Source organism: Ahaetulla prasina, chromosome 10 (assembly GCF_028640845.1).
Source record: "Ahaetulla prasina isolate Xishuangbanna chromosome 10, ASM2864084v1, whole genome shotgun sequence".
In the NCBI taxonomy this organism is placed as follows: domain Eukaryota; kingdom Metazoa; phylum Chordata; class Lepidosauria; order Squamata; family Colubridae; genus Ahaetulla; species Ahaetulla prasina.
In genome coordinates, this window is record NC_080548.1 from 24,287,159 (window position 1) to 24,348,397 (window position 61,239).

General features: G+C 44.5%; 2 protein-coding genes across 9 annotated transcripts in view; both read right to left on the minus strand.

Annotated features, from left to right (window-relative positions):
• Positions 1-6,989, minus strand: part of HAUS5 (HAUS augmin like complex subunit 5) — a 20,214-nt gene extending 13,225 nt beyond the window's left edge. For 2 of the 3 annotated variants that reach the window (XR_009156553.1, XM_058195194.1), the window contains exons 1-5: positions 6,835-6,989; positions 4,202-4,264; positions 3,145-3,177; positions 1,507-1,531; positions 426-558 (exon numbers count right to left, since the gene is read on the minus strand). Coding sequence is in view for 2 of the 3 variants with exons in the window: in XM_058195194.1 (XP_058051177.1) it covers positions 426-558; positions 1,507-1,531; positions 3,145-3,177; positions 4,202-4,264; positions 6,835-6,974 (394 nt within the window). In the remaining variant the exon portion in view is untranslated. The remainder of the gene's footprint in view (positions 1-425; positions 559-1,506; positions 1,532-3,144; positions 3,178-4,201; positions 4,265-6,834) is intronic. The other variant, XM_058195195.1, reaches the window with a different exon arrangement.
• A 10,753-nt stretch (positions 6,990-17,742) lies between these two features.
• Positions 17,743-57,845, minus strand: MAG (myelin associated glycoprotein). Of its 6 annotated transcripts, none has more exons than XM_058195818.1 (11): positions 55,363-55,381; positions 38,239-38,320; positions 35,592-35,960; positions 34,495-34,791; positions 30,939-31,196; positions 28,454-28,714; positions 26,504-26,791; positions 24,347-24,443; positions 23,263-23,359; positions 21,746-21,787; positions 18,922-19,286 (listed from the first exon to the last, which is right to left on the minus strand). In XM_058195818.1, exons 1-10 carry the CDS (start codon positions 55,369-55,371, stop codon positions 21,755-21,757), a joined length of 1,791 nt encoding a protein of 596 aa, XP_058051801.1. In that variant the 5' UTR covers positions 55,372-55,381; the 3' UTR covers positions 18,922-19,286; positions 21,746-21,754. The 6 variants fall into 6 exon arrangements, with proteins under 6 accessions (XP_058051796.1, XP_058051795.1, XP_058051798.1 ...); XM_058195817.1 differs by having other exon boundaries at positions 18,925-19,064; XM_058195813.1 differs by lacking the exons at positions 21,746-21,787; positions 55,363-55,381 and adding an exon at positions 57,418-57,845 and having other exon boundaries at positions 17,743-19,064.
• Between the last annotated feature and the right edge of the window lie 3,394 nt (positions 57,846-61,239).

Consider the following 61,239-nt stretch of genomic DNA (forward strand, 5'->3'; position numbering starts at 1 on the left):
CTCTTTTAAGCCTTAAGGGAGGGGCCAATCATCTCCTGGCCTTACTGCCGAGTGGTCCTTTTTGCTTTAGCTGCTCTTGCCTTCAACAGCTCTTCACACGCGTGCACTAGGAACAGGCTCCTACTGTTCCTCTGCCTCTCTGCTGTCCGCCTCTGGAGGCTCCGGAGTCTGCGCATCGCTCCCCGATGGCCCTGGCCCCAACTCTGCCTCTGACATAGAACCCTCATCCGGGCCTTCCCGACTCCAGGACTAGCCCATTGTCCTCCCCAGCCTCCTCACTGTCCAACTCCGCTGCCAGCTACGCAGGCTCCTGGTGGACCACAACATCAAGCGGGCTTATAAATACAGCCCAACAGTCCTCTGAGAAGTTTCATAATGGAATCAAAGTGTTTTATTTTGTTTTTTGCTGTATGCTCTCAACTCACCGCTGGCTACAAACTCACGCTGTGCCAATTCTATCTGAAGGTCCAATTGCTGATCTTCTTCCTTCAAGCGAGAGATGGCCTGGATTAGATGTTTGCGACGTTCTTTATCCGATTCAGAGGCACTGGGCTTGACCTAAGAAGAAAGATCAAACTGCAACGTTAGCAAGAAGATATCCGCTATCCATCTTTTAGTTCGTGCTTCCTATTTGAGCAGAATCATAGAATTATCCCTCCTGTTCCTTCTTTCAAAGGTCCAAAGTTGGAAGCCCATCCTTGCTACGATGGCCATAGTTGTCACCTCCATCTTCCCTGAGTCTTCACGACGCCCAGTTTTGGGTTGACGTTCGGGGTTCAGGACCCCGGACAGCACCCCGGTTTTCAGAAAAGCAGCTCCCAAATAGAACTTCAGAAGAGAAGCTGCCAAACAGAGCTTCAGAAAAAAAGCCCCAAAAAGAGCTTCAGAGGCTTTTTTTCTGAAGTTCTGTTTTGGAGGCTTTCAGAGGAAGGGAAAAAAAGCAAAAAAGAAAAGAAAAGAAAAGCAAGGCACAGAGCTCACAACCAAAGAACCTGTTGCTAAAATCCACCTCTGGGAACAGCTGATTGGGGGTATTCCGGGAGGCCGATCCACCTGCCAATCAGCTTTTTTCTTATTTTTCTCTCCAAAAACGAAGGTGCATCTTATAGTCTGAAAAATACGGTATATATCACCCGTGCTCCATACAATCCCCCCTCCCAGTTTCCCACAGTAGTAAATGTGGCAGGTCTGAAGGCCCAATGCCAAAGGTGGCTTCCAGGCCTGACAGTAGTTCTCTTTGGAGAACCAGAAAAGTTCTTGTAGGGCCTGTCATGGAAGACACCCTATGTCATCCACACCTCTTTACATTAGCTGTCAACAGTCTGAGACATGGATCTTGCCAGATGGTGGAAGCTATCCTGCTATTGCTGGATTCCAACTGCCACGAGCTCAAGATTGATGCCAGGACATAATAGCCTAATATCAAGAGAGCCTCACTTCCCCCATCTTCAGCCCAAACCTTTGGAAAGAAAACAAAATTTTCACCTCGTTTTGTTCTTAACTCACCTCACCCTTTTCCATCTGCTGATACCTATGTGACAAAAAAATAGGATCAAGGACACAAATCTTTCAAGTGGTTTGGAAATCCTTTGGGATAGGCCCTGTGTAAGGCACAAAAACCAGCACATTTTCTTTTTGAAAGATAGCAACTGGTCAGAAGACGACGACTGCGCAGCAGAAAGACTCCATATTATGGGCGACATCTTTAAAACATGGCAAAATTTCCCTTGCTGCACACTTTGTCAGCTCCATAAACACAGACCGATACCATATCGGTCAGGACTATTTTTATTGGAACAACCCTAGTAAAAGAATTGTCAGAATGTCCTCCCCCAGACATCCCTCAATTTATCTTTTTGTGAAATAGGGAAGGGTTCGCTGAATATTTTCTCAAGTTTTTTTCTTGGCCTGGGTTCAAGCTCCTCTTCTCTGATTAGCGCCTTCCTGTTTTTCAAAGCCATCCCCTACACCCGTTAACAACTTTTGACTGCCGTTTTTCCCCCCTGAATAAACCTAATGCAAAGTTCCATCTGCCTTACTGAACTGTGTAGAATACTGAACGATGTTCTCGTGTTTCAATGGCTTACTCTGCACCAATTTTGCCCTTGTGCCCTGGAACAGGGGTCTCCAACCTTGGCAACTTTAAGCCTGGTGGACTTCAATTCCCAGAATTCCCCGGCCAGCAAAGCTTAAAGTTGGCATGGTTGGAGACCCCTGCCCTAGAATGCAAATACAAAACAAAACCCTAGACCCGTGATGGTGAACCTATGGCATGGGTGTCCGAAGTGGCATGCGGAGCCATGTTGCCTAGCACGTACAGTGTCGCCCGTTCCTTCTCTGGCTTTCTGGTGCACATGACGATCAGCTGGCCTTTGTACATGCGGCAGTGCTAGAAACTGGAAGAGCTGGTCTTCTGTTTTCCAGCATGAGCATGCGCGTCGGCCAGCTGATCGTCACGTGCGCAGCAGTAACTGGAAGGCTTGCTTGCTGGCGTGCAGTGGAAAGCAAAAGTACTTTATCCGGCACTTGCATGTCCCCTGGGCAGCTCCTCTTCCTGGTCGCAGTCCTGACGAGCACACAAAGTGGTCACTTTTCAGCATTCGGTCCAAAAAGGTTCGCCATCACTGCCCTACCCTCCTCAGCAGTTCAAGAGATTCCAAGATCACAATCCCTGTTTGACTGCAGGTCAAAAAATAGCTTCATTAGGTGTTATTTTAGTCAGCAAGGGAAGATTATGATGGGGGAACCGTTAGGTGACTCCTACATCCTATACATCAAAGTATGGCATAGGCCAGTGCTTCTCAATCTTCTTAACAACCTGAAAATGTAGGGACTTTTGCGTAGCTGGCTGAGGAATTCTGGGAGTTGAAGTGAACACATCTTCAAGATGGCAAGGTTGAGAAGCACTGGGTTAGACAGTGTTTCAGCAAAGTTGTGTGATTAGAGCTAGGGTTTTAAATCTCTTTCTCTTTCCACCATTAGCAGCAACTGAGGTGTTCTAAGGCTATATTGTTATTGCAATACTTTGCTCCAACCAATAGGAAGTACTGGGGGGAGAAATAATCATGCTAGTTGAGGGCCCATGAAGGGAAAGTGAGATGAAAACTGGACTCTAATTCAGAAAAAGGGGTAAGAAAAGGATACCACAGTAAGTTCCCACGAATCTTCTTGACTGTCCTGAAATACAAACAAGATGAAAGGCTTCAACAGAGCACAAAATATACACCCTGAAAAATGTGCTTTAGGTGCAGAATAATGTGGGTCAAAATAACAGAAGTCAGCCCCAGTGCAAAGAATGTTGTGCTGGAGTGCGATCTATATACTTGGAAAACAAAGGGAAAATGACACGGTGGCAGGATTTACATATCAGGCTAGACTACGCTAATGCTCAATTTGTGGTTCATCTACTTAAAAAGAAACCCAGCCACAATCTTGCACTGTTTACATGAACCAGGCCATTATCTTAAGCCATTTCGTTTGATTATTATACAAATACAGAATTTATATTTTCTTAACTCGGAGAGTAGAACCTCTTTTAAAATGCTACCGGTTTTCTTTCTGAGACTGTTAGGAGTAAATGCCAGATAAGATGCATTCTTATCTGGCAAGCAAAAGTCATTTATAGCTATCCATTGCTGGAAGAAATTCCTCTACTCCTTACTGGCAGGGGGTGATGGGACCTGTAATCCAAACCCCTTGGACAGTTCTGGACTTCAAATCTAGAAATTCCAAAACCCTTCAAAGAGTACAGACTAAACAAAGGTAGAAGCCTCAAGGAAAATTCTGAACACAGGTAAATCGCCTTACAACTACAATTGAACCCGACATTTTGTTGTTAAATGAGATATTTATTAAGTGAGTTTTGCCCCGTTTTTATGACTTTTCTAGCCAGTGAATCGCCACAGGTGTTAAGTTAGTAACCCGACTGTTAAGTGAATCTGCTTTCCACATTGACTTTGCTTATCAGAAGGTTGCAAAGGGGATCACATCACCCCGGGAAACAACAAAGTTCATAAATATGAACCAGTTGCCAAGCGTCTGAATTTTGATCACGTGATCATGGGGAAACTGCCCTGATTTTTAGTGTGAAAAACTGTCGTAAGTCACTTTTTTCAGTGCTGTTGTAACTCTGAAAGGTCACTAAACGAGCTCTTGTAAGTCAAGGACTACCTGTATCCGATCTCCATCTTTGTATTCCTACCTCTGATGATGAACGTGGCGGATGATATATTTCCAGATGTCAGCACACTGACCTGAGCACATTCTGGGGGCGGGGTGGTGGTGGTGAAGAATGAGAAGGAGGAAGAAGTAAAAATCCATGATGTTGATAATTATATCACACAAGTTCACATATTTCTCAAAATATTGCCGTATATGGACTCCAGGCTATTAGAACCATACCTATAATCCTATCCTGAAACAGTATTGATATTGCTGTCTGTTAACTATGCTGCAAACCAGTGTCTGCATTTCCTGCATTGGATGAGGAGAGTACCTCTTTCTCCTTCTATCCTGGCCACTTTTTACAGAGGCACGATTGAGAGCGTTTTTTAATAAACCACATCACTGTTTGGTTTGGTGGCAGCAGTGCCTGAGATAGAAAGTCCATACAGAGAGTGGTGAGGACAGCCAAGAAGATCATAGGAAATTCACTTCCTGGTATTCAGGATGCTGCTTATAAGCGCTATGTGCTTAGCCCTCAAAGCATTGTTAGAGACCCCACACACCCACTTCATGGTCTGTTTCTGTTGCTCCCCTCTGGGAGATTTCAAAGCATTTCTAGCGGAACTACCTGATTCTGTAACAGCTTTATTCCCTATGCCATCTGTCTAATAAACTCGCAAGATTCATTTTTCTCGCCATGTACATGTATACAGATCAACTAGACTTGTTGTTTCTTTTTGTCATATCATATATGTGGATAGATGCATAATTTTGTATTTATTTATTTTGTCGTGATTTATGTAGTGTATATTGGAAGGGGTGACCCTTTGAGGGCTGCATGCAATGAAATTTCATCCTAATGCCATAATTTTGTATTTATTTACAAAATATTTATTTAGAGTTGAGGTGGCGCAGTGGTTAAGAGTGCAGTACTGCAGGCTACTTCTGCTGACCACTGGCTGCCAGCAGTTTGGCAGATCGAATGTCACCAGGCTCAAGGCTGACTCAGCCTTCCATCCTTCCGAGGTGGTAAAATGAGGATGGTTGGGGGGCAATAGGCTGACTCTAAACCACTTAGAGAGGGCTGTAAAAGTACTGTGAAGTACTGGTATATAAGTCTAAGTGCGATTGCTATTATTTATTTTGTCATGGTTTACATAGTGTATATTGGAGGGGGTGACCCTTCGAGAGCTGCATGCAATGAAATTTCATTCTAATGTTATGCCGATTAGAGTAATATTCAAAGCGACAATGAAGTTATTCTAAGTTCTAAAACTACATTTTATTTATTTGTCAATTATATATAACAGGTAAAAGTATAAACATAATTTGGATACATGAATTGTTTCCTGATTGCTTAATTGTAGCCTGACTATCATTAAGTGTTATATCATTAAGTGTTAAATTTGTACCCTATGACTATCATTAAGTGTTGTAAGTGTTGTACCTTGATGAAGGTATCTTTTCTTTTATGTACACTGAGAGCGTCTGCACCAAGACAAATTCCTTGTGTGTCCATCACACTTGGCCAATAAAAATTCTATTCTATTCTATTCTATTCTATTCTATTCTATTCTATTCTATTCTATTCTATTCTATTCTTTAGACTGATTGTTTCCTGATTGCTTATTTGTACCCTATGACTATCATTGAGTGTTGTAAGTGTTGTACCTTGATGAAGGTATCTTTTCTTTTATGTGCACTGAGCATATGCACCAAAGACAAATTCCTTGTGTGTCCAATCACACTTGGCCAATAAAAAATTCTATTCTATTCTATTCTATTCTATTCTATTCTATTCTATATGAACATATCTTTTCTTTTATGTACACTGGGAGCCTATGCACCAAGACAAATTCCTTGTGTGTCCAATCACACTTGGCCAATAAAAAATTAAATTAAATTAAATTAAATTAAATTCTATTCTATTCTGTTCTAATGAAAGGAGTAAGTAAAAAAAGGAATATTAGGACAGGGACTGTAGGCAGGCGGGTGCCCTTATGCACGCCCCATAACCAACTGATTCTTCATTTGCAATCAAGGGCCAATTAGAATAGAATAGAATAGAATAGAATAGAATAGAATAGAATAGAATAGAATAGAATAGAATAGAATTTTTATTGGCCAAGTGTGATTGGACACCCAAGGAATCTGTACAACACTTAATGACAGTCATAGGGTACAAATTTAACACTTAATGATACAACACTTAATGATAATCATAGGGTACAAATAAGCAATCAGGAAACAATCAGTATCAATATAAATCATAAGTTTATATTTATTTATTTATTTATTATTTATATTTATATACCGCCCTATCTCCCAAAGGACTCAGGGCGGTTTACAGGCATTTAAAAGCAGATAAATACAATCTAAAAACAATTAAAAAACTTATTCAAAAGCCTAATAATTAAAAAATATAAAAAATAAAAATAATAATAATAAATTATTATTAAAAGTAACAGCTCGGTCACCACGTTAAAGTGCAAGCCGAACGTAGCCCTGGCAGGAGAGGAGCGTCCCATCCTCCTCTCAGTCTTGCAATGCTTCGCCGCGCTTGGCAGGGTTTCTCCTCACTCCACCCGGGAGGCTGGGGAAGAGCACTTTGCAGATGCTCAGAAACCCTCTCGCCCCCCCCCTCCGCCCTTTCCGTCCCTTTCCACCCACCTGCGCGCGTCTCTCTCGGAGGGAACTTTGCCCGGAGGAAGCTTCATCTCTTCAGCCGCCCAGCGCCTGAGGTCCTGAGCCAGCGATGCCCCCGTCTTCCCCGCCCGCCTCCCCACCGCCACATTTTCCCCGCTCGCCATCGCCCGAAAACCCGCCTCAAACTCCGGCGCCCTTTCGAGAGGGACTCCGCCTCCCGCAGGGCACGCTGGGAAATGTGGGGGTTTCTCCTCCCTCGCGCGCGGGGCTTTCCTGAGACGTTTTCGGTTGAAGGCCCTTCGCGATGCCCTATGGGAGGTGTAGTTTGTGGCTACCCGCGGCTAGGCTGAAGGCCCGAGAGATGGACTACATCTGTCATTCAGCGACGGCTGGTTCCGCGGGGGTCGACGGGAGTTGTGGTCCAAAAGTCTGTGGGGGGAAATCTGCTGGAAAAAGTCCAATAGGGTAGAGAGACGTTGGACTCTTGCAATTGTTGTTGTTGTTTTTTGCACCAGAGAGTTGCAATAAAGTTCTTGATGAACGTATCTTTTCTTTTATGTACACTGAGAGCTTATGCACCAAAGACAAATTCCTTGTGTGTCCCATCACACTTGGCCAATAAAAAATTCTATTCTATTCTATTCTTTTTCTTCTCCCACTCCTCCTCCTCCTCCTCCTCCTTTTGATTGTTTCCTGATTGCTTATTTGTACCCTATGATTATCGTTAAGTGTTGTACCTTATAATTCTTGATTATATTCTTGATTATATTCTTGAATCTTTTATTTTATGTACACTGAGAGCATATGCACCAAGACAAATTCCTTGTGTGTCCAATCACACTTGGCCAATAAAAAATTCTATCCTATCCTATCCTATCCTATCCTATTCTCCTCCTCCTCCTCCTCCTCCTCCTCCTCCTCCTCCTCCTCCTTTTGATTATTTCCTGATTGCTTATTTGTACCCTATGACTATCATTAAGTGTTGTACCTTATAATTCTTGATGAAGGTATCTTTTCTTTTATGTACACTGAGAGCTTATGCACCAAAGACAAATTCCTTGTGTGTCCAATCATACTTGGCCAATAAAAAATTCTATTCTATTCTATAAACCGAGAAAAGTGTAGGGGCGTGTTCAAGGCTTTGTCAGTAAAAAGAAACCATGGTTTTAAAAAAAGTAATAAAGCTAAGCCATTAACGTCTCTGAAGTGTGTAAACCGGGCACGCCCACTGAGTGTAGCATCGTAACTTGTGTATCTTTTAACATTCTGTATGAACGCTCCTCTTAGGTTGCTAACCATGGTAGGTCACTCCTAGGCAGTACTTTTGTTTACTGTAAATTCAATCAGATTTATTATCTATTAGAAACAGGTTACCGTGTTATCTGTTTGGGTTTATTTATATACTTGTTTATTACATTTATTAGTTGCCCAGCTCCAATGGGCCAGGTATGTTGTTATTGTTTATTATTTATTTATTTCAATTTTTATACCGCCCTTCTCCCGAAGGACTCAGGGCGGTGTACAGCCTAGTAAAAATACAATGTATAAACATTAAAAAGAAGTTAAAAAGAAATATTATAACGTGGCCAAAATTTTTTAAAACCATTTAAAATCATAAGACATAAATATCCCAATAAAATATCAATCCAGTCCCGCTTGAATAAATAGGTGCGTTTTCAGCTCACGGCGAAAGGTCCGAAGATCAGGCACTTGACGTAAACCAGGGGGAAGTTCATTCCAGAGCGTAGGAGCTCCAACAGAGAAGGCCCTTACCCTGGGGGCCGCCAGCCGGCATTGCTTGGGGGACGGCACCCTGAGAAGGCCCTCTCTGTGTGAGCGTACGGGTTGGTGGGAGGCAAAAGGTAACAGCAGGCGGTCCCGTAAGTACCCGGGTCCTAAGCCATGGAGCGCTTTAAAGGTGGTAACCAAAATCTTGAAGCGCACCCGAAAGACCACAGGAAGCCAGTGCAAGCTGCGCAGGATTGGTGTTACATGGGAGCAACGAGTCGCTCCCACTATTACCCGCGCAGCTGCATTCTGAACTAGCTGCAGCCTCCGGGTGCACTTCAAGGGCAGCCCCATGTAGAGAGCATTGCAATAGTCCATGTAGCTATTACAAGCCTTTCATACCTGGGTTGCAAAAACCCAAACAGCCATTTGATGGAAAGATGGAGGCAGATTTTTCTGTACTGCTCGCCTTTGGTGCTGTTTAGAGTTTTGCAACCTACATATACCAGCTGCCCCTATATAGAAAACAATGGAGTTTTCTCATTTATTAGGGTACTTAAAACTCCAGTTGTACTCAACCAAACACCTATGAATGAATGCAAGTCTTACAAAATGCCACACATCCTTCTCTCCAATGAAAGAAAACTTTGTTAAATTCTGTGGTCTTTGGTTCTTTTCAGTGAAGGGGGTGATGCCCACAGCCTTTGGAATGCAAAGTATGTGCTTTGCCAAGGAGCTGTGATTTGTTTTCTAGAACCATCCCTCTTATTTTCAATGAAGATTCTGGAAAACAGAATGCCCTTTTCCCCAACGCCAAGGTCGAAACAAACCGTTTGCCAAATCGAATGGAATTTTTATTATGGTCAAAACCAACATAAGAAGGGCGATTTAGAGCAGATTAAAAAATACAGCTACATCGGAGTCTTACAAAATTTTGAAAAGCTAGAAGATAGAAAATATATGTATTAAAATAGAATAAAATAAGAGAGTTGGAAGGGACCTTGGAGGTTTTCTAGTCCAACCCTCTGCTTAGGCAGGAAACCCTGTACCATTTCAGACAAATGGCTGTACAATCTCTTCTTTAAAACTTCCAGTTTTGGAGCATTCACAACTTCTGAAGGCAAGTTGTTCCACTGATAGATTGTTCTAACTGTCAGGAAATTTCTCCTTAGTTCTTGGTTGCTTCTCTCCTTGATTAATTTCCACCCATTGCTTCTTATTTTGCCTTCAAGCGTTTTGGAGAATAGCTTGACTCCCTCTTCTTTGTGGCAGCCCCTGAGATATTGGAACACTGCTATCATGTCTCCCCTAGTCCTTCTTTTCATCAGACAAGACATACCCAGTTCCTGCAACCATTCTTTATTTGTTTTAGCCCCCAGTCCCCTAATCATATTTGTTGCTCATGTCTGCACTCCTTCTAGTGTCTAAACATCTTTTTTACATTGTGGCGATCAGAAGACAGTCTAAGGTTAAAGTTTTGGAGGTTTGGGGAAGAAACTACAGAGTCAGGTAAGTGCGTTCCAGGCATTGACCACTCTGTTGCTGAAGTTGTATTTTCTGCAATCAAGTTTGGAGTGGTTTAGCTTAAGTTTGTATCTATTGTGTGCTCGTGTATTGTTGTGGTTGAAGCTGAAATAGTCATTGACAGGTAGGACATTGTGGTAGATAATTTTATGTACTATGCTTAGGTCATCGCGGAGGTGGCATAGTTCTAAGTTGTCTAAGCCCAAAATTTCAAGTCTGGTGGCATAAGGTATTTTGTTGAGAGTGGAGGAGTGGAAGAGTCTTCTTGTGAAATATTTCTGGACATGCTCAATTGTATTAATGTCCATTATGCAGTGCAGGTTGCAGACAAATGAGCTGTATTCAAGAATTGGTCTAGCAAATGTTTTGTAAGCTCTGGTTAGTAGTGTAATATTATCAGAGAAGAAACTACGCAAGATTAGATTTACAACTCTTAATGCCATGGGCTACTATATGGAATTTGTAAAAGACCTTTTATTTTTTTCAGGATACAAAGTCAGAGGGGTTAAAGTCATTAAACATTTGCGGTATTGTGGGAATACAGACATACAAAAAGCCCAGCCTTTTCCTAAATTAATACTGCACTCCGGACAAGTGAGTTCATCTTCAGTTTCTCTTTGTCTGCTTGCTCAGACTCCACTGCAGAGATTTAAAACTGCCTGAAACACATTCACACCTAGAAATATGTTTACGTGTTCCTTTCCCTGCAATATATGTGAGAAAAGATGCTTTAAAGAAATTCAAAAGCAAGTTGTGCGCGGGTTAAAAAATGCTCTGTCTGGTGTCTATTTACAGTCAGAACTTCTAATCAAGGAATCCCTACTAAGTGCCTGTCACAGAAATAAATTACAGTACAATCTGCTACGGACACCCCCCCTTGGCTGTCCTTGTCTCCGTCAGCAAAAGAAAGGACAACGTACATGACATAAAACAATCACAACATTTATGCATTGAAGCTGAAAGGTCTTTTTAAATGCATACATTTGAAATGCGATAAAGCAAGTTCCAAAGCTAAGAACACAGTGTAATAATTTATCTGGAATATGTATTAAATTTGAACCTATTCAGACACATGTGCAGGAGAGAGCGGGGAGGGAGGGGGATCACAGGCCCAATTCTGAGATGTTAGAAACTCTTTGAAAGCTGCCATCTCCAGCCCAAATCTTTCCCGGCTTATTGCCTTTTATCTAAGTGTGCATTCGAATGCAATCCTTTCCCTACACCATTCAGCTGAATTTGGAAAGCTGATAATGTGTTTTTCCTGATTCATAGCTGGCTGGGGAATTCTGGGAGTTGAAGTCCACACTGCTCTACATGTCTCCTCAAAAATAATCTCAGAGAGTTTAGTGGATATTGAATCCCAACCAATGCTTCTCTTTGAAGAAAAAGAAGAAGAAATGGTTCTAGTACGTTTTGGAGACAATACCTGTTTTTCGAATCGGGAGTTTTAACGTGACATTCAAAAACAAATGTCAATTTTGTGAATAAGGGCAATTCCCTACCACATTATTTTTTCCCCTCCCACATCCATACAAATATTTTGACATCGACTTTGTAGCATCTTACAAAATGATATTATAAAATCAGATTACAGGCAGAAGGAAGGAAGGAAAGAGAGAGAAAGAGAGAAAGGAAGGAAGGAAGGAAAGAAGGAAGGAAGGAAGGAAGGAAGGAAGGAAGGAAGGAAGGAAGGAAGGAAGGAAGGAAGGGAAGGAAAGGAAAGGAAAGGAAAGGAAAGGAAAGGAAAGGAAAGAAGAAAGAAATATCAAAAATTCAACCAGTGCCTCATCCTAAACTACTGCAGTTCCTGGAGCAATGAAAACTGTATCGCTCCTTATGTCTCCCCTCCCACCACCCTCCACCTTGAAAAAGTGTGTGCAAAGATCAGTTGTAAAGACTCTTGCTACTTATTATGCTGAAAGGATAGCACGCTGATGGTTTTGCAATCAATCATCCCCGTCCACTTCCCAAATAACTCTAGTCATGATTGCATACCGTTGGAGAGGAAAAGAGAGAGAAAAAAATTCTAGGCTGCAGGGCAGATAGGAGAAGTTGCTGGGGGGAGGCTGAGGAGTGAGAGAGGAAGAAAGGAAAACCTATGGAGCAATAAAAACTAGCCTGCATCTGACAAAAGAGAAAAAAGAAAAAGAAATTGGAAATAACCATACTCCCCATTTAGGAAGATGGGAACAGCCTGGAATTTTGCACGCCTACTTGTCCCTTGCAGTAAAAAGGAAGGCTTTCCCAAGCTTCTGTTCTTGGTGGAAAACTTCTAAAGATGTTAAAATTCACAATAGTTTCAACCAATTCCAGCTGCATCTTAAAAGGAGATCAGCAGCTAACTTGGGACATTTGAAGAAAAACAAAAAACCTGACTGGTTTCTATGAGATGGATCTATATAACTGGCAAGCCACCATTCCCTTTTAAAGACCATAAACATTCAGACTAAAAAGATGAGCTGAAGGTGGAAGGAGACACTCATTCTGCCAATAAGAAAACAAGCCATCCTCAAGCTGTGTAGGGCTTCAGTCTCACAAAAGGAAAGGTTGATTTATTTGTTTATTTACTTACTGATTGCACGTTTGGGATACAGCTCAGTTGCTGACTCCAGACAACAGCGTGAGAATATAAGATCTGAGTTGATTTGGGAACAGCGAAAAGACCCTGTTTTAGGAGTGCTTTAATGAGAGATGTAAGTTTCTCCTTCTGATACCCCAAAAATTCATTTCAGTTTCAAAACATTCCGAAAGCTTATGATCCAAAGCATTTCCTGGTGCAGCAAAATTTCCTTTTGCAAGGCAAAGATAGGAAAGCCCCGGGAAAAGAATGTGCAGACAGATATTTTTTAAAGAAGTCTAAATGGCCATCTTGCTAGTTTACTGTTCCCCAGAAGCAATGAAATAAAGTCCCCCAATCGCCAAGCAATGGTGGGCTGCTACTGGTTCACCCCAGTTGGGGCGAACTGGCAGCAGCGGGAGGCTCTGCCCACCTGACTGAACGTCATCAAATACAATCTGCGCATGGGCAGAAGCTTCTGCGCATGCACAGAAGTGGTGCGCGCGCATGCGAGCAAACCAGTTGCACAGGTAAGTGAAACCCACCCATGTCTCCAAGCCTGTTTAAAGAGGCTGTTACTGGTTGGGGATGATGGCCGTTATAATTCAGCATATTTGATCCAAGGTTTCCAAAATTTGAGAGAAATAATAATAATAATAATAATAATAATAATAATAATAATAATAATAATAATAATAATAATAATAATAATAATAATAATAATTTAATTTGTATACCGCCCTTCTCCCAAAGGACTCAGGGCAGTTAACAGCCAAATAAAACAACAATCAAAACATATACTATACAACTAAAAACAATAACTAAAAAACTTACTTAAATTTGGCCCAACTATTTAAAATACATTTAAAAACCCTATAAAACTAATTAGAAATTAAAAACCTATAAAATCATCTAAAATATTAAAATTTTAGGCTAGTCCTGCGCGAGAAAATAGATATGTCTTAAGTTCGCGGTGAAAGGTCCGAAGGTCAGGGAGCTGTCGAAATCCAGGGGGAAGTTCGTTCCATAGGGTGGGAACCCCCACAGAGAAGGCCCTTCCCCTGGGGGCCGCCAGCCGACATTGCTTGGCTGACGGCACCCTAAGGAGTCCCTCTCTGTGTGAGCACACGGGTCGGTGAGAGGCACAAGGTGGCAGTAGGCAGTCCCATAAGTATCCCGTAAGTATCCCGTAAGTAAGAAACAAGATCTAAGTCAGATAAGTGCAGGTGTCCTCTAGGCTCGGCTGCCTAGAGCCTAAGAAGCAAAAGATGCAATGGTTGAACCTGTTTAGAGGAGGTTTTTCTTCCACCTTAGCAACTCTTAAGATGTTTAAATTCAAGATGCTGGCTGAGGAATTTTGGGAGTTGAAGTCCACACATCTTAAGAATTGCCCCGGTTGAGAAACACTTGCATTAAAAAAAAAAGAGATACTTATGAAATATGATTGTGGTTTATATATAAGGAAGCATGGTGAAGAAAGGAGGAACAAGAGAGGTTTTTCTCCTTATTGATAACACTAGAACCAGAGGTTACTCAAGGACACTTACTAGCAAAAGAATTAACATTGATCAGATGACTACCGATGTTTATAAATCTTGGAAATATGCTGCCAGAAGATGTGATCTTTAACCATTACTTTGTAAGGTTTCCAAAGGGTGCTAGACTGATTTTTAGCTCAACGGCCTTTGGTCTTGATCAGTGGTGGAATTCAGCCGGTTTGTACCGGTTTGGGCGAACTGGTAGCGGACATCGCGGGTGGGCCAACCCATCCGCTCCGGCGCTATGCTGTCCTATTTAGCCACGTTTTTGAGGCTGGGCGCATGTGCGGAACGGGAGCGCGAGCAAAGCACATGTGCAGAAAGTCGGGCGCATGCGTTTAAGGCGTGCACTCACGTGAAGTGAGCGAGGGTGCGCAGGGCAAACCGGTGGTAAAAATCTTTGAAACCTACCTCTGGTCTTGATGCTGTTTTCAGACATGGGACAATCTGTTTCCACATGCTACGTACCCAGGAGGAGGAGTGGAAGAGAAGGCCTACCTTGACCTCTTATCCATGGGTTTCCCAGATGCATCTGGTGGATCAACTGAGACTTGAATGCTGGCTAGATCAGCCAAAGCCTCAACCAGCAGGAATATTTTCATATTTTCATGACTGAATGCGGGGTTTGAAACCAGGGATCAGAAGGAGAAAGTCTTTTTTCCCCAATACTGCTACTTTAAAAGAAAGCAATCTTTGCTAAAATTGGACTGGTACAAAAGGATTTCAGATACCTAGACAGAGAATCATTTTCAGGTTCTTCATCCTGCTCTTGCCTATGAGAAGATGATTCACCAGAGGTCCAAAACTCCGCTGAACCTGTTTGATCAAAAGTGAAAAAGTTCTTCTAGCCCGATCAACAGTTGTTGCTTCAACCAGATACCCTAAGGCCGTGATGACGAACCTATGGCGCACATGCCTGAAGTGGCACATGGAGCCATGTCGCCTGGCATGCACGGCATCGCCCATTCCTCTTCCGGGTTTCTGGCGTACATGCGCATGCGATGGTCAGCTGGCCTTTTTGCATGTGGTAGTGCTGGAAACTAGAAGATCTTCTAGCTAGTCTTCCATTTTCCTGCGTGAGCATGCGCACCAGCCAGCTGATCGTCGCGTGCGCATACATGCCAGAAACCCTGGGACACAACCCAGAAGAGTAACTGGCTGAAACCGGAAGTTCAGTAGCTGAAACTGGAAGTTCATTTTCAGGTGCGCACATGCACCCTGGGCAGCTCCTTTTCTGGATTGCGACCAATGGTGGGATTCAGCCAGTTCGCACCTATTCGGGAGAACCGGTTGTTAACTTTCTAAGCAATTCGGAGAACCAGTTGTTGGAAGAAATCTTATTCCCCCCCCCACACTTTACAGGGCTAATCCTGTAAGGAAGGCAGGAAGGAAACATTCTGGTGGTGTTTCTAGCCTAATCTTTACTGCCCTGCTTACAGAAACTGCCTCTCTGCTTAACCCTTATTACATTGTAATAGCTAAGGCGAAGCGCCCATCGACGTGAGTGACATTGAATTGGCCATGCCCACACGGTCACATGACCACCAAGCCATGCCTACCCAGCTGGTCATTAGGGCAGAGAACTGGTTGTTAAATTATTTGAATCCCACCACTGGTTGCGACCCAAATGCAAAGCCTGCATGCGCATGCACTCCCTTTTTGGCACTCGGTCCTGAAAAGTTTCGCCATCACTTCCCTAAGGTATTTGGGTGGCTGCTCTCATGGGAAGATTGTTAGAGTGTTTTATTTCTATCAGCCTTAAAGATATACCTCCACCACTAGTACAACTGATCCCTTGGCAAATATCTCACGAATAGAATCCTACCCCTTGTTTGAAATAAGGACCATTCTGTTCAATGAGACTTATTCTTAATTGTTGCTCCCAAGCTGCATTTGAAGTATAGTTACAAGGACAGTGATGAGGAGGTTATTACTCTCCAAAATATTATAGAACATCAACTCCCATCATTTCTGAACACTGGCTGTAGCAACGGTGGCTGATGGGTATAATCTAACTATGTGGAGTGTTACAGCTTTACTCATGTTTGATCTAATGTGTAACTTTCACTAGTTCAGCTAAATGGATCCTTGTCAAAACAGCCAGATCTTTAGGTCATGTGATTAGATTCCAACTTTTTATCTCTACAACCCTAGCTTCTAACGAAAGCATTTTTTTAAAAGGTGCTTTTTCAATAAACAGAACCATGCTTTTGCCTGAAATGTTAGGTATTAATCCTGTTAGGAGATTGGAATTAGTTTGCCAGCTGAGAATTACAGCTTTTCTTCACAAACACCGATCGGAACGCCATCTCATTAAATCAGTGATGGGAATTCCTTCCCAGCTGGGTTTCAACTTTGACAACTTTTTAAAACAATGATTCAACTGTTGCTTAATCAGCAAAATACAGTATCTTTTTCTGTACAGTACAAAAACACAGGATATGTTGTGTGTTGGAACCCAAGGGGATTTGGGAGGAGCCTTGATTTAAAAACTAAACCGAAGGTGGAATTTGATTCTGTAAACATTACTCCAACGCAACAATAGACCTGGAGACTTTCCAAGCAGTAAAAACTTTTCCTGAGATTATTTTTAAAACCATGAAAAGCTTCAGACGCTTGAAATCCTAGTTGTTTTGTCCAATGTGCAGAAAGGAATGAAGAAATTAAAAGGAATAATGGTTACTAGATTCTTTTCATCTTCTGGCTGATAACAGTCTCTTATTTCTCCAAAAATATCACTGACAACGATACTTTTATAATGGACTACCAAAATGTTCACCATTTTGAAGTTTTGAATGATCCTGAAGCTTTTCTTACATAAAAGCTTTAGAGAACTTAACATATTCATGCCTGTAACATGTAACAGTCATCATTTGGATGGCTGTTAACCCAAACACTTTCCTTATTTAGTTTTTGGCGAAAGCGCCAAGGGAGCTTTTTAACTTTTCCATTTCTCCTTATCCCAAGTGGACATCAAATCAATAGTGGCCATAACATCATGGAGTTAGAAGAGGCCATTTAAACCACGGGTCTCCAACCTTGGCAACTTTAAGACTTGTGGACTTCAGCTCCCAGAATTCTGGGAGTTGACATCCACAAGTCGTAAAGTTGCCAAGGTTGGAGACCTCTGGTTTAAACCATCAAGTTCAACCTCTTGCTCAATGCAGGTTTTCAAATTAAATCCTCCCCCAAAATGATGGTTATCTCGCCCCAGCTTGAACTCATTCAAGTGAAGAGAAGTCCCACCATTTTTGCAGATAAAACTGCTTTATGATTGGAAAACTTTACTATATGACCAGGAGGATGAGCGATCAAGGTTTTCAATATAATCATAGCAGGTCTTCAGCAAATAATGAAGGATCCAAGATATTTCTTCTATAATCTTCCAGTGTCGTCAGAATCAAAATGGGGGTTCTTGTTGGGTTTAAACCATCAAAGATTCTGTTTTCCTGAGGTTGAACAAGCAGAGGAAAGAGAAGATCTTTTGCCCAACAAATTTACTTAATTGGAAAGGGCACTTTTTCCTCAAAAGGCAAAGCCACGGACAGAATTGAGTGGATGCTACAGAATACAATATCCAGTTGCTCAGCAAAACACACAGCACTTTCATTAGTCATGCTAACAACAACAGGTATGTATCACTGGGCACTTATTACGGGGTGCGGAAGGATGATGAAACAGAACATATATTCTAAAAAACAGAAGTTAGTCCTCTACTTAATAGATATACATAATGTAAAATTGGATCTAAGCATATCTGGTAAAAATGGCTTGACCGAGAAGGTAATTTCCATGCTAGCAATTCATAGCGTCTTCTAGAGTCACTCAACCATGGCTATGTCAAAAGGAGAGTAGCTGGGCAGGCTTTATATTTCTTCAACCATAGCCGGTAGGTGCACTGAAGATGCTAGAATTTACTAGGTGATATTTTCAGTCATCTCATTGTTTCTTTTTAACCTGAAATCTATGATGCTGGAATCGGAACAGGGTGGTAAAATGTCCAGTCTTATACATGTAGAAATAATTGATGTGCCTAAAGCATTCCCTGCTTTTTTTATTTTGTTAAAAGACAAGAGATGTAGAGTTATTGAGGCACATGAGCTAGAATTTGATTTCTTCCCCCCCGCCCAGCTTGAATCTGGAATGTGAAGTGAACGTTGGACAGATAGAGAGACGACTCTACTGCTTATGTTCATCAGCCTTGATAAGAAGGATCAAAACTCTTGGGCCTCGTAGTGAAAACCAATCCATTCAACTTCTCCTAGAAATACAACCTCTTTCATGGGACCCTGTCAGATAGAGGGGATACCTATTAGATCACAGCTATTCTGGATTGGTCAATTTTATCCTTACGATGATGATCTGGAATCGTATTCTGCTTGGATCGTTTGCTAGCGAATTAGACTAGGTATCCAAGCTTTAGGAATTTACCACAACAGAAGCAGAAAGAGCTGCCCTCTTATCATTCTGTAACTAACTTGTTGGCTGGCCAAGGGTTTTTACTTGTGGGGGGGTTACTTTGAGTGCGTGAGAGAAAAGGGGAGCCCTAATCTGTGTTAGTGTGACCTTCAGGATGTACTCTCCAGGACATGAAAACCCACCCCGTATTTTGGAGCGCGAACATCAGAATATCAAAAACAGTGGATAGTTTGGAGTCCCCTGAGAAATGATGGATGGCCAGCCTAGGGATGGTGACGGCTCGGGGTTTCGTTCAACTACTATAGTTCCAGTCGGAAGAAAGGCCTTGGTGAGAGGAGGCCTCACTTGACTCGGATTTCAGCATATTCAGCCAACTCCTCCGTCAGGGTATAGCTGTCCTTGGTGGACAATTTGGTGAAGTCTATGTTGGCATAATCAATCCCCAGGTCCTCACGCTTGTTCAACAGCCGTTTGTCACAGCGCCCATACTGGAGGAGGAGGTGAGCAAACAAACAAGATCAGGTTATTGCTTCCGCCAACTCACTCTCTGAGTTACACCATTTGGTTTTATTCCCGTAGAATCAAAGGAGGCTTCCAGATATTGCTGAGGACACTCTCAGTAGTCCTGGCCATCAGGATCAATGCTAAGGGATGTTAGGAGGTGTAGTTCAGCAACATCTGAGGCGGGGAGACAAGTTGCTCTGCAAGACCTGAGGTGGTAGAAATAAGGGACAGGAATGCTATGTATACAGACCACAAATGGCAAGCGTCCACTTACATGCAAACATTTCACCAAGATCCACTGATAATGACGCAACGTAATTTCACCGGGAAGGTTACGATGACAAGACACCACGGAAACCGGACAGAACTATCTTCTCGGGTTTTTCAGAAATACCTTGAGTATTTCAGATATTCAGACACAAGACAAAATATTTGACACAAACATATTGTCACACAGTGCATCTCAATAGCTGCTTTTGGAACTGTGTATGCTATGCACCGTATAAGGACTGTGCTGTAGTTTTCACTCAGGTCCTCCAAAAAGGCGGGAAAATACTTAAAGCTGATTGGTTAACCCAGGGGTCTGCAAACTTGGCTCTTTTAAGACTTGTGGACTTCAACTCAGCAAAGCTGGCTGAGGAATTCTGGGAGTTGAAGTCCACAAGTCTTAAAAGAGCCAAGTTTGCAGACCCCTGGGTTAAACCGTCTGGCAGCCCTCTATAAAAGAGGACACAGCCGGCCTAGCACTCTAGGGTTGTACTAGTCTACTAATAAAGAGCTGTTGTTACTGAAGGAGCTGTGTCCTGTCTCTTCCATCATCGGATCTAACACTGTACAGACGTTAACAACTGTTAACGCAAGACAGGCCATGTCAAAGAGGGTGATTTTTTTCCCCCAAATCGGAAATTCTCTTAGCCAAGATAGAATTCATTTTTCAAATTACAGACATGGAAAATGCATGCAAAAAAATTAAAATCCAATTGAAGTGCTATTCACTGCAAAGATCCTGTTTGTGCAGCGGAACAATACGACCAGCAAAATAGCTGGGTTAAGGCTTTAACAGATTTAACACGTCTATTTTCCCCTGAAAAACATCTCCCTCTCAAAAAGTGAAAAAAGCAGAGCAGGAAAAAAAAAATCTGGCTGTGCCTTCTTCAGAGATGTTACTACCATATGCCTGGCCGTTTTTTTTTTTTTAACTAAAAATAATAATCTGACAAAAAAGATGTGGCCTCCGGTGGCAAAAAAATAAAAATAAAAATTAAGTTAGTCAGCCTTACTGTGGCAGAACCTTTTTTTTTTTTTTCTAAACACCCAAAATGAAAGCTACGGACCAGTTTTCGTGGAAGTGGCTCTACTCTGCTTCAATCTCGAGAGCAAAGATGAAGGAGAAATTTAAAAAAAAAAACAATCAATAGAAGAATTGTGACGAGGGGGAAAAAATCAGTTTCTTTTCCACAGGTTTTTTTGTTTTTGTTTACATTTATATCCCGCCCTTCTCCGAAGACTCAGGGCGGCTTACAGTGTGTAAGGCAATAGTCTCATTCTATTTGTATATTTACAAAGTCAACTTATTGCCCCCCCAACAATCTGGGTCCTCATTTTACCTACCTTATAAAGGATGGAAGGCTGAGTCAACCTTGGACCTGGTGGGGCTTGAACCTGCAGTAATTGCAGGCAGCTGTGTTTAATAACAGGCTTCTTACAGCCTGAGCCACACCACGGCCCCCACGGTTGCGATTCTTCCTCTGAATTTTCTTATTCGTTTCTCTCTAGGCTTTGCTTCTAACCCAGATTTTAAAAACGAGCTTGTTATATACTGTATTTCGGTATGTTCTCAGCTTCCTGAAGTTTTTTTTTTTTTTGAAGGTAACATCTCCTTAGCATCCACCTTGAACTCCTAGTGACTTCATGGAAGTGTCCATTCAGTTTCCTTGTCACCGGGCCAGAAATGGTTTCTCTGTTTCTTCGTCTGAGGTGTTTTTCAACTCTCTAATCAAGCCTACAGTCCTGGAGTTCCCTGGAGATGTCCTTCCAAGCAGGGCTGGGCTTCAAATTCTTCAGCAATGGGTTCGCTGCCCCATTGCTGGGTGGGTGTGGCCATGGTGGGCATGGCCTAGCTGGCCATCTGCACTATGGTGGGGGACGATGAAGTTTTTCACCCCCCCAGGCTCCGAAGGCTTTCCTTGAGTCTCCGGGAGGGCGAAAACTGCTTCTCCTGGGGTCCAGAGGCCCTCTGGAGGCTGGAAACAGGCCCGTTTCCAGACTTCTGGAACTTCTGGGAGGCCCATTTTTTGCCCTCCCAGAACATCCACGCGGCCCCTGCACTTATCTGGAATGATGAACGGGCCGCGTGGAGACTCCTGGAAGAGGCGGGGAAGGTCGGGCGTGGCCAGACGGTGGCATTTGGGGGCTCACCGAACATCGCGATCCTTGGCTAGAGGATCGCCCGAACCCTGCCAAACCCGCAGGAGCCCACTCCTGCTTCCAAGTTCATAACCCAGCCCAAGCTTGCTTTGCTTCTTAACCCCAGACAAGACATTTAGATTCCAGCTACAAAGGGACATGCAAGCCCATAAAAACATGCATGTTCATTCCTGGGGAAGGAGGAGGGGGCAATGAGTGGATGACAATGTTACACATGGACAGGGAAGTCCATACTTACTTGGCCAGGTCAGTGACTTTCCAGGGAGCAGATCTCTTTAGACTATTAGAAAAGGAAGAGTAGTCACTAATGACTCAAAGGGAGAAAGGACAGCCTGGGCAAACTCAACCCTGCCATGTAGTGAATTTGGGGCACCATAAAGTATAGCTTAAGTCAGGGAGAGAGATTGGAACCGTGGGATGTTTGCGAAATAGGTCATGGCCATGACAGAGTGATGTAGAGCAGAATGTCCACCTGAGCTTCTTTTCATGCCTTGTTCTGTCAAGGTCATATTTGGGTGAGGGGGCGGTATCTGCTCTTGCTTTTTTTTCCTCTGCTGAAATCGATAGGCCAGCAAACCCCAAGTAAGGAAACCATTCTTAGGGCTGATTAGTTATGCTACCGGGAAGAATGAAGCAGCACGGTGGCTCGAGTGGTTGGAACCCTGGGCAGGAGATTAGCAAGCCCGCGTTCGAGACCAGAGACCTGCCGTGAGGTGGGGTTGAGCCCCCGTCCTTCACTCCAGCTCCTGCTGGGAACAAGAAAAGAGCCCAAATGGGGCATTCCCAGGATAATGGTGATGATATCACCAGCTAATCCTTTCAACAGTGCTTCTGACTTGAGTACAAAAAACAACAACAAAAAAAAACCAGGAAGAGAGTGTGTCCCCTCTCTGACCATATCCAAAACAAACTATCCTTTGGAAGGGCACTTCTCATGGATGGTCTAAGGCAGGGGTGTCAAACTTGATTTCATTCAGGGCCACATCAGGATTGTGTTTGACCTTGGAGGGCCAGGGTGGACCTGGCCAGGGTGAGTCACTCGTCTCAGGTGCCTATGGTGGCCTGAGTGCTCTGTCAGTGAAAATGGGCTGCCACGGCCTCCTGCAACTCCTTTCTCTGCCAGTGAAAATGGAGTTTGGGAGTTCCGCGTGCAACAGAGGGTTGCACTGGCAGAGGGTTGCAGGAGGCTGTGGCAGCCGAAAACAGAGCTCGGGAGCCTGTTTTTGCTGGCAGAAGCACTGTGGGCTGGTCCTTTGCTGTTTCCAGGGCAGCCCCACAGGCCAGATCTAAGTACCCCACGGGCTAGATCCAGTCCCTGAGCCTTGATTTTGACACCCCTGGTCTAAAGGCAATTGCCTGTACTGCCCCAAAAAAGGCCTAAAGGGGAAACCATCCATCCGGCTCCTAAAGAAGCTTTCCGGTTTCCCTTGTTCTAAAACAGGGGTCACCAACCTTGGCGACTTTTAAGATGTGTGGACTTCAACTCCCAGAATTCCTCAGCCAGCTGGCTGAGGAATTCTGGGAGTTGAAGTCCACATGTCTTAAAGTCGTCAAGGTTGGAGACCTCTGTTCTAAAATATTGAGCTGAGAAGACTATAAGAAGTTGGGAATCAGTTCAGCTCATAGGCAGAAGCAACTTACAGCCAGGCAGCAAAAGAGAGGCAGAGGAGAGGTTGTGCGAAAGAGATTGTGTGTATTGCAGGGAGGGGACCACCGACACAGGCCTACCAAAAGCAACTTTACAGTTATTGATACCTCTGATTTATCCAGATTGCCTGGAGTCCTGTAGTCTCCGCTGTAGACAACAGGAGGGTTTTCTGTTTGCCCAAAGCCGGGATTTTCATTGTTTTTTCTAGGGAAATGGAGATAATTACAGTAACAATATTAACTGCCTTAATGAGACTTAGAACTAAGACTTAGTAAGACTTAGAACAACATCAACACAGGTAGTCCTCAATTTATGACTGGTTGCTTAGTGATTGTTTGAAGATACCCTGAAATGTACCCTGAAAATGGGACTTACAATTCAGATTCACAGTTTTATTAGGCTAATGTGAATTCCTAGCATTCACATCCAGCAAAGTCCCAGCAAACAGTCTTTCAAGGGTGAATTGCAACCACAGACCTTATCAGTCCTTGGATAGTTGCCAGGCCTATAGCTTCCAGGTGCAACGCTGCACAAGGAAATACTTGGCAAGGAGTCTCTGTGAGTCACGAACTCAGATAAGCAAATCTTCACACTAATAAAACAAACTGTCTCCTGCAGATACCACTCCCCTTTTGCTCCTATTTATTCCCTATGGGAGGGGCCGTTCAGCATCCCATTGTGCCTTTACTCCCGAGTTAACCTCTGCTCCTTAATTGTTCCCGTCTCCTGATGGCTCTGCGCATGTGCACATCGGGAACAGGCTCCAGCTGTTCTTCAACCCCACTTAACTCCAACTCCGAAGGTAGCTGATAACTGTCGGATGGCCCTGGCCCCATCTCTGCCTCTGATGCAGAGCCCTCATCAGAGCCTTCCCCAGACTCCAGGCCTGGCCTGTGTTCCTCCCCAACCTCCTCACTGTCCGAATCTGCCACCAGTTCTACTGGCCGCTGGCGGGCCACAACACCAAGGTGGAGAAACGCTGACTTAGTGCAAAGCTGAGCAATGATGGGTGTGTGTATACAGTGGATTTCAACTCTTCCCTCCCTCTTGATTTAGTGTGCTCACAAATCCTGGTTGGTGATCCACTACACTGGAAACCCTGCTGTGCGTTTCTACGTCAAAGTCATAAGAAAAACCATGTTCAGTTGCGTGTAAACCAAAGGAAGTTGGGCTTGGATTTCCAAAACTTACTTTTTTCTGGCCTGGCTGACATAGCACACCACAGCTATGAGTATTGCAAAGGCCACCACAGCTCCCACCGGTCCAACTTTTGCCCACATCAGACTGTCTGGAAGAAAGGAAGACACGGGTCAACAGACAGGTTTAAAAGCGAATGCAAAGAGAAACCATGTAAACAGACAAGATGGTGGTGAAACATAAGCCTGGAATATGGGAACAATCGTTGGTTCATACATGGCACCAACACAAGTTCGTTTTAATGGGGGTTGTTAAGTAAACGGCAGCTGGATTTGCAGGGCATGTTAAATAGATCTCACTGTTGCCAAAAAAACAACAACAACAAGAGATCAATGGAAACCAAAGAGAAGAGCTCCGGAAGTGGGAATTAGAAGAGGATCAAATGCTTGCTTAATGACTAGTTGTTTAACAACTGTTTAAAGCTATGGCAGAAAAGGCTACTTATAGCAATAGCAATAGCACTTAGACTTATATACTGTTTTACAGTGCTTTACAAGAGTCAGCCTCTTGCCCCCAACAATCTGGGTCCTTATTTTACCGACCTCGGAAGGACGGAAGGCTGAGTCAACCTTGAGCCTGTGAGGATCGAACTCTTGGCAATGGGCAGAGTTAGCCTGCAATGTTGCATTCTCACCACTGCACCACAAGAGCTATTTATAAGATTAAAAGGAGGCAAAAGAGGGAGAGGAGGAGGGTGGGGAGAGCAATAGCACTTAGACTTATATACCGCTTTACAGTGCTTTACAGCCCTCCCTAAGTGGTTTAGAGAGTCAGCCTCTTGCCCCCAACAATCTGGGTCCTCATTTTACCCACCTCAGAAGGATGGAAGGCTGAGTCAACCTTGAGCCTGTGAGAATGGAACTGCCTAATTGCAAGCAGCTGGCAGTCAGCAGAAGTAGCCTGCAGTACTGCATGCTGACCATTGGAACACCACAGCTCATTATGATTCATCCTTGAAGCTGCACCCCTCCCTAGGGTCACATGATCACGTTTTGGTGCTTGGCAACAACTAGCTTGCATTTTTGTCCGGTTGCAGTGTCCTGTAGTCACGTGACTGTGATCTACAACTTTTTGCAGTTTTCCATGCCTCCTGTCTGTCCCACTCTGCTAATTTATACTGTCAACAGTTTCTTTATTCAATGCGGTATAATAAAAAACATTTTTTGCTTGCAATTTAATGGTGGTAGTTTAGGTTCTCCTCTTTGGAATCGGAGATAACCAAGTTTGATCTCTCACTTATATGTGACACCCAGCTGATATTTGAAAACTTCTAACACATAATCTTTTGATTGTTTATTTTCCAGGCTAAAGTTGGCCAATTTGTTCAACTTCTTTTTAATGCTTTGCCTTCTAAAACTATTAATTAAAATTCCTGTCCAGAGTGAGACAGTAAGATATGCAAAAGCTGTGGTCCTTTGTAGTAGTCATTGCCTTCTCACTTGAAGAAGGCCATTGAATAGGAAAGAGCACCACCAAGGAAGAGACCCAACAAGATCAGGGGGCTGCTAGCTTTGCAGTGGGCCAATAGTTGATGCGTCAGCCTTCTCAGACAAGCCCTGGAGAGGCTGTCATGGAGGGAGTCGAATCAGATGAGGAGGTTGCATGGCAGTCAGGACCAACATCAAGGTAATCTGAGAGCCCCGAGGGGGAAGAAGGAATGGAGCTGTCAGAGATAGATACAGAGGCAGAGCCTGGGCCATCTGTCAGCCCTTAGATGGAGACTCAACAGCCCCCAGGTCTGGAGGTGACTGATGAGAAAGAAGAGAACAGCTGGGTCCAGTGCCTGATGTGTGGATGCGCAGAAGGCAGAGGAGAGGAGAACAGTGGAAATCTATGGGCCGGTCCTTGGGACAGAAGAGCTATCACTGCTAGTGAAGCCCCATCCTAGCTCTGGGGATAAAAGACAGGGGGTAGAGATGAAAAAGTGTGGCAGACAACTATTCATCTCCCTGCTGGACAGACTTGCTGAGAGAGAGAGAGAGAGAGAGTTTTTGCCAGGGTTGCTGGTGCTCCTAATAAAGGGAACATTTAGTTAACTACAGAGGGTTTGTTGTGTTTGGGAGCCGGGTCAGAACAGAGTGCTATGGCCCAATAGACTGAGGAAGAGGACCAGAGGGATCAGTGGTGATGTTTGCCTGCAGGGACTCTCACTGGAGTGATGGAATTGGAGCTGCTGGTTCTTGGTGCCGTAGAGATTCCTGGCAGAGCAGACTATGTAGAGCTGAGAGTCAACCTCCCTCTGAACAGTCAGGATGCTGGTGACAACGTAGCCCGTTTTCTGGGAGTATACAAACTCCCGGTCAGTCTCATTGACCGTCACATTGCGGGTGGGCAACTCAAAGGTGATCATAGCTTCTGGGTTTGCTTTGGCCGCACAGATGCATTTCACTGTATCCCGAGCGGCTGTGCACTTGGAGTCTGGAAGAATACGCGGAGCAACTGTGGAGAAAAATAAAAAAGAGGTTGAAATGCAGTCCTGGATGAACTAATAGCAATAGCACTTATATACCACTTCCTAGTGCTTTTACAGCTTTCTCTAAGTGTTTTACAAATGTCAGCATATTGCCCACAACAAACTGGGTCCACATTTTACCAACTTCAGAAGGATGCAAAGCTGACTCAGTTGGTCAGGATCGAACTCCTGGCAGTGAGCAGAGTTAGCCTACAATACTGCGTTCTAACCACTGCGCCACCATGGCTCTAATAGCTTTCTTGGATTGTAGCTCTCTATGGAAGCTCCCCCATTTATGCAAAGGCATATGACAGAGCAGTGGATTGGTCCACACTCTTGAGATGTATACTTCCAACAAATACATCAGGGAAAAGAAAATATCGTATTTGTTGGAGTATACGACGCACCGCAGTATAAGATGCACCTTAGTTTTTGGGGAGGAAAATAGGGGAAAAAAATCTGCCTACCAGGTATTCATCTGGCTAGTGTCCTTAATCTGGTCAGCTTCAGCACATTAGTTTGCTGGTTTTTATCCCCTGCTTGGGGATAAAAAACAGCTTCTAAAGCACAGCTGATTGTTGGAGAGAGAAGCAATGAAAAAAGCAGGCAAAGCATGGTGATCGCTTCACTCCCTAGTGCCTCGTTAGGGCTGAAAAAAACTTCACAGCTGAAAGTCGGAGGGTGCAGGCAAAGCCGGAAGATTGCTTCACTGAAAAAAAAGCTTAGCATGGAGATCACTTGCTAGCGCCTCATTAGAGCTGAAAAAAAGCTTCGAAAAAGCTACATTCAGAGTATAAGATGCACGCAAATTTTCAGCCTCTTTTAGGAGGGGAAAAGGTGTGTCTTTTTTTTTTCTTCAGTCTCTTCTTTTTTTATTGAAAAAGTTTTAAAAAAACAAAGACATTTCCTTTTCCCCCTCCTCCCAGAAACCCCTTTCCCCTCCTTCCCCCGGCTTCCCGGGTCAATCACAAGGTATTGTTATACATAAACCAAACATAGAATAAAATTTTCCCTTCCAATCCAAATAACCTCATCCAAAGCTTTTCATCTCCCAACCCCCTCCCCATTACATAAAATAACGTCCTAATTATTCAAAGGCAATCTGATATTTCTTAATCTGATATCTGTTTTGTAGATAAACAATCCATTTTTTCCATTCAATTAAATATCTTTCCTGCGTATTGTCTTTTAAAAAAGCTGAGATTTTAGCCATCTCAGCCAAATTAATGACTTTCAGTATCCATTCTTCTATTGTAGGTACCTCTTCTTTCTTCCAGTATTGTCCAATCAACAGTCTTGCTGCTGTTATTAAATTCAGAATCAGTTTAGTCTCAATCCCTGTACAATCCGTTATAATTCCCAAAAGGAGAAAAGGTGTGTCTTATACTCCAAAAATACGTTAAATGGGGAGAGGCATAGCTCCAGGTCTACAATAATATAGAGGAGGAATTAGCTAGTTCCTCCCCTCCAGCATCATCCAAATTTACTGCCAACAGTTCCCCAAAGCTTTGAGAACGGATCTTTCCTGAAAATGCCAGAGTTCATAGCTGAGCCCTTCTGCATTCAAAGCACGTGATCTACCAGCACACTACCCAATCCCAAAACGTGCTTGAGATCCTCTTTACAATTAAAAAAAAGGGGGGGCTTACATTCAACGGTGAGATTGAAAGCAGTGCTGCTCTGGCCAAACTGGTTCTCTGCTGTGCACCAGTATTCACCGTCATCTTCGTGCGACACGGATTCAAACTCTAGCTCCACCTGGCTTTGGTAGACCCCCATGGCTAATGGCTTCTTGTCCTTGAAGATGGTGATCGTTGGCTCGGGGCTGCTCTGGGAGCTGCAGAAGATAGTGACAGGCTCTCCTTCAAGGGCCACCGTTGATCCATTGACTACTGGTTTCCAAGGAGCATCTGCACAAGGAGACAAAGTCAGGAAGAACGTTCATTTTTTGAAAAACTGAAACTTGTTGCAAATGGTCACCTGAGCGAAGAGCAGATTCCTCATCCCAGAATGGTTTCAAGTGATGCTCTTTCAAAGATTTAGCAATGCTGAAACTTGACTTGCATCAAGTTATTCTTCCTTCAAACGTAGCCATTTGGTACTATCCAAATTAGTACTATTTTGGTACTAATTTGGTACTATCCATACAGTACCAATATAGCTACTGTATGGATAGCCAATGGTTTGTGGCTAACATGTGGCCCCCAGAAAAAAAAAATCTGTTTAAATTCTGTTTCTCATGCTTTTGCCATGTTGTGTCTCGTCCGATCTCACCACAGCCGGGGCCTTCTTATCTGCTTCCGAACACGGAGGAATGTCCTAGTATGCCTCCCGGCCCCAGCCCTGGCTCCATGCCCAGACAGGCTGAAGAGGAGGAAGTATCTCCAGCCCCCAGCTCTGGCTCCATGCCCAGACAAACGGAGCAACTAGACCCCTCCCCCTCCTCCACAGCATGTGAGCCTGAGGGAGGTCAATTACCAACAGCTGCAGACTGGAGTGACCCTCGCGTCAGAAGACTTGATAGGCGGAGGCAACAGAAGGAAGGGAGGGGCAGGCCTGGATAAGTGCTGAGTCATGGAGCCACACCCCATGGCCTATATAAAGGACCTGCTTTCTGGCATTCTCTGAGTCAGGCAAAGTCTAAACATATCTTGCTGAAGTCACTTTCTGGTCTCCTGCCTGCCCTGAGGACTTTGCTAGGACTTTGGCAGAGCTGCAGAGGCACACCTGATTCGGATTTCCCTGACCCGGCCGTCAGCGGAGGAGTGGGACACGACATACTATTAGTTAATGGTTGAAGGCACTTTCCTGTGATTCCTGCCCTTCCCAGAGTTTTTAAGTATGATCGCTGGTCAGTTTCAACATATTTTGTAGAGATAAAGAAATTAAAACAGTAGTAGCATGGAAACATCCATAGCAGTGATGGGTTTCAAATTTTTTTACTACCAGTTCTGTGGGTGTGGCTTGGTGCGCTTGGCATGGCTTGGTGGGCGTGGCAGGGGAAGGATACTGCAAAATCCCCATTTCCTCCTGATCAGCTGGGACTCGGGAGGCAGAGAATAGATGGGGGCAGGGGCCCCTCATAATTTTTACTCTTGGTTCTCTGAACTACTCAACATTTCTGCTACCGGTTCTCCAGAAGAGGTCAGAACCTGCTGAAACCCACCTCTGAACCATAGTACATGTGGGTGTAATTCTCTAATTCAGTGCTTCTCAACTTTGGCAGCATGCTGGCAGGAGAATTCTGGGAGACAAAAGTCCACCCATCCTCTCATGTTTATGGTTGAGAAATTCTGCTGTCATTACAAAGACGCACACACACACACACACACACACACACACACACACACACAAATACTCGTGCTATGCTTTTGATAAGCCTAATGCATCTTTTTACTTTTTAAAAAGGACAATTTATAAGGAGCTTAGAAAAATCCAATTCTGTATACTCCAGGGTCGAGAACACAGCTTTTTCCTTACATTTTTATTTTTTACATTTCAAAATGTATCCAACAACTCTGGCAGCGAACATAACCCTGGAACCCCTTAACGTGACTCAAGGTTTCTACAGACTTTAAAGGATGTTGTAGAAACCCAGGTGTGGGCTGCTGGGGGTTCGGGAGAACCTCTAGCTAAAATTCTGTGCAGCTCGGAGGACCCTCAAATCCCACTCCTGGCTGATTCCACCCACTCTGCATCGCTCCTCCCAGGAGTCCCCACATGGCCCATTTTGGATGCAGGTAAGTGCAGGGCTTGCGCAGAGGCTCAAGGAGGGGGAAAAACAGGCCTACTGGAAGTTTGGGAAGGCCAGGGCCTCCGGAGCCTGGGGAGGCAGTTTTCTCCCTCCCAGAGGCTCAAGGAAAGCCTCCGGAGCCTAAGGAGGGCAAAAAGCCCCCCCACTGTGGTGCAGGAGGTCGACTAGGCCACACTCACCATGGCCACAACCATCCAGCAACTGGGCAGAGAACCTCTTGCTAAAATTTTTGAACCTCTGTAGGAACTTTGGATAGCCTTAATGGGTTCGAGAGTTGTTGGATACAAGATGAGTGGCAAATACATTTGACAAATAAACAAAATCAATAGGCTTTATCCCAGAATGGGGAATCCATTCCAAAGCCCTAGATTAGCACTCACACAGCACGGACAAGGCAAGGGAGTGGTTGTCTTTGCCGTAAATGTTCTCCGCCACACAAGTGTAGACGCCATCCTGCAGGTGAGTTACATTGTCGAGGTAGAGCGTGAGGTTCCCAGCTAAGTCCTCGTGGAGAATTTCATCTTCTCGGAGCCAGGCAATCATGGCTGTTGGACTGCTGTCCACAATACACATTAAGAACACGTGAGCGCCATGTAGGACTTCCACGGAGGAGTTCACTTGTAGGATACGTGGTGGGTCTGCAAAGGACAGGGAAAGAGATCACCTTTGGGTGCATATCCAGTTTTCTTTCTGCAGCAGATAAAGGTAGTAAGAACAGTATCAGCCAGGTATGGTCAAAAAAATCAGGACGGCAATCACATTAGGGCAATCAGAACATTTTTTGTTGTTGTCTTTTATGGGCATTGCATGACCATCAACATGATTCTCGTAGTGGCACAGTGGTTAGGATGCAGTATTACAGGCTAACTCTGCCCATAGCCTAGAGTTCGATCCTGACCAGCTCAAGGTTGACTCAACCTTCCATTCTTCCAAGGTTGGTAAAATGGGGACCCAGATTGTTGGGGGCACCATGGTGACTCTGTAAACTGCTTAGACAGGGCTATAAAGCACTATAAAGTGGTATATTATAAGTGCTGTTGCTATCTTGACTTTCTTGGTCGTATCCCGCTTAGTACTTTTTCTCTTTTGTTCCCTATGAGAACAACATTAATTTTAATTTCAACCGTAATAACACAAGGGCTATTAATAGACTTAAACTCAATGTAATTCGCTCTAATCTTGATTGTAGGAACTATGACTTCTGCAATAGAGTAGTAAATGTCTGGAAGACTCTACTTGATCCTGTTGTTAGTCTCTCTAATCCCCATACCTTTTACCATAAACTGTCTACCATGGACCTTTCATGTTTCTTAAGAGGTCCCTAAGGGGGCATGCGTAAGCGCATCAGTGTGCCTACCGTCCCTGTCCCACTGTTCCCAATTATATGTGATCATTCTATGTATTTATGGCTATGATTTGCCTATTTATCCTTTCTTTTGTGCCAATTTTTTTTCATGTGTCCATGTCTATATCTATACTGTTACTTGTTTCCTTGTATTGTTGACAAATAAATGAATGAATGAATGAATAAATAAATAAAATTGAAGTTGGAGCTATTTTATTCCATTAAATGAGATTGCCAGGCCCTTAGAAAGGCGGATAGATGTCTGATTAAAGAAAAAAAAATACTTTTCCTTATGTTTGTGTGTAATTTTTCCCTGGCTACCTTAGCTTTTTTGTTTGTATGTGAACTAAAAGCAGATTCAGAATTTAAGAAGGAAGATGACAACGGGTGAGAAGCTGTTATTAGCACGCTGGCTCATTTTTCATTTGAAATCATATATTCCCAGTTAACTCATTTTCTCGTGGAAGAGAAAGTGACATTGATTAGAGATGAAGGAAGTCTCAGGAGAAATGAAATATGCATGTTTGAGGAATGTGACTTGCAAAACAGATCATCTTTGACAATAAAAAAAAGGAAAAAGAATACATTAAAATTAAATCAGGAACCAAAAAAACCCCTCCTGCTTTTCACATGGCTCAGGGGCCAGGAATCCATTACTTACCACATAATTAAGTGCTGAATTAACCGCTAATCCTTCCCGCTCATGCAGAATAGGAAGCAATTTTCTGTGACAGAAGCTTGAGCCATCTAATTAAGATTATGGACTTTTAACATTAGAAGACAGGGTTTCCTTTTACTATAGTTATTTTGTGGAAGACGCCATTGTGGTCCTGATGTTGGGCATTTCCAGGTACTATAGGTAGTCCTTGACTTAGGATCTCACAATCGAGCCCACATTACTGTTTCTAACTGAGTTGTGCCCCATTTTAGGACCTCTCTTCACAGTTGTGAAGTGAATCGCTGCAATTACAGTATTAAGCTAGTAACGTGGTTTTTAGGTAGATCTAGTTTCCCCACTGACTTTGCTTGTCAGGAAGTCACAAAAGGTGATCACATGACCCCAGCACACTGCAACCGTCATAAATACATGCCAGTTGCCAAGCATCTAAATTTTGATCGTGTGACCTTGGGGATGCTTATAAGCGTGAAAAACGATTGTAAGTAGTGATGGTATTCAACCGGTCCTATCCTGTTTGGGCGAACTGGTAGCAGCGGCGAACTGGTAGCAGCGATTCATGTTTATGACCACTGCAGTGTCCCAGAGTCGTGTGCAACCTTCCGATAAGCAAATTCAGTGTGGAAGCAAGATTCACTTAACAACTACGTAACTATCTTAAGAACCGCAGTGATTCCCTTAATGATAGTGGCATGAAAGTTGGGCAAAACTCACTTAACCGATGTCTCACTTAGCAATGGAAATTTGGGGCTCAATTATGGTCTTAAGAAGACCATATGGAAGACTACCTGTACGGTCCCCAGGACAGGCGGGCCCAAGGCAAGGATCCCATGTGACTTGGAAATGTTCTGCTGAATTTTAACAAGTGTCAGTTAATTAAAAACTAAACCTGAGATTGTACCCAGGTGAGGACACGCTGTCTGTGTAACCTATGCATTAACCCAATGCTAAAGAAATCACATTTGGGCTTGGTGCTAGGTGCAAACCAGAAAACTGTTTTTTCAGTCCACCCCATCTGCCACCTGAGGATACCACCACTGTTTTTGTATATGATCCAGAAGAGCAAATATACTCTTTGGTTTGGCTCCGCCCACCCTCCCGGGCATAATCATTTCCTGTTTTTGACAATCTGTGCATGGGTGGAAGGCCCTGCGTGCGTGGCCCTGCGCGCGCACTCACATTTGCGAACCAGTAGCAAAGATAAGTGAATACCACTCCTAGTTGTAAGTCATTTTTTTGACGCCATTTTCACTTTGAACAATGACTTAGCAAATGGTTGTAAGTCAAGGACTATCTGTATAATAATTTATTCAATGCTGAACCATGGTTTTAATTCTGCTTATAGATGGTTGCAGAAAAGCAATACAACAGCAGAATGTGTCATGCTATGGAGGTAATTAAAGAACCTGAGTCCATCAAGTCTTGTTTCAGGAGTCCTCCAAGATTAAAATGACGGGTGTCCACTTGCATGCACTGTGAAACATGTCAAGTATAAAAATATAACAGTTAATATATGTCTATAAAAGTTTTATTGATATCCAAGTTAATATATTTGTGTTTTAATATAAAAAAATACAAATTTTCCAATATTTGAGGGGCTCCTACAAAGACGAGGGGGTCGAGCTATTTTCCAGGGCACCAGAAATCAAAACAAGAAACAACGGTTGGAAACTAACCAAGGAGAGAAGCAAACTAGAACTAAGGAGAAATTTCCTGACAATAAGAACAATTAACCAGTTGAGCTGGTTGCCTTCAGAAGTTGTGGGTGCTCCTCCATCACTGAAGGCTTTCAAAAAGAGAAAAGAAATGAAATAGGATCTCCTGCTCAAGCAGGCGGTTGGGACTGGAAGACCTCCGAGGTCCCTTCCGACTCTATTATTCTACGTTCTATGCTACTTATTGACATCCAACTCACATTTGACGTCCAGAGTTGAGTAGCCATCAAACTCAAAAGTGGTGTTGGGGTAGCTGACTTTGCAGCCCACCTCATGTCCGTGGTTCTCCCGCAGTGGTAGGAACTTCAGGATGGAGATGAGTGACCAGGTGCTACCTTCTTCCTCTACCTGCGCGTAGACTGAGTGCTCCGCCAAATTCTCATAGTTCATCCACGTGATGACGGGTTTCATGTCTGGACAATTGTCAGGCACCTCACAGCGCAGCTCTACATCTGAACCCTCCACCACTTCTGGAGGATTCACAATTGTGGGCTTGTCTATGGTGTAGAAAAGAGACAGAGAATATGGAAAAAAACAGAAACTCCCCCACTCCTATCTTCTCCTCCAGTTGAGAGGTTACTAGACCAAACAGGCAGGGGTGGGATTCTACTGGTTCAGACTGGTTTGGAGAAGGCAAGTCCAGGTCCTGTTACCATACCCCTTCTGTAGGGAGATAGGGCTCACTGTATAACTCTGGAAAAACACCTAGGCGATTCTGATTTATTTTATCTATGTTTATTCTGACTAGTCTGATTTTGTTTTTTGAATGCAGATACCTAGGGAATTGCTTCTGTTTGAGCTTGCAAAGTCAAACAAAATGATGCATTATCATTTTATATTGCATGTATGCAGAGAGTTTATGCACGGGAGACAAATTCCTTGTGTGTCTAATCATGCTTGGCCAATAAATAATTCTATTCTATTCTATTCTATTCTATTCTATTCTATTCTATTCTATTCTATTCTATTCTATTCTATTCTATTCTATTCCATTCCATTTTCTATTCTATTCTATTCTATTCTATTCTATTCTATTCTATTCTATTCTATTCTATTCTATTCCATTTTCTATTCTATTCTATTCTATTCTATTCTATTCTATTCTATTCTATTCTATTCTATTCTATTCTATTCTTACTCTACTCTACTCCTACTCTATTCCTACTCTACTCTTCTCTATTCGACTCCACTCCACTCCACTCCACTCCGCTCTACTCCGCTGACTCCCAGCTTAGACTCGATCCTTTATAAGCAAGAGTTAGAACTGGTAATTTCACTAGCATTGCCTGATACTCACTGATGACCTCAAGGTTGCAATGCTCTGGATAGGTATATTGATTGTAGCCACCGAGGTCTCCCCGAAAGTAATACTTCCCCGTGAGTTCAGGGCTGAGACGGGAGATCTGCAGGGTGCAGTTGCGGAAATTCAGCTCTCCCAGGAGTCTGCTGCGTCCAACGTAGCTCTCATGGACAATGTTGGTGCGGGATTTGTAAACCACTGGAGGATAATTCTTGGGGTAGGGGCTGTTGAAGTACCAGATGCCATGGATGGTTGCTGGACGTAGCTCTTCTGGGTAGCTGAAGCGGCAGGGGATAACCACGCAGGTGCCTTCAAAGGCAGTGATGTATTCGGGCATCCAGGCACTCCACGGTCCAGCCAAAGCCCCTTTGAAAGGAGGCAGAAGAGACTCACAATGAAGGAGAGAGAAAAACATATGGTTCCTGTTTGGCTGCCTGCTTCATGGCCAATCTTGAGTTTTCTCATTACGCGCTGTGTACCCTTCTCTCTCCATGTTTGCTCCACGTGGCACCATTCCTTCACCCCATTTGGCAGTTAATGCTTTACCCAACAACTATCTTGTACAACATTGATTGGGATCACTGGTCCCTCTTATTGGGTATGACGAATAGGGATAGTTCTTGAGGTCCCTTTTCAAGAGCCTCCCTCACGCAGGGGTGAAATTAAAAAAAATTTCTTACCGGTTCTGTGGGCGTGGCTTGGTCTGCATGGCAGGGAAAGAACACTGCAAATTCTCCATTCCCACCCCACTCCAGGGGAAGAATACTGCAAAATCCCCATTCCCTCCACACGCCTGGGGGAAGGATATTGCAAAATCCCCATTCCCTCCGCACTCCTGGGGAAAGGATATTGCAAAATCCCCATTCCCACCCCACTCCAGGGGAAGGATACTGCAAAATCCTCATTCCCTCCCCACTCCTGGGGGAAGGATATTGCAAAATCCCCATTCCCATCCCACTCCAGGGAAAGACTACTGCAAAATCCCCATTCCCTCCCCACTCCTGGGGGAAGGATATTGCAAAATCTCCATTCTCACCCCACTCCAGGGGAAGGATATTGCAAAATCCCCATTCCCTCCCCACCCCTGGGGGAAGGATACTGCATAATCCCCATTCCTTCCCCACTCCTGGGGGAAAGATACTGCAAAATCCCCATTCCCTCCCCACTCCAGAGGGAAGGATACTGCAAAATCTCTATTCCCACCCCGCTCTGAGGCCAGCCAGAGGTGGTATTTGCTGGTTCTCCAAACTACTCCAAATTTCCTCTACCAGGTTCTCCAGAACCTGTCAGAACCTGCTGGATTTTGCCCCTGCCCTCATGACTGTGTTACCTGCATCTCCCCTGCCTTTGTATCAGCAGGAAAGGCCATTGAGATCATTTATCTCCATGTCTGACAGTGTCAACAGCAGTGAGACTGAGTAGCTTTGCTAGCTCTACCAGATTTAATGGGGGACAGTTTCAGGATAGAGACTGGGGAATTCTCGATTTCCTCCCCACCCCCCACCCCCCCGAGGCTGGCATCACTTACTGGAAGGAAAAACAGTTGCCAACAATTGTTGTCCATAATGAACAACAAGGCAGGGTTGGGGCAGACTCTTAAGTCATCCACATATTTTCTTTGCCGGCAGGGGAGAATACAGTATTTACAGTAGTGGCCAAAATTGTGGAAACCTTTTGGGAAAAGTGTTATTTTTGAGGTTTGATGGCTAGTAACACCGCTAATTTTTTTTGAGGTTCAAAATAATCCTATTCCACTGCTGGAATGGCCTGGGAATAGCCCAGACCTTAACCCAATTGAAAATCTATGGAGCCAACTAAAGAAACTTGTTAGTCAGAAGCGACCCAGCAATAAAACCCAGTTAATAGAAGTCATCATTCAATCCTGGTTTCACATTATAACAGCTGCAGAACTAAAGGACTTGGTTCACTCCATGGGAAGATGTTTTTGCAGGCTGTAATTCATGCTAAAGGTTACTCAACTAAGTATTAACTGATGTGATCATTTTTGTGTATCTCATTTTTTTCTATGTGTTTCACTTTTCTTCTTTATACTGTAACTGCTATTCTAATAGCAAATCCTTCATAAAAGCTATTGCATTACATTCTTGCTTAAATTATCTTTCCATTGATATATAATTTTATGGTACTACTCCCCACCCCAAAAAAGTGGTGTTATTAGCTAGTTTTAGAAAATACACTTTTCCCAAAAGGTCTCCACAATTTTGGCCACTACTGAATGCAAAGTCACATGCTTCCTCCATAAGATCTCTCCTATGATCCAAACCCAAACCCTCCTGCCTTGCTCTTTGTATTCCTGCTTCTTTCACTACTGGGAAAAAAAAAAGCACTAAAGGGAATATCAAAGGCGTTATAGACTCTATAGCAGTGTTTTTCAGCCTTAGCAAGTTTTAAGATGTACGGATTTCAACTTCTAGAATTCTGGGAATTGAAGTCCACACAACTTAAAGTTGTCAAGGTTGACAACTCTTAATAGTTAACCCAGTGAGAAATTGGTCTACAAGCAACTTGAAACCCAACCTACGAAGAATTAAGATGAGCTACTTCTTGGGTTTCTGATGGATCATCGCAATGTAATTTGGGAGAATGTTACCAAGACAGAACTCATTCTTTTGTCCAAAAGTACCTTCAAATAGGACCCAGAAGGCCAGCAGCGTCTCACAGAAGAATTTCATGTTGTTTATTTTTGAAGAAATGTGTAGGTCAACCTAAAGGAAAGAGGGAGAAGTAGGATGACATGGATAATAAGAGGAAAATTGTTTGGCATAGCGGAACATTCCCTACAGCAGCGTTGCCCAAACTTAGCAACTTTAAGTTGTATGTATGTCAACTCTGAAAATTCGGGGAGTTGAAGTCCACGCATCTTAAGATGGTCAAGATTGAGAAACCTTGCCTTAGAAGGCTAACCTTCCATAGAAGGCTAACTCTTCCATAGAGATCCTACAGAAGAAAATTGCTAGCAAGTGTACATGCCTCAGGCGTGTACAGCATCAGACCATTAGTAAGGCGAAATTGGATTTTTGCCAGTAGAGCAGAAGTTGTTTCCTGTTTGCATCCCATAACTAGGTCAGTTACAGCGAATATGCAGATCATATGCATTCGCTGTGCAATCATGCAAAGACAATATTCAAGCAATTGAAGGGTTTAAACAGTGTTTCTCAACTGTAGCTGCTTCGTGTTGACTTCAATGTCCTGAATGTCCACACATTATCAAACGGCCAAGGTTGAGGTTTAAGGCTATTGAATACAACCTGAACCTGAGGATGCTCAGTAGGAAAATTGTTTCATCCATTTGTTGATGTTTTATACGATACTGGTGAGCACTCATACACAAACCTCCTCCTGCATACATGTTCGGTGCTGGAAGTTGAACAGGGGCTGTCGTAATCACGCTGCATTCATACATTGCCTAAGCTGCAATATTGTCTAATTTGACATATTATTTTGGGTAAAGCCAGCCTACTTGTAGCTTAGGTTAAGGAAAGAGTGGCTTTTGGTGTGATGTGTGAACCCTGTTGTAGAGAAATGAACTTGGTGTTATCCAAGGCATCTTTGTTGGATTTTTATCCTATAAGTAATATCTATTTGTTTCTAATTTTTGCAAAGCCAGCTTGGGAGAGATGTTCTCCCGGAGGTTGGGAACAGCGGTGGGTTTCACATTATGTTGCTAGTGGTTCGTCTCGTGAGCGCACACTCGCTTCATGCACGCACACCCGATTTGCACACGCGCCTGCCTTCCACACATGCGCCCGGCCTTCTGCGAAATGCATTTTGTTCAGACGCATGCTTTTCTGTGCATGCACCCGGCCTCAAAAACGTGCCTAAATAGGATGGTAGAGAACTGGGGTGGGTGGGCCCACCTGCGACTTCCGCTACCAGTTCAGACGAACCGATCTGAACTGGCTTGAATATCACCTCTGGTTGGAATGTTCTATAAAGCAGGGGTCTCCAACCTTGGCAACTTTAAGCCTGGAGGGCTTCAACTCCCAGAATTCCCCAGCCAGCTTTCCTTTGCTGGCTTTTGCTTTTGCTTTGCTGGCTGGGGAATTCTGGGAGTTGAAGCCCTCCAGGCTTAAAGTTGCCAAGGTTGGAGACCCTGCTGTAAAGCTTAGGTAAAGGTAAAGGTTCCCCTCTCACATACATGCTAGTCCAGTGGTTCCCAACCAGTGTGCCGCGGCACTAAGGGGTGCCGTGAGATCTTTTGAGGGTGCCGGGAACTTTTGAGCTACGGAGATTTTAAATATCTATTTCCTTATAAGGGTGCCGGGAACTTTTGAAAGGCTTTCCAAGGGTGCCTCAAACAAGAAAAGGTTGTGCCTCAAACAAGAAAAGGTTGGGAACCACTGTGCTAGTCATTGCCGACTCTAGGGGGCAGTGCTCATCTCCGTTTCAAAGCTGAAGAGCCAGTGCTGTCCGAAGACATCTCCGTGGTCATGTGGCCAGCATGACTCAACGCCAAAGGCGCACAGAACGCTGTTACCTTCCCACCAAAGGTGGTCCCTATTTTTTCTACTTGCATTTTTACGTGCTTTCGAAACTGCAAGGTTGGCAGAAGCTGAGACAAGTAACGGGAGCTCACCCCGTTACACGGCAGCACCAGGGATTCGAACTGCTGAGCTGCCGACCTTTCGATCGACAAGCTCAACGTCCTAGCCCCTTGAGCCACCGCGTCCCCTGCTGTAAAGCTTATATAACAATATTTTTCTTTTAAAAAAACCCAAGACATTGTTTTACTTTGTTTGCTCTATTGTGCCAGCAGAGGGAAGCAGTACTTCATATATTCTTCACTGCCTGATTGTGCTCTTAGGGCAAGTGTGCAGAGAACTGTGGCACTTTGAAATCTGATTTCCACCCTGCAGCCCAACTGTTGGAAGAATCTTTGTGCATTAAGGAGAAATGTTTCCAGCACAAAAGCAGTGAGGTGGTTAAAAAAGAAAAAAGAGCAGAAATATTTAATAAGTCCTGTTTGGGATGGGGGTGGGAAAGAGAAACTGGCCAGGTTCCTGGACTGGCCAAAGTCAAAATACTGGTAACCCATCTGACATACAGTCCTAGTGCAACAGCAACCTAAGAACTGATAATCCCAGACTGTTGGTCATAGATCCTGGCCTGTTGCTAGCGATGCAAGGTAAATCCAGACTAGAAACACAACCAGGAGTACTGGCTCTATCTTTACTCTAAGGTTACATAACAAAATCTTGCAAGACTGAAAGTTTCTTCCCTTCCTTCTTTCCTTTTACTCTCTGGAAAACTGGGGGGGGGGTCCCTTCTGAAATGAATAAGGGAGTAACAGACTTGGAAGGGACCTTGGAGATCTTCTAGTTCTGGGGTCACCAACTTTTTGGACTTCAGGGACCACTAAATTCATAATTTTAAATCCCGTAGACCACTAATATGATCTGCCTAATGACCGACTGGGTGGGTGTGGCTAGATGGTCATGTAATGGGGTGGGCATGGCCAACTCAATGTCACTCGTGTTGAGGGATGCCTTGCCAGTCTCTACTCACCCCTCCCCTCCCAGTCACTTTTGGGAGGGGAGGGGTGAGCACTTCAGAATTCTGGGAGTTGAAGTCCACAAGTCTTAAAAGTCTTAAAAGTTGCCAAGGTTGGAGACCCCTGCCCTATACTATTTCAGACAAATGGCTCTCCAGTCTCTTCTTAAAGACCTCCACTGTTGAAGTACCCACAACTTCTGAAGGCCAGCTGTTCCGCTGGTCGATTGTTCTCGCCGTTCGGAAATTTCACCTTAATTCCAGGTTGCTTCTTTCCTTGATTAGTTTCCATCCGTTGTTTCCTATCCTGCCTTCTGGTGCTTTGGAGACTAAGTGGACTCTTCTTTGTGGCAGCCTCTCAAATATTGGAATACTGCTATCATGTCATCCCTCGTCCTTCTTTTCAATGCTTCCCATGCCCTTCTTCTTTCTGTAGGCCGAGACACCTCTTGAACAATTCTCCAATCTGTGATTCTCCCTCATGCCAATTCTTGGGAGAAGATTGGCAAACCGCCATATATTTTTTCTTCCTTCGACTGGCTGACAGGAAATTTGCAGACCACCCAGCAGAGGCTGAAATTTCAGGCGTATCTTGAATTTGAACACAACAGTTCTCCGGGAGGGATCGCACATTGTATTAAACCCCCATCTTGCTTATTGAACAGAAATGCGCTGCTTTGGCACAGCGAATTACAAAGCTCAATAGTTGGAATTCACCAGTCAGAAAAAAGAAGGCCCCGGGAGGCTGGTAATGATAGGAGCTGAGCTGGAGCTGCCCAAGGGAAGAATGCTGAAAATGTCAGCAATTAACTGTCACTAGGGATGCGGTGGCTCTGTGGCTAAGATGCTGAGCTTGTTGATCAGAAGGTTGGCAGTTCAATGGTTCGAATCCCTAGTGCCGCGTAACGGGGTGAGCTCCCGTGACTTGTCCCAGCTTCTGCCAACCTAGCAGTTTGAAAGCATGTTAAAAATGCAAGTAAAAAAATAGGGACCACCTTTGGTGGGAAGGTAACAGCGTTCCGTGTGCCTTTGGCGTAGAGTCATGCCGGCCACATGACCAGGGAGACGTCTTTGGACAGCGCTGGCTCTTCGGCTTTGAAACAAAGATGAGCACTATCCATAGAGCCAGAAACAACTAGCAGAAACAACTGCGCGGAGGAGCCGTTACCTTTTTAAGTTGTGAAGTACTGGGATGTCTGTAGAGGGAGGGATCAAAAAAGTCAAGAACAGAATAACAGAGTTTGAAGGGACCCTGAAGGTCATCTAGTCCAACCCCCTGCTCAAACTGGAAACCCTACACCATTCCAGACGGAGCCGCCGTCCAGCCTCTTCTTAAAAGCTTCCAGTGATGGAGTACCCACAACGACTAGCACGTATGTGCGAGGGGAACCTTTACCTTTAGGGAAAATAAGTGACTACCATCCCTGACCTTGACTTATGGCAACTGGGACCAGAATTTCCATTGACGAACAAGACAGTTGTTAAGTGAATCACACCCTGATTTTACGACCTTTTTTTTTGCCACTGTTAAGCGAATCGCTGAGGTTGTTAAGTGAATTATGCAGGTCATTAAGCGAATCCAACTTCCCGCCCTTGACTTTGCTCGTTGGAATTCAATTAGGAAGGTTGCAAATGGCAATCACATGACCTTGGGGTTATTGCAACCATTATAAACGCACGCTGGTTGCCGAGCACCCAAATTTTGACCGTGTGACAGTAGACATGCTAAAGTAATTGTAAGTACGGAGACTGTAGTAAGCCACTTTTTTTCAGAGCCCTTGCAATTTCAGATGGTTGCTAAATGAATGGTTTAAACTGAGGACTACCTATTCATCCGCAGCTGACTGTTGGGGGCGAGTTAGTGGCCCCAAAGGAGGTGGTTCGCAACTTGGGCGTCCTCCTGGATGGACGGCTGTCCTTCGATGAACATCTGGCGGCCGTCTCCAGGAGGGCCTTTTACCAAGTTCGCTTGGTCCGCCAGTTGCGTCCCTTCCTTGACCGGGATGTTTTATGCACGGTCACTCACGCTCTGGTTACGTCTAGGTTGGATTACTGCAATGCTCTCTACATGGGGCTGCCCTTGAGGTGCACCCGGAGGCTACAGTTAGTCCAGAATGAGGCTGCGCAAGTAGTAACAGGAGCCGCTCGTGGCTCCCACGTAACATCACTACTCCGTAGTCTGCACTGGCTTCCTGTGGTTTTTCGGGTGCGCTTCAAGATTTTGGTTACCACCTTTAAAGCGCTCCATGGCTTAGGACCCGGGTACTTACGAGACCGCCTGCTGTTACCCTATGCCTCCCACCGACCCGTACGCTCACACAGAGAAGGTCTCCTCAGGGTGCCGTCCGCCAAACAGTGTCGGCTGGCGGCCCCCAGGAGTAGGGCCTTCTCTGTGGGGGCAGCGACGCTCTGGAATGAACTTCCCCCTGGCCTATGTCAAGTGCCTGATCTTCGGACCTTCCGTCGTGAGCTCAAAACACACTTATTTATTCAAGCGGGACTGGCATAATAGTGTTGAATTTTAAATTTGGGATTTTGCTAATATTTTAAAATTTTAAAATCTAAATTTTTAATTATCAGCCTTTTATAATCTGCTATGTTTTAAATGTTGTTTTAATTGTATATATTTTGTGTTTTATCTTTGGCTGTACACCGCCCTGAGTCCTTCGGGAGAAGGGCGGTATAAAAATTTAATTAATTAAATAAATAAATAAATAAATAAATAAATAAATAAATAAATAAATAAATAAATAAATAAATAAATAAATTATAAACAGGCAGCAAATCACATACTCACCCAAGCTGATAAAATCACCTAGTAGGGTATTGAAATGCCTGCAAGCAAACAGCCAAGCTCAGGGAGCTCCAAGAACGCCACAATGTTATTTATATGTTCAATCAATATATTGGCATATAATAAAGGTTCTTTACCAGCCAAATAATCTCTAAAGCTGGGAAAGAGGGGAAAAAAGAGAAGAGAATGCCCAGCAGCAAGTCGGGGTAGACTAAGTGACAGCACTGTTGGAAGAGCTGAAGGACCAGCTCCTGAATTTTTCTTCCTGAAGAAAAATCTGTGTGCTTGATAAGAATCAACATCATTTTCATGGCACATAATCAATTAAAATTTTCAACGCCCTGCAGGAAGTCCTTAAAAGATTACGCCCACATACAGAAATCCCATTGCAGGATTTAATGTTTGATGCTAGGGAAAAAGCACGCTTTCAAATTGTAACAACGCTACACTGAAATAATATATTATCCCCACAAGGGTATCTGCATTGCCAGATGGAATAAACAATATCAGACGTGCAAAATCCCTCCAGTTGCGTGTCTCCGGAACTAATGACAAATTGCAATGTCTTTGTAGCTAAGGCAACTGATGATTCACCTCCAACTTCTGCTTCTTTGTCCTCAAATCTGCCAGCAGCTTCCTTTTCTGCCCCATCCCAATTATAGCTAAGCATCCTGCAAGGACCATCGTGTTTTCATTTTTTTTTTTAAATCTAGAGAGCATGTTTCTAGTCCTTATGCTTCCAGGAGGAAATAGATTTACAATTTAACACGGATGTCTCTTTAAATCTTAGGAAATGAAATGGCTGCCCTGGTATGATTCACAGATCCTTTGCCCAGCCGAGAAAATGGAATCATGGGCTCAGATTATAATTAATTAGTGATGTCGTTGTACTTGGAAGCGAAATAGATATATTTGCAAGCAAATAAGCACAAGGCAAGAAGGTGAACTGTCAACCAATACCTTTTGCAAGAGAAGAATGTCACAAATAGATCACTTGCTGTGTTGTTCAAAGATTCATAGGCTATCGAGGGTAGCCAATCAGTAAACTCTGAAATCACCAGGATTTCTTTTATCAGCTTTTATGAGTCTCAGCGATGTGCTGAGAAAAAAAAAAAGGGGGGGGGGAAGACAATTGGAAGACTTGTAAAAAGAAAATAATGCGGAGCCTGGCATGTTCTAAATACTGCTGGTACTCAATTTCCTGCTTGGAAAAAAAAAATCAGGAGTGGAATAGACTGATATATAATGGACTGGAAGAAGAATGTACTTTTTTGTTTCTGGAAGGGGAGTTAAGGTCTTAGAGAGAGGAGTGACTATGGATTATGACTTATGTTGTATTTTAATTTATGATTGTTAATCTTATACCATGTACTTTGTTCTGGGAAGTCTCGGGGGGTGGGAGGGGAGGGAGGGGAAGGGGGAGGGGAGGGAAGGGGGAGGGGGAGATGAAGGATCAATGTAAAGGAATGATTGAAGATATGTAATTAAGAAATAGAAATAATTTGAAATGAAAGCGGGGCTGCTCAGCTGCCATTTCAGAAGGGAATGGAAAGGGAGAGGAGAGAGTGAAGGAAGAAAGTAGGTAGGAAGGAAAGAGAGAGGTAGAAAAGGGGGAAAGGAGAGGAAGAAGAAAGGGGAAAGAGAGAGGGTTAGAAAGGGTGGAAGAGAAGAGTAGGGAAGGAGGAGAGGATGTAGAAAAGCGAAGGAGAGGAAGGATGAAGAAAGTAGAAGAAAGTAGAGAAGGGAGGAGGAAAGGTTTGTTAAGGAAGGAAGTGGTAGCTGGGCAGGTCCGAATAAGTAACAAATGAAAGTTAATGACTAATGTTGAATAAGAGACTGTATATTGAATAGGTTATTGGAAAATGGAAATAAAACTTTTTTACTAAAAAAAAAAAAAGAAAAAAAGAAAAAAAATCATTGGAGGAAGAAGGGATGACAAGGAGAAATGGATTTTTCTGTGGATGTTCAGTAACAAATTCGATTCAGTTCCAGTAATGGGAACCAGACTAGTTGGACTGGGGACTCTTGAAACTTGGTTTATATGTATTTGATTTAGTTGGAAGGTCTTAAGTCTACAGTATAAAACTTTTTTAAAATTATTTTTTTATTTATACATTTTTCTTTAATATATATAAGTGCTTAATAAGCAGTATATTGTTGAGTCAATTTACAAATATATAGTGATAATAGTAATAACATTCTTTACTTAAATATAATGATATTTAAAATACACTAGAGAAGAACCTAATGCTGGGAACGATTGAGGGCAAAAAAAGAAGGGGACAGCAGAGAACGAGGTGGCTGGATGGAGTCACTGAAGCATGAGATTAAATGGACTCCAGAGGATAGTAGAGGACAGGAAGGCCTGGAGGAACGTTGTCCATGGGGTCATGATGGGTTGGACACGACTTCGCAACTAACAACAAAAATGATATTATTCCAATTTTTAATTTCTACCTTTATTATCTAGCCATTGGTAAAACAAATCCCAACTTTAAAAAGCATTCTGTGTTTCTTTGTCCTTTATCTTTAACGTTAAGCTATCCATTTCCGCACCGTCTTAATATTTTTCTGACTCTATTTTGCTCTGCAGGGGTATCCTCATTTTTCCAATGTTGTGCAATTAACAATGCTCATGGTGGTCAAAACATGTAATATTAAATATACCTTCCCTTTATCATATTTTTCTGGCAGTATACAGTACCTAACAGAACTATTTCTGGTTTTAGGTCTCTATGTTGTTTTATCATTTTCTCTAGCCATGTATGTATTTTTCGTCCAAAATTTTGAACGGAAATACGGTGTAAAGCTTGATCTCCTCCTCCTTAGACTATTCTGGGGGATGCTTATCTGGACTTCGGAGTAGAAACCCAGCTTCCAGGGGCAACCATACCATGCACTATTTTGCTAGCATCCCACATTTAGCAGCATGGTTTGACAGCTTCTGGTTCTTTCTCTGATAAAGAAAGGCAACGGCTTAGAACAAAACAGCCTCTTTGCCTCCAAAGCACACAGACTCCATTTTTTTCCACCTCCAGTTGAGGCTCTAAAATCTCTTCCAGGAGCTTCTGCAAAGCAGAGTTAATTCTTGTCAATGAGTAGACTTATGAAGTACATGGGCGGAGGACAGGGGGATGGGGGGGAAGATACCTCCAGGCTAAAGGGAACGCAAATGGGGGAAACAGATGCACTCAAGAGCAGATTTGGCATCAGGATGTTTTTCATTCTTCCTGCTTTGATTTTGGACTCCTTAAGGAAGATGGGCGATGCACAGCCAGGATTGAGAAAGCCAAACCTGCTGCTGATCATAACAATAGACTTCTATACTGCTTCACAGTGCTTGACAGCCCTCTCTAAGCAGTTTGCAGAGTCAGCATATCGCCCCCAACAATCTGGGTCCTCAATGAGGGAAGGCTGAGTAGGTAACCTTGAGCAGGTGGGGATCAAACTCCTGGCAGGAGATGAATTAGCTACTAATACAGCAGCATCAGGGGTGGGATTCTACCGGTTCGGACTGGTTTGGGCAAACCGATAGCTCCGACGATCAGCTGGGAGCGAACCAGGTCGCTCTGACGATCAGGTGGGCCCGCCCGCCCGCCCTTGTGCTTTACTCACCTATATCTTCTCAGCTGATTCGCATAGCAGAGCGGATTGCCGTGCCTCCGCTGCGTTACTACCCAGCAGTAACGCAGAAGGTAAGTTTTCGTAAAACTGCGGACATGCGCACATGCACGCATCACAAAGCGTGCGATCACCGAACCGGTTGTTAAACCGGCAGGATCCCGCCACTGAGCAGCATTTCTAACCACTGTGCAATCATGGCTCATGACACAAGAGCACTTTTGATGCAGCTACCAGGATATAGCTGGGTAACTTTCAACTCTAGCTTAAGGCTTTCATATCCCGATGGGTAGAACTTTCCTTCAAAACTGGGGCAGACTGTTCTGGCTGCATTTTGGTCTCCTGTCCCTCACTTTTCCCACTACTCTGCCCTCCCAGGTTCTGGCTGTTTGCCCCTAAACCTACCCCTGTGCATCCCTCCTCTGCTAACCGGCAAGTCCCATGTGATCTTCAGCCCCAGGGAAAATATCCCCAAAGGGAGCCAGCAGCAAAAGGAAGAGCTGCTTGGGGAAGAGGAGACAGGCACATATTGTTGTTTGCCTGCCAGTGACACCCACTTGCCAGCGTCTTTCACGCCCTAGGGCACAAGGGGTGCTTTGATCCTGGTGGGGTGGGGCCCTTAACAAAAGGCAACCTGTGTGGGTCTCTCAATGTCCCTCTTGTCCCAGGCCTCTTCCGTTTCTCCCTGCCAGCTGCCCCCATCTCTGCAAAATCCACTTGATTTCACCTCCACCCAGCTTCAGTATGAAGTGGCCACCGCTTTCCAAGGATGCACAGCCTGAGGTAGAAACCCGCAATTTCAGAAGAGTTCCTGACCAATCTCCTTCCTCCAAGACAAAACTCTTGGTAGCTTACCTTTCGATGAGCCTCCCTCCTCTGTCCCAGCAGCTCCGGTGCAGTGACACTTAATAAGAGACACTGAGACTGCTGGAACACATAATCCAGGGGAGTGAAGGGCTAATGATCACCAATGAGCTAGCTCTTCGCACCAGGGATCTAATAAGTTAATACAACTTTATCATGCTTTGATAAGACCACACATGGAATATTGCATCCAGCTTTGGTTGCCACAATGTCAAAAAAGATATTGAGGCTGTGGAAAGAGCGCAGGGAAGAGCAACGAAGATGAGTAGGGGACCGAAGGCTAAAATGTATGAAGAACGGTTGCGGGAATTGGGTATGTCTGGTTTAATGAAAAAAAAAGGGGTCTAGCAGTGATACGGTAGCAATGTTCCAAATATCTCAGGGATTCCACAAAGAAGAGGGAGTCAAGCTATTTTCCAAAGCACCTGAAGGCAGGACAAGAAGCAATGGATGGAAACTCATCAAAGAGAGAGCTAAGCTAACCTAGAACTCAGGAGAAATTTCCTGACAATTGGAACAATTAATCAGTAGAATGACTTGCCTCCAGAAATTGTGGATGCTCCAATGCTGAAAGTTTTTAAGAAGAAATTGGACAATCATTTGTCTGAAATGGTATATAGCTGTGATGGTGAACCTATGGCACGTGTGGGACTGGACGTTGGCAAACAAGCCGTTTCCTGCCTCTAGAGGGATGCGGAAGGCCATTTTTGCCCTCCCCAGGCTCCTAGAAAGTCTCTGGAACCTGGGGAAGAGCAAAAAACGGGCATTCTGGTCCCACCGAAGTTAGCAATGGGCCATTTCCGGCCTCCGGAGCGCCTCCGGGGTGGGTGGGGAAGGCTGTTTTTGCCCTCCTCAAGCTCCTAGAAAGGCTCTGGAGCCCAGAGAGAGAGAAAAATAGGCCTACTAGGCCCACCGTGCCATCGTGTGGCAGGAGCAGGGGGGAGCAGGGGGGGGTCACATGCGCATGTGTGGGGGTGGGGCACATAGAATTATGGGTGTGGGCACGTATGCGCGTTACCTCCCCCCCCCTCCGCTCCTGGCACGCGATGGCAAACAGGTTAGCCATCACTGGTATATAGGGTTTCCTGCCTAGGCAGGGGATTGGACTGGAAGACCACCAAGGTCTCTTCCAACTCTGTTATTCTGTTAAGGCAAAAGAACCACCTCTGAAGATTGAGTCGTCCATGGGAGTAAAAAGCCAAGATGGCAGCTGCAAGATGCGAATGAAGCTATGGCCCTTTTTTACATGTATTATGTGGAGGCAAATAAAAAAGGGTTGGGGCTTTGGTTGCATCATTATGGCCGCCATCTTGACATTTTCATCCTCTCTCCCCCCCCTCTCTCTGGCTCTCCCCCTCCCCTCCCCCCCCCCGCTCTCTCCCTCTTTCTCTTTCTCGGAAGCTGCCTTCTTATTCCCCTTTGGAAGAATCCTGCAGCTGGATTTAAGAGTTGTCACTTTAGTTTCTGACAATGGTATCATTTCGGGCAATTCCAGCAATGAGGTATTTTGTTCACCTTCAACAAGGTGTCCCACAGCAGCATAGCATGCTTCATCCCTCACGGGTTCTGTGCAAATCTCACCCCTGTGGTTTGCTTACAGTTCAGAGAACACCCAAATCCAGAAAATGGGGTGAATGCCATAAAATAGTGGTTAAAAACTGTGGGTAAATAAGTTGCAGGCTCACAGCTGGGAAGAACAGCTTGTTTCCCCGTTCCCTCCAGGTAAACATCTGTAACTCTACAGAAGTAGGAAATTGTTTTGGTTGAGGATGTTCTCAAACTGAGATCCAATTCTATGTTTGTGTGATTTGTGTGCAATTGCTACTCATCCAGAATTAAACCGAATAGAATAGAATAGAATAGAATAGAATAGAATAGAATAGAATAGAATAGAATAGAATAGAATAGAATAGAATAGAATAACAGAATTGGAAGGGACCTTGGAGGTCTTCTAGTCCAACCCCCTGCTTAGGCAGGAAACCCTACACTTCAGACAAACGGTTATCCAACATTTTCTTAAAAACTTCCAGTGTTGGAGCATCCACAACTTATGGGGGCAAGTTGTTCCACTGATTAATTGTTCTAAGGGTCAGGAAATTTCTCCTTAGTTCTAAGTTGCTTCTCTCCTTGATTAGTTTCCACCCATTGCTTATTGTTCTACCCTCAGGTGCTTTGGAGAATAGCTTGACTCCCTCTTCTTTGTGGCAGCCCCTGAGATATTGGAAGACTGCTATCATGTCTCCCCTGGTCCTTATTTTCATTAAGCTAGACATACCCAGTTACTGCTACCTAAATTTGTTTCCTTGTACATGTTGTTAACCAGAAAGCCATAACTCTATAAACAGGGCACCTTCCATATATATCAGCTTGGCTCGAACATACAGGCAATTTCTGCCCTGCTGTGCCCACCTCCCTAATCCTACCAGACCTGCCAATTTTCCTTAGCCCAGCACCATTCATTTCCTGGCCTTGTGCACATGCCAGGAGGCTGAAGCTCGCTTGGCAAGGAGGTTGGCCTGTGGGTGTCAGTTCTTTTAACTCCGGCTCTTTCAAAGCTCTGCAGATTTTGCTCAGGTTACCTACACAGCGAGATCTTTATAACAATGGTGTCAACGAGACTGGCACGGAACTGAAGACCGATCAGGGCTATGCGAATTCAGGAAGGGATAATGAATAGAGAACAAGATGTCTGTCATTTGTCAAAGATCCCTGCTTTTTTATGGTGATTCTTATCAAGTCAGTTTTTGACTCCTGGCAACTGCCAGGACAAATCCCTGCAGTTTTCTTGGCAATGGAAAGTTCTCCATTGCCTTCTTTCTAGGTTTGAGAGCTTATAACAACACTCAGGGATGCGGTGGCTCAGTGGCTAAGACGCTGAGCTGGTCAATCGAAAGTTCGGCAGTTCAGCGGTTCGAATCCCTAGTGCTGCATAACGGGGTGAGCTCCCGTGACTTGTCTCAACTTCTGCCAACCTAGCAGTTCGAAAGCACGTAAAAAATGCAAGTAGAAAAATAAGGACAACCTTTGATGGGAAGGGAACAATGTTCCGTGTGCTTTTGGCATTTAGTCATGCCAGCCACATGACCACGGAGACATCTTCGGACAGCGCTAGCTCTTCGGCTTTGAAATGGAGATGAGCACTGCCCCCTAGTTGGGAACAACTAGCACATACGTGCGAGGGGAACTTTTACCTTTACCAACACTCAGTTGACTTTGTACTGAAGACAGCCCTTGTTGTGTCTCGCATTCCTAGTCTCATGGTTCATACCTTGATGCCTTAGCCGCTACAACAAACCGGATCCCTTTCTTTTTAAGTTTTAATTATTTTTATTTTGTTCTTTATTAGATCATTTTAGCCTGGGCTGTCTGTTTGATTTAATGCTTTTATCTGTTTTTAGTTAGTTAGTTAGTTTTTTTGTATGTTGTCCAGAGTCCATTGTAGTTGAGTGGCTAATATATTTAAATAAATAAAATAAAAATAATAAAATAAAGAAAGGAGGATTGAGAGAAGTTGGAAAGGCAGGTAGAATAAACACATTCCATTTGGTCCAATGGTTAAAGATGCTGAATTACAAGCTCGGATCTTGAGTTCCATTCTCATTTAATCAGCCTGGAAGCTGATTGGTTGATTTGGAGCCAATCCTTCTCTATCTCAGCCCAGATCATTGGCAGGTCACTTCTGAGAACTTGGCAGGAGAAGTCATCAGGAATCCATGATTGACTTCATGAATGGTAACAAACAGAATGCAACTTCTAAGCAGCTCTAAGAGAAAGAGGGTCTTACTGTTTGAAAAACAGCAAGAAAATAATTTTAGAAATTTTTTCCACAATCGGCCTGTGACTATGGTTATTTTCACTGAAAACATGCCACACAGTCTGTTCCCAGAACTGCTTTCTGTTTTTTCCTCTTGCTCTGTTGCCATTTTCACCTAAAACTTTGACCCCCGAAGATGGATAATGGATGTTTTTCTTCAATCGGCTTCTATTGTTCTTGTCCCACTGGGTTGTTTTTGAACAGTTACCCCCCCCACCTTCCCCCCAGACTTAGCAGGTGCCAAATCATTATTAAAAGCATGGCTTGAAAAGCACAAGGATTGGTGTTTTTGCTGAGATGAAGCAACACGGCTATGTCAGTTCTTAGATGTAAGACTGACCTCTGCAATGCACAAACCACCTTGAATTTCATAAGCTCGCTAACGGGTTAGGTCTCTCTACAACAGACCTAACAAAATCTTGCAAATCGTGTTTTGTAAAAATCACAATGCTAAGACATGTCCCAAAGGTGCTTTTTTTTTCAAGAGGAACTGGACTTTCTTGGATTTTTTTTTTTGTCTTTTGAAGATGAGAAGTTTCGCTTCTCATCCAAGAAGCTTCTTCAGCTCTGACAGGATAGTGGGGGGATGGAAGGATTTATACTCCTTGCAGACAAAACTGGCCATTTGCATTCTTTTAGGATGCAGGAAGTCCAGTTGCCCGTTGGAAGAATTGTCCATCTGGGTTCAGTTCCAAGTGGGGGGAAAAGACACTGGAAACATGGAGACTGCTTGGAAAGATGGTTTAACAGTGGTCAGGTTCACATGGCTTGAGTTCCTGAACAGAAAAAGGGACAAGGTGCTGAGCGCGCCCTGGCTTTATGCTTTCTCTGAGCTTTGAACTTCCTGGGGCACAGGAAGAGTATCCTGATTGGTTGTCAGACTCCCAGGAGGTGGGGGTCTTAGCTAGCCTTGCTGGCTGATATAATCTTCCCAGGTTCCATGTGGTGAGTTTCTGTTGCTAGATGGGTCCTATTGTGTTGCAGATGATGGTCCCATTGACAAAGGTGGGGAGAATGAGTTTCTGACTCTGACCCATTGACAAAGGTGGGGAGAGTGAGTTGCTGCCTCTGACCCATTGACAAAGGTGGGGAGAATGAGTTGCTGCCTCTGGCCCATTGACAAAGGTGAGGAGAACAGCAGCTGCCTGCAATTACTGCAGGTTCTAGTCCCACCAGGCCCAAGGTTGACTCAGCCTTCCATCCATTATAAGGTAGGTAAAATGAGGACCCAGATTGTTGGGGGGGCAATAAGTTGACTTTGTATATAAATATACAAATAGAATGAAGACTATTGCTAACATAGTGTAAGCCGCCCTGAGTCTTCGGAGAAGGGCAGGATATAAATGCAAATAAAAAAAAAACTCCCCATGTTTCCAGTGTCTTTTCCCCCCACTTGGAACTGAACCCAGAAGGACATTTCTTCCAACACTTCTTTAGGAGATGCTGTTGCCCTTGAGTGTCTTTGAGTGTTAGTCTCTCAACTCATCCTTACAGGGCTGTTGTGGTATGGGTAAGATGAAGCAAGATCCCTGGAAGTACCTCCTTGAAGGAAAAGGCACGATATGTGTGCAAGGAAATAAAATACAATTATTTTCTGCCTTTTATTACGCTCAATCAGCTTGCTTTTTAGCTGTATCTTGTTAATGAAATGATTGCCACAATTCACACAATACATTAAGACATAAGCTAAAGATTTCTAAACCATTACAGTTGGGCCTGACAATGTGCTAAATCCGAACTCAACAAACTTCATCTGGCTTAGCAGAATATACAAAACCAGTCCCCCATGTGTCACCTGAAAGCAGAAAGAGAGCAATGCCCGAAGAAGAAGAAAAAATATCACAGGTTGGATGTGTGAAGTGATTTCCCCCCCTCTGACTCCCGCATGAATTAACGGGGCTTAAAGGTGGCTCAGGGGCTAGGACCTTGAGCTTGTCGATCGAAAGGTCGGCAGCTCAGCGGTTCGAATCCCTAGCGCTGCCATGTAACGGGGTGAGCTCCCGCTACTTGTCCCAGCTTCTGCCAACCTAGCAGTTCGAAAGCACATAAAAATGCAAGTAGAAAAAATAGGGACCACCTTTGGTGGGAAGGGAACAACGTTCCGTGCGCCTTTGGCGTTGAGTCATGCCAGCCACATGACCACGGACAGCGCTGGCTCTTCGGCTTTGAAACGGAGATGAGCACCGCCCCCTAGAGTCGGCAATGACTAGCATGTATGTGGGAGGGGAACCTTTACCTTTACCTTAAAGTACTGCAACTGATATGAATAGAGTCCCTGTAACTGGAATGGGCAAACAGTAGATGGCAGCAAACAGTCAAAAGTCTTCAGAATCTCTTTTGCTGCCATCTACTGGTTACCCAGATATGACAAGTCTATATATATATATATATAGAGAGAGAGAGAGAGAGAGAGTACAGCTCACATAATCCTGTTCTCCAGCACTGTTCTGTGCTTTCCCACTCCATCTGCTGCCAAGGCAGCTGTCTCATTTTACTTAATTATAGAGCTGGCCCAGAGCTCTTGCTTGTCAATCTCCCATAAAATTATTCTCTTAGAGTGTCCTCCATTCAGCATGATACCCATTTATCCAAACCCTTGTGAATTCAGTCGACTTTTCTTCTGAACAGAGCAGCACAGAATTGCATGATTAATGACAATGACTAAAAACCAGTTCAAGGAAACCCGAGTCCTCCCGGTTCCTACATCAACCAGCTGGAATATATTTCAGCTACTTCTAATTCTAGATTTCCGTTTCAAGACGGTTATTTATCCAGAGTTGAAATAATCCTGGTCAGTTTTTTAAAAAAGTCATGTAGTAAACGCTTTAGAAATATCCTACTCATTAATCACAGCTGAACTCCTGAGGGTATTAATTAGGGCATGTCATCTTGAACAAAAGGGGGCTTACTTCTGGGTTGATGCAGACTGGCTTGTACTATGATTTAGCATTTATTTTCAAGGTTCTTATCTCCATGCTCAAGTCAAGCCCATTTAGCTGTCCCCACTATTCCCCCACCCTATTTTCCAGCTCCTATCCCACCATCAAAATAACGATGATGAAAAGGTGGGTTATATCTTTAAGGTGGAATGCCCCTAGCCAAACAAAACTGCTAGTCCTGAGGAAACGCAAGAGATATGGGCGATTGTTGAAAGTACAACTCACCAAAAACATTCATAGCAAAGCCTCTGAGGGCTCAGCGATTCCTGTAATCTAACCTTCTTCAACCTCCTGTTCATCAGTCAGGATGGACTACAATGCCCATCATTCTTCCCAGTAGCTGCAGATAATGCCTGTTTAACACAGGGAAGGCTGCTTTAACCTTTGTTCCCAGGACATAAGGAAACAGATTTAAAGCAGTTCAGATTATTTCCCCACGATTTCACTTGCTATGCCCATTGAAGTCTTGTGTAAAGGTATTTTCTCAGCACCTGTTTATCTGGTCCTTTTCATTACAGCAGTGTTTCCTCAACCTTGGCAACTTTAAGATGGGTGGACTTCAACTCCCAGACTTCTCCAGCCAGCAGAGATTAGACCTGGATTTTTTTTTTCCCTTGGCAAAGTAAATATGCTGCTATAGAGCTCAAGTCCACCGTTCACATACGATACAGACAATGGAGAGATAAGGGACCAGCTCAAGCAACGTTGCTATCTCAAATGAAGAGCGGCCCCTCGCTCTTCCCTCTCAGTGGCTAAGACGCTGAGCTTGTCGATCAGAAAGGTCGGCAGTTCAGCAGTTCGAATCCCTAGTATCGGTCTCTTGCGTGAGCAGGGGGTTGGACTAGATGACCTCCAAGGTCCCTTCCAACTCTGTCACTGTTACTGACTTTTTCCAGTTATATCGTCTTCTCCCTAATCCCTTGTTCCATCAACTGGCCTGAAGCAAGGGAATCTGCCCTCTTTTGAGAGGGAGACAGTACTTTGAGATCCTATGGTCTCAAAGGCAGCGAGGGACTGATCCTAAATCTCAAAGGAAAGAGAATGCCTGTACAACACACACACACACACACACCCAAATTTTCCAATTGTTTCAAGCCCCCACCCCACCCTACCCCGGGGAATTTCAATCCCAAAGTGATGGTTTCTGCTGCCGGTTAGGTTAAGCTGATTCAAGATCTCAGCAGTCCTGTTCTGTGGAACCTGATGTGACCCAATAACGGATAAGATTCCTCAGTAACCTGGCGAGCTGTTTCATAATTGGATGCTTTACTTTGCAGGAAACTGCCAAAGCTAGTGACAGCTTTCAGTTGGAAGGGAGGAAAGAGAGAGGCAGGGAGGGAGAGGGGGAGAAAAGAGAGAGGGGGGAGAGGGAGGAAGAGGGGGAGAGAGGGGAGAAAGAGAGAGGGAGGAGAGGGGAGAAAAGAAAGAGAGGCGGAGGTAGAGGGAGAAAGAGAGAGAGGAGGAGAGGGAGGAGGAAGGAGAAGGATGAGGGAGAAAGAGAGGGAGGGAGGAAGGAGAAAGAGAGAGAGAGAGGGAGGGAGGAGAAAGAGAGAGGGAGAGGAGAGAGGAGAAAAGAAAGAGAGGCAGGAGGAGAGGAGAAAGAGAGAGAGGAGAGGAGGAAGGAGAGAGAGGAGGGGAGGGAGGAGAAAGAGAAGGAGGAGGAAGAAAAGAAAGGGAGGGAGAGGGAGGAGGAGGGAGAAAGAGAGGAGGGAGGAAGAAAAGAGAGGGAGGGGAGGGAGGAGAGGAAAGAGAGGGAGGAGGAGGAAGAAAAGAGAGGGAGGAGGAGAGGAAGAAAGAGGAGGAGGGAGGAGGAAGAGAGAGGGAGGTAGGAGAAAGAGAGAGGAGAGGAGAGAGGAGAAAAGAAAGAGAGGTGGGAGGAGAGAGGGAGAAAGAGAGGGAGGGAGGAAGAGAGGGAGGAGGGAGGAGAGGAGAAAGAGAAGGAGGAGGAAGAAAAGAGGAGAGGGAGAGGGAGGAGGAGAGGAGAAGAGAGGAGGGAGGAAGAAAAAGAGAGGGAGGGGGAGGGAGGAGGGAGAGGGAGAAAGAGAGAGGGAGGGAGGGAGGAAGAAAAAGAGAGGGAGGGAGAGGAAGAAAGAGGGAGGGAGGGAGGGAGAAAGAGAGAGGGAGGGTAGGAGAAAAGAGGGAGGAAGGGAGCATTTAGAAGAAATTATGCAGCCTTTTAGCACTGACAAACAGGTTGGGATGAAGCTATGGACAAACTTGCGCTGGAAGTACAAGAGGAGCCCCTCTGGATACATCCGTACCACTTTTGACGCCCCTTACCTTTCAGCCTTCTACAGCTGTCCTTGCCCATTCATGCCTTCAACACTGAACTTCCCAGTCTGGGTGGGGGAAGGTGGGTGGTGGGTGGGAGATCTGGAATGGAAAGAGCAACGTCTGAATGCCTCTGAGGTAGCAGAGCCAGATGTCGGCGTCCAGGGAAGCAACCGGAAACAAAAGCCAAACTGCCAGGGGGCTTCTTAGGGAGAGTGAAGACTCGGCCTTGAGGGAGGAGGCAGCCTTGACCGATGTCCAACTCTAGCCAGTGACCTTAGACTGCAGTCCTTGTTTAGTTCTGTCCTCCTGGGATGAAATCCTGGGTTTTTCCCCAAGACTGGGTAAGTGAGGGCATCCACACTTAGTATCTGGGCAAAGCTGGCGGCATCTTCCCAGGCACACGAGTATTGGTGGGTGCCCAATTATGTTAGCTCTGCATTTCAGCAAGCGGAGCCCACACACAAATTCCACTGGCTGTGTGCTGGGGGGGGGGAAGAGAGTGAAGACAGGCTGCTGCAGGAGTGGGGGGGGGGGAAATGTTTGGCTTAGTACATTGGTTGACTCTCTCGAAGCACATCTCGCACTTGTGGGTGGTTACGTTTGAAGCCGGCCCTGGTGCTCCCGAAGAGGAGCAGATTATTCTCTTCATCCCCACCAGCTCTACTTGGACTGTACCATTATGCCAGCCCTCGGTTTAAATAATAGTTAGCTGGAGCACAGACTGACTGCTTGCCTGACACCGTGTTAGCACGCCAGTCTAATTTCCAGTCTCGGTTCTGGGAGACTGGGGACAGCGACGCGCGCGAGAGGCGAAGGGACATCAGCTCCTGGTCTTTCGAGGCCAGTGCTCCCTGACGAAGTCTTGCCTCTTCCCATCACCTGGCTTAGTCCTCATCACCTGGAGCACCAGGTCATGGCAGTGCACAGTTGCTCTCTGGTGCTCCAAAGAAAGATATGGTGGGGTGGGGGGGGGAGGACGGAGGGACGGGTGGGGGACAGACAGTCTTAGCATCATTACCGCTTTTATTCGTTCAACTTTATCTACGCCACCAAATGCTCCTGCTGGCTGGTCCTGTTGCCTTTGTTTTGCGGTGGGGGGGGGGTTTAGGAGCCGGAGGTTTCAAACGCCACTTTGCGTTTTGAGAAGAAAATTGCTCCTGTTCCTTTTGCCTAGTCACCACAAGGCAACAAGACATTGCATCCAGGTGATTGGACGGAAGGCCACCCAAACAAAGGAGAGGGCTGGCCGGGAAGAGGCAGGAGGCTCTATTGATTCCTCCTGTGCCTAGTAGAGGAATCGGATTTTCAGATCTCACTAGGATGTCCTCCCCCCACCCCCCCTTTAGAGAGTTCAACCCCCTCTGCTTAGATGTTACAGAATACTTGGGTTTTATGCATAGAAGGATGGACTTCATAAGCAATGGTATTCAAACCCGGAGGTAGAGGAATAACAAGGGTGCTGTGGGCTTCAAAAATTTTCTGCTCGGTTGCTGGGTGAGCATGGCCATGGTGGGTATGGCCAAGTCAGCCTCCAGCATCACGGTGGGAGGGGGGAGCATTTTTGCCCTCCCTGGGCTCTGGAGGCTTTCCTCGTGCCTCCGGGAGGACAAAAACAGCCTCCCCAGGCTCCAGAGGCTCTCCGGAGGCCAGAAACAGGCCCGTTTCCAGCCTTCCCAAACTTCCGGTAGGCCCTCCCCCGAGCCTCTGCACGCGCCCTGCACTTACCTGCATCTAAAACGGGCCATGTGGGGACTCCTGGGAGGGCTGGGTGGGGCCAGCCGGGAGTGGGATTTGGGGGGTTCTATGAACTGCACAGAATCTTAGCTAGAGATTCTCCCGAACCCCTGCGAACGCCCAGCAGCCTACCCATGTAGTGCACTATGCATTAAACCAGGGGTGAAATGCTACCGGTTTGGACCGGTTTGGCTGAACCGGCAGCGATGGGGGTTGGTTGATTCGGAGAACAGGTAGCAAAGGCAGCGTGAGGCTCCGCCCACTTACCTGGACATCGTTACTTCCTGGTTTTAACCAGGAAGTAACCTGTTTTTATCCCTCCGAGCATGCGCAGAAGGGTTTGCGCGTGCACAGTGGGTCCGCAAGCGCATGTGATGTACGTGTACTTCCAAACCAGTAGGGAAGGTAAGTAAATTTCAGCCCTGCATTAAACTGCTGCAGTGCAACCTTGATGTATATGTCTGGCTGATTGTGTGAATGTTCCTATTCGAGTCCTGATCACTTGTATAACGCAGGGGTGATATTGTTTTATTACATGGAACACAGATGATGCTCTTGAAATGGTTTTCTACAGGCTCCATGTGTATTTGTGTGTGCGTGAGCCTGCCCACTATAGTGGGAAGAGGGAGAATGTTTGAAGAATGGGCTTTGGGTATGTTAGGAATTCCTCAAGGCTACGCTATGATAAATGAAGGCACTGTATATCCATACCAACGCAATGCAGTTCCTTTTTATGGCCTGCAAATCTTGGTGTCCCTCTCGCTGGGGAATTCTGGGAATTGAAGTCCACATCTCTCAAAGCTGCCCAGGGTGAGAAACACTGCTCCAGAGATTTTAGCAACCTGCCACATCCTAGAAGAATATTATTTGTGATTTTATTCTTTCTTTAATTGGATTTATAAGGGGTCTCCAGCTCCATATCTTTCTCCCAAGTAATCCTTTCTAGACAGATTGGACTGCAGCACCCAGATTGCCTGGGTCAGGTTGACTGGGAAATTTGAAGACTGAAAATCTAGCAGAGCTAAATAAAGGAAAGGAAAGGAAAGGAAAGGAAAGGAAAGGAAAGGAAAGGAAAGGAAAAGGAAAAGGAAAAGGAAAGAAAAGGAAAGGAAAGGAAAGGAAAATAAGGAAAGGAAAGGAAAAGGAAAAGGAAAAGGAAAGGAAAGGAAAGGAAAGGAAAAGGAAAAGGAAAGGAAAGGAAAGGAAAGGAAAGGAAAGGAAAGGAAAAGGAAAAGGAAAGGAAAAGGAAAAGGAAAGGAAAGGAAAGGAAAGGAAAGGAAAGGAAAGGAAAGGAAGGTTAGGGAAGGGAAGGGAAGGGAAGGGAGGGAAAGGAAGGTTAGGGAAGGGAAGGGAGGGAAAGGAAAGGAAAGGAAAGGAAAGGAAAAGGAAAGGAAAGGAAAGGAAAATAAGGAAAGGAAGGAAAAGGAAAGGAAAGGAAAGGAAAGGAAAATAAGGAAAGGAAAGGAAAAGGAAAAGGAAAGGAAAGGAAAGGAAAGGAAAGGAAAATAAGGAAAGGAAAGGAAAAGGAAAAGGAAAAGGAAAGGAAAGGAAAGGAAAGGAAAGGAAAATAAGGAAAGGAAAGGAAAGGAAAATAAGGAAAGGAAAGGAAAGGAAAGGGGAAGGGGAGGGGAAAGGGAAAGGGAAAGGGAAAGGGAAAGAAAGGAAAGGAAAGGAAAGGAAGGGAAGGGAAGGGAAGGGAAGGGAAAGGAGAAGAGGAAAGGAAAGGAAGGGGAAGGGAAAGGAAAAGGAAAAGGAAAAGGAAAGGAAAGGAAAGGAAGGGGAAGGGAAAGGAAAAGGGAAAGGGAAAGGGAAAGGAAAGGAAAGGACAGGACAGGACAGGAAAGGAAAGGAAAGGAAAGGAAAGGAAAGGCTAGCTCTTATGAAGTAGGAAGGAACATAGAACATCAGAGTTGGAAGGGACCTTGGAGGTCTTCTAGTCCAACCCTCTATACCTTTCAGACAATTGGCTATCCAGTCTCTTCTTAGAAACCTCCAGTGATGGAGCACACAAGGCAACTTCTGTTCCATTGGTTGATTGTTCTAACTGTCAGGAAATTTTTCCTTGGTTCTAGGTTGCTTCACTCCTTGGTTAGT

Coding starts and splice junctions, on each gene's coding strand:
- MAG (XM_058195812.1), bottom strand. Junction 35,961..38,238: donor CTTCTGGGTCCTATTTGAAG/GTACTTTTGGAC, acceptor CTCCTTTCAAAG/GGGCTTTGGCTGGACCGTGG. Junction 24,444..26,503: donor GCTCCAATTCCATCACTCCA/GTGAGAGTCCCT, acceptor CCTTTCTTCCAG/ACAGTCTGATGTGGGCAAAA.